The 72,089-nt window shown below is 41.4% G+C and overlaps 2 protein-coding genes across 4 annotated transcripts in view; one reads left to right on the forward strand and one right to left on the reverse strand.

Annotated features, from left to right (window-relative positions):
- Nucleotides 1-28,667: 28,667 nt before the first annotated feature.
- LOC127031109 (cytosolic phospholipase A2 gamma-like) lies at nt 28,668-58,331 on the forward strand. 3 transcript variants are annotated; one of them, XM_050917868.1, is made up of 16 exons: nt 28,668-28,815; nt 31,067-31,204; nt 33,287-33,403; nt 34,363-34,505; nt 37,767-37,965; nt 39,261-39,378; nt 41,401-41,541; nt 41,911-41,964; nt 42,570-42,626; nt 43,098-43,154; nt 44,355-44,417; nt 47,281-47,325; nt 48,934-49,029; nt 53,816-53,970; nt 55,069-55,237; nt 57,020-58,331. In XM_050917868.1, exons 2-16 carry the CDS (start codon nt 31,181-31,183, stop codon nt 57,190-57,192), a joined length of 1,611 nt encoding a protein of 536 aa, XP_050773825.1. In that variant the 5' UTR covers nt 28,668-28,815; nt 31,067-31,180; the 3' UTR covers nt 57,193-58,331. The 3 variants fall into 3 exon arrangements, with proteins under 3 accessions (XP_050773825.1, XP_050773824.1, XP_050773826.1); XM_050917869.1 differs by lacking the exon at nt 28,668-28,815 and adding an exon at nt 30,519-30,614; XM_050917867.1 differs by lacking the exons at nt 28,668-28,815; nt 31,067-31,204 and adding an exon at nt 30,354-30,614.
- Nucleotides 58,332-69,098: 10,767 nt separating this feature from the next.
- LOC127031818 (olfactory receptor 14C36-like) overlaps nt 69,099-72,089 on the reverse strand; it is a 4,026-nt gene continuing 1,035 nt past the window's right edge. The window contains exon 2 of the mRNA XM_050918846.1: nt 69,099-70,061. Coding sequence (XP_050774803.1) covers nt 69,099-70,046 — 948 coding nt within the window. The 5' untranslated portion in view covers nt 70,047-70,061. The remainder of the gene's footprint in view (nt 70,062-72,089) is intronic.

Raw genomic sequence — 72,089 nt, forward strand, 5'->3', positions numbered from 1 at the left:
TTTATCCTGTGCCATAGAAGGTGGTTACATCATCTGGTCTCTTCTTTCGGACTCGGTCTGGTCATCTGGACATCTCTCAGAATTAGAATGAAGAAGGTCTCGGGGTCTTAAGGGCTGATGAGGGTAGGAGTCATGATGATAAAACTCTCTGTAGCAGTTTGCAGACAGCTGCTTCTTCTGCTAATTTTTGCCTGAAATCTTTTTATTTCTGAGGACTCCAAAGGGGATTGATGAGCAGAGTAGTCCATCCTCTTATTATCAGTTGTTGGCTACATGCGTGTTCTCTCTGTTTGCTGCACCAACTCTGGCCAAGTAGTCAGTCCAAAAGACCTCAATGGACCTGCCCAAATGGACCAGGTCAGTGAATGGTGAGACTTTCTCCTTCCCTCTAGGCTAGACAAAGAGTTAAGATGAGGTACCTCGACATTATAGACTGAGACAGACAATTTGGGATAAATAATTTATGTACCATCTTACTTTTTCATGAAATGTTTGTTACCTTCCTTTGTACCTTTCTCCTGATGCTTTAAACAAAACATCCTTATTCACCACCTGTTTTTTGTACTTTACTCTTGATGTTTCAGATGGAAAATCACTCTTCATCACATCTGTCAAACCATCTCATCATGTGCTAGGTTGGTGTGTTCTTGCAGTGGCCTACTGGAAAGTATTTACATATTCAATATGTTTTAGCAATGATAGCAATACTGGTGCCAAGCTCATGTTCTGGACACTGAACATGCAAACAAGGTTATGCTTTTGACAGCACCTAACTTTTGCTCATAAAATAACTTATACTATCTTTGGTTCAGGTCTCAGACCTTCCACCAGGCCCTGTCCACCAGACTCCCTCTTTCTACTCCATTCCCCCACTTTTTGCTCTTGATTGTGGAGGATGTTTACCCATCAACACAAAAAGTAGAATGCATGTACTGCAGATGACCCAGAAGACTAAACACTGTTAGCTGGTCACCTTACATTACAATCCACGCATTCATGCCTCATCTGTCCCTTGGTCTGCACATTCCGCCATACCACCAATAGACAAATTACCTTTTGTCAGTTGTATAGTTCCATATATTGAATATGGAAATGTTAGATTCAGGATTTTGATTAAGGGGTGTAGTTATGGATTTGTTCTGAAACACTGGGATAGACATTATTTCAGAGTGTTCCACAGTGCTATGTATATAAAGAGTAAAACTGAAACTTGGAGTAGTGACATCACAAATGAGGCCTTTGAATACAAATTTCTTGAAATCAGTTACTACACAGCAGTGTCCAACCATGTTGAAGGCTACCCTTTCTGTCAGTTGTTACCATCTGATAATCTTTGCCAGGCAAGAGATAGGAGTGACTATCTTTTCCACTCAATTGGATTTGTCTGAATCTTCGTGGCCACTCACTGGACTTGTGATGTCAACAACATTCCTGGAATAACAAGCCATGGTGTTATGCTCTTTTGGTTTGCACTGCTCAATGATACAGCAGTAGCTGACATAGATCCAGTTACTGTCTTCCAGGTAATCCTCTAAATGTACCCTAAAGACTAACAAATTTATTTGGGCATAAGCTTTCGTGGGTTAAAAAACACCAAAACAGTTCTTCAGATACATGGAAGAAGTGGGTCTTTTACCCATGCATTTGAAGTGGATTTTTTACCCACAAAAGCTTATGCCCAAATAAATCTGTTAGTCTTTAAGGTGACTCCGGATTCCTCGTTGTTTTTGTGGATACGGACCAACACAGCTACCCCTCTGCTTTTAGATGTACCGTAAGCAATTTATCAACTATTGCTGTATTAGTCTGTTTTCAATATTGGTAACCAGACACTGAACAGAATTGCTTTAAATAACGTGTGCCTCGCTTAGAATACAGTATCATTAACTCCAAATTATGAGTGGTACTAATAGGGACTGTGTCCACACAATTGTAGTTACTAGGTAACTTCCATAAGCTGTACAAAAAATTGTTTACCAATTTGCTTTTTCCTTGCCTTTTATTGTTTGCTGCAATTAGTTTGTTACTTTTAACTTGTATTTCATTAAGCAGTTTAGTGTTGTCATGCAAGTTATAAATGATGTACCATTTCTTCAGTAGCCAGGGCCTTACTATCAGAAATTACACGTTCAGAGACAGTTTCTGCTGCCTAGTGGTCAAAATAGTTAATGTTCTGTTGTTGCATTTCATATTATCCCATCCCAAATAGATCTTCAGAGTCAGGTAACCTTGAAACGTAACCCATAATTTCATCTAATTTTTGGAGTCCACTATTTTGTGAAATATCAGGCTGCAGATTAGTCTTTTGCAAAGCCCTTTAATCTTCTATACATTCCTAATAAGATGCTATTTTATCAATTAACAAAGATGTATACAGAAATAATACAGTTGCTTTTCCACAATAACCAAATTCATCCGTGTTTCAATGATAAAGATGTGAAACCACAGGAACTTGAAATCACTTTCCTCAATAAGATGCAAGTTTAAATGCCAGTTGGACCTGATCCAGCTACTATTTTCTAGTTTTTTGCCCACTTAATTGTCCACTTATGGTAGACGGAGTTGACTAGTCTGTTATTTATAAAACTTTTCATTTTTATTTTCTTGATGCCCAGGGGTTTCTTCACTGTGCACAGATATCTTCTCATGCCTTTGGTTTGTGGGATGCACCTTTAAACAGCTTAATGTTGGTTAACATAAAGTTTTTGCTTGTTTGTTTTACATTTCTCTTGTTTTCAGTTACCAAAATTTTATACACAGATTAATTTAGTTTATTTACAATGTAATAGGGACCAAGTCTTTTATAACACAAGTTATTCTCTTCTTCTGATTGTCCAAATTCTTTAGCGCAAACAGAACCATTTAAGATATGTTTGCGTTTGTAACACAGACATTCCTTTTCAATAAATCTATACATTACTACTCATAATAAATATAGTATTTGATTGCTAAAATAGATGCTCATCATCTTCTGTGAGAAGGTGCATTGCTCTTCCTGCTGAGCTCTGTTTTATCAAAAGGGTAACAGAATTCTTGCCTGAGCTTTTTAGAGCTAATTTGATTGTGATACCAATTCAACTTTTGTTAATTATTTGACAGAACAAATGTTAACTACCACTATTTCCCTCTAACACAGCATAAAAGAAAAGAATATAAAAATAAATTAAAATGAATTTGAAATGTGGGTCTATGCAAACACTTTGAGGGTGTTTGATTTTTATGAAATTTGGTTTTGTTTGGGAGACAAAGGCAGAAACCTGTTGAAATTGTTTGGTTAGCGCTAACATTTTGCAACATAACCAGATATCATATACATTATATTTCATGACTTTTTGCTATAACATTCTTATAACAATATTTCAGTATTTAATAAAGCAAACAAGTTTATTAACTCAAACAAGAAAATGACATTTTGCTAATATTACCTTTATATTAATGTTGAGCTTTCATTTAACATTTTTCCTTTGAATAAAAACATCTTTGTTGATTGATAAACAAGAATTCTCTCTTTTTTTTTTTGCAATTGCATTTTTTGTGTAGGCAAAAATATATGTACTTTTTGAAGTTTGCAAAAAAAATTTGTATTATAATGGTTACACTCCATTAAATGTTTAATTATTAAATATATGAAATATAATATTAAATAGTGTGCCAATTATATTAAAAAGAAAGTATAAAATTGACTTTTGTTGCAACAAAGTAAAAAAAAAAAAAAGAAGTAGTCACGAGACACTCACAGCATACTGCACAGGACAACATACATGATATCCAAAACAAACTTACAGTTATTTAAGAAAAATGCTATTATATGGAAGAAAAGCCAATCTTTCAACTATTAGTCAGTGGTTAGGATTAAAAGCAGTGTTTATATTTCTGTTGCTTGGCAACCATATCTTCAAGGAAGTTAGGAATAATTCCAGCTATTGTGTTCCTGAAGATATTCATCACTTCTGTCACACCATGTCATTGTGTGCTAGGTCGGGGTGTTCTTATGCTGGTCTGCTGGAATCTGTTTACACATTCAGTGCGTTTTAGCAATGCTAGCACTACCAGTGCCAAGTTCATGTACTGGACACTGAATTTCTAGCCAAGTATCTGCTTTTGATAGGGTCTGACTTTTGCTCATAGCATAACTTTTGCTGACTTTGGTTCAAGCCTCAGATCTTGCACCAGACACTGTCCTCCTGACCTTCTCTTCCCACTTCACTTCTCATTATTTTGTCAGGGGACATGGATCACGTTGCACTCCCTGTCAGTACCCGGCCCTGGCTGAGGAAGCTAATGATCCAAGCAGCAGACCAAATTCAGTGATGAATCCTGGTCACATGCCACCTGAGGCTCATTGCACATATGATAAGGAGAATATTACTTTGTCCACCAGTGAGGGCTAATTTTTGACACACTGAGATTAGAACATTGATTTTTGGTCCTCTGGTCTTCTTCTTTACTAGTCATAATCTTAACACAGTCCATGAGTAGTATCAATAAAAGCCTTTTTATTTAAATTATTTCAGTTTTCTGTTTCCTTCTTACATCTTTTCATAAACAATTTTGTATAAAAGGTCATAGTGACAATTTATGAACTTTCACTCATTTTTTACAGTTGAGCTTAAAATTAAGGTAAATTTGTTTGCTCAATTATCACAAGAGGCCCTGCATATATCTTTGGCCCCACTGATCCCATTCCACCTAGGTTTATAGAGTCACAGATTCCAAAGCCAGAAGGGACCATCATGAGCTTCTAGTCTGACTTCTTGTATAGCACACAGGGCCAGCACTTCCATTTAGGCTACTTAGGCGGTCGCCGAGGTCACCAGGATTTGGGGAAGTGGCATTTTGCCACCCTTGGGGACAATTCGGGGGCGGGGGGCCCTTCCGCGCTCCTGGTCTTCGGCGGCAATTCTGCGGCGGGTTCTTCACTTGCCCTGGGATCTGCCGCCCAAGTGCTCCGAAGACCGGGAGCGCAGAAAGACCCCCACCTCGGGTACCAAAAACCCTGGCACCGCTCCTGATAGCACGAGCCATATAACTGCCCCAAAATAATTCCTAGAGCAGATCTTTTAGAGATAAAGCAATTATCAAACTTGTCTTTGCTGCTCTGGATACATGAGTTAATCAAAACAAACAAACCAAACCCAAAACCAAAATACCACAGAGCTGTCTTCCAAATTCACATTCTTTGGCTAAACCTTGGGCTCGTAAATCAGGTGCCTGAGATGGGAAACTGATAATGATGAAATTAAACTGAGGCTGCTATGTGAACATTTAGGTTTACCGTCTACAAATTAAATTATACTGTCTGTTCTTTCTTAGGTTTACTCCATGGCAATCAAAGACTGAGGAAATCAAATGTCCATCATGGAATTAATTCTTCTGCAATTCAGGAATCTCTCTGACCTACATGTTCTTTTCCTTACGCTGTCTCTAGTGATCTACTTTATGGTGATGGCTGGGAACGTGCTCATTGTTGTGCTATTTGTGGCTGATCAGCACCTTCACACTCCCATGTACTTATTCTTGGGGAACTGTCCTGCTTGGAGACCTGCTACACCTCCACCATCCTGCCTGACTGGGACAGAAACATTTCTTATTTTTCAATTGAGCCTCATAATTGTTTATATATTAAGAAAAATCTATCAACTGAGGATGTTTAATAAAGTATTCTCTATCTTTTACACATCCCAAAATCTCCTGGTCAGTTCCCTCATATATAAACTGAGAGACAAATGTTAATTTTTGGCTAGTGTATAACAAAATGGAAATAATTAGAGTTGATTTGTAGAGTATGTATGATTCCTTTGAACTGGCCATTTAGCTAATCTTTGTGTGAAAATTGAGTAGCAGAACTAAGTGAATAGCTTGTATGGATTTGTCAGCAGGGTCTGAGCTGGGGAAAAGGATGTCAGGGGCTGACCTTGTTTGCATGGAGACACTCACCCTGATTAGGTGCTCAGCATGATGGGTCTGCTTTGCCAAAATAACCTCTTTTGGCTGGTGTTGGATAACAAATCACTTTGTTTTTGGGGGCATGGGTAATAAAGGGTTGTTACTCTTGTTGTGTGAATCAAGGGCAGCAGAACTGTGCTTGGCATACCCTGATTGAGGGACTCACCATCAACAAAACTGCACTTGCTAGGCAGCAGACATGTGTGCCAAAGCCCAGTGGAGCTGAAAGAGGTTGGGGATAGGTACTTGAAAGTGATGGGGTCCTAGACACCATCTGACCCTTCCTCTCTTCACTGTGTAATAACAGAGCTGGTTAAGACTCAAGAGAGAGTGTTGTTGCAACAACAATGGAGCTGAAATCACTGATAATGAGTGAAGATTGTCCTTCAGTAACTGAGAATTTAGGGTAGGCTGTCCATTTAGAAAATACAATCCATGTGGAAAGTATTACAGTTACTTTCCCCACTGTGCTTCTCATTGGCACTACAGCTCGTCCTTCCTGGTATTGCTGATGTCTGGTGGTGTGTTCTATGTAGATATCCCTTGACCACCTAAAGACGTCCGATACCATGAGTTGCTGCATCAGCCGAGCATAGCGCTGACCGATTCCACATTCTCTCAACACTTGCTCATTACTGGGGTCTCATGTGCCCAGGGATCTGATGATCAGTGCGTGTGTCTGAATATGGTACTTTTAGTTCTCAAGGTTTCAGCTAGATGAGTATATTTCTCCACCTTTCGAACTTGGGCGTCGTGGGACGCTGGGGTCCTGTTCTCAAAGAAAACTGTGATGTCCACCATCATGATCTTCTTCTGGTCCTCGTTGGTGCTGACAATGTTTAGTCGCAGTTGGCTGTCAGTTCCAGGGATGGCAGAGTTCACAGCCACTTTCCCTATGGGTGGTGGGATGGCTCTGACTAAACGATCATGGATGGTGCTATATCGCAGCTCCCTGGTTCTGGAATGGGGCTTGCAGCTACACAGGAAGTGGAGTAGTGTCTCGTTGACATAGCCACACTTCCTGCATCATTTGTCCTGATTTCCACGGCAGATGGCTCCATTCAGCAGGACACAGCTGAATTGGGGTCTGCAGATGAACCTCCAGTCAGCAAGTGGAAGTGGTTGCTGGCATCCCACTTGCACATCACCTCGAACTCCAACTTCCATTTCAGATTTTGGATGGCATCCTTCAGGGTCCTCTCCAGCATGGTTATAGCTCAGAGAGTGATGATGGAGTGCTCTGCATTCTTCATTTATGGCATCAAGACTTCCAGATCTTGGCATTCCTCTCACCACATCAAGCAGCAGCTGATGCGCATCTCCAGTCTTCACATAGCATTGTGGTCACGTGTCCAGAGTGAATCAAAGTCTCCCTCATCTCTTCCAAATTCACTTTCCAGTGAGCCACTCAGGTAGGTGGTGACATCTTGATTGGAGGGGGTACTTGCGATTTGCTTCTTGATGACATCCTGCATGGCACTTTGTGCAATGCTCCTCACCATGGAATCCAAGCACTCCAGAAGGTGTAAGGCATGAGTGGTCACCAGAACATTGCACAGATCACCCATAGGAGGGACATTGGCACTGCCTTGCCCATGCAAGACATACACCAGTTCATTGCTGGCTCTCTGGGGAAGAATCATCCACTTCTTCAGTAGCTTCCTGATGGTGTTGTCTGCATTGTTAAGAGGTACCTTCACCATGGCAGATACTCTCAGACGAAGGAGATATGGAGAATCAGGAAGTTGTTCAAGGTGTCGATCTTCTGCCATGGTGCCAGAAGGGAGGAGTCGATCCTGGCCACATCTCATAGTATTTCCACAATGGTATCCTCACATGTCTGCTGGAGGTGGAACCCTGTGGGTATGCTGAGATGTTGGTATATTTGTCCATCCTCAAGGAAGATCATGGGTTCATCTTGGATGTGAAACAGCCTCGTCTGGACCAAGTCCCTTCTGCTGCCATTGATATGCAAGGATGTGCACTTCCTAGTGTTGAAGCAGAGTCCCATCCAGTTGGTAGCCTGGCTGGTGACATCAAGCATTTGTTGGAGACTCTCGAGGTTGTCTGCGATCAGGACCAGATCATCTGCGCAGGTCAGGATATTCATGCTGTTTCGGTACAGGTCAAAACCGCTTAGCCTGCTGGAGATGGCTCAAAAGAGCAGCTGCATGACTAAGTTGAAAATGATGGGGCTGAGGGAACAACCTTGCTTCACGCCACTGTGGATAGGAATTTCAGGTATCTCTCCTCCCATGGAGTGGATGGTGGTTGTGCAGCCTTCATAAAGTTCCGGTATCAGTTGGAGAAAATTTTCAAGCATCCCAAACTCTCTCAGCATGGCAAAAATGTGCTGGTGAGGCATCAGTCCAAAAGCATTATCCAGGTCAAGCCACACTATGATATATTGCCTCTGTGCCCTCCTGGCTGTGTGGATGGCAGCCTGAAGGACAAAGTTGTGTTCATAACACCCTGTGCAGGATATGAAGCCTTTCTGGATGGAGCTGATGGCTCCTCCTTTCACAGACCAGTCTGTATCCTAGATGTAAGGCAGCTGGCATACAGTTTGTACATGGTGGAGCAGAGAGTGATGGGTCTCTGGTTGCAGGGATTGGCTCGCTCACCTTTCTTGTAGATAAGCACCATCATAGACTTCTTCCAGGAGATGGGGGTATGGCAGAATTTTTTTTTTGCATTTGTTGAAAATGGCATTTAATTCGAAACAACCAGGGTCTTGTTTTTTTTCAGGAAATTATAGCAAATGCTGTCTTTTCCTGGGGCTGTGGTTTTGATATTTGTAAGTCTGGTCTCTACTTCCCATGATGTAAAGTCTTGTTCCAGGTCCCCTGCACAATAAACGTGGGGTAGAGGATGAAGGCACTGTGTGCTGTGTGCTGTTCTGTGCTAAACGGTTGAACACACCCTTAAAGTATGAGAATAGTCTCTCCGATGGGACTAATCAGTAAGATGAGGGCCTGTTGAAAATCTCTCTCATAGCCTTAGGATGGTTTCACTGGTAGAGCTTCTGGGCCCTGGGAGCTGCTGATGGATCGTAGCTGTGACTGATGTTCCTTTTCCTGGCTTCTTTCATGCTTTTGTTGTTGTTTTGACCTGACTCAGAAGTTCTCTGAGCAGTTGTTGTGTTCTCCTGAGTTCTCTTCCTCCCAGATACAATTTCCGCAGACAGATCTTTACTGAGTCTGTCTACAAGGAGGTCAAAGTCATTGAAGGAGGCCGTCCTTGCCAACTCCTCTATCTGTGGTGTGGCTGCCCTCACTGAAGGCTGCTGCTCCTGTTGCTGCTCAATCTCCGCAGGCTCAGGCTGGAGAATTGCTGTAGGATTAGCCTGTTGCTTATTTTCCTCCGAGTGCTGAGTACTCCATCTGGCTGGATCTTGAGGTATGATCTCCGAAAAGAGGGCAGCGTCTTCCCTTACAGATTTAAGAGCAGTGTTGTCAGAGATGTTGTCAGATGCTACCGGTATGGTGTTCTGCTCTCTCCTTGTTAGTATCACTCGGCTGCATGTGTGTGTTCCCTCTGTGTGCTGCCCCAGTTCTGCGCAGATAGCTGATGCAGCAGACCCGAAAAGAACCCCCAATGACCACAGAGTCTAGTAAGGTACGAAGGCACGTCGGCCAGGTTTATTGCCGTATTGGATACAGTAGTAGTCCCCTGTAGGTTTCTTAGCCTAATTCATGGCATACTATAAATATGTACCCACGGTCAATGGACTCAGCTCAGTTAGTGGCGGGACTTTCCACTGCCTCCTAGGCTGGACAAAGACACCGCCCCAGGGATGCATTCTTATACACAGGTACAAACAAGTTACACATCACTCCTGACATATTAAAGTATGTTCCCTCTACATAGCAAGGTACAACCCTTCTACGTAGTAAGGTGCCGCCTCTCACCTTGTAGATGTTGGTTTGACCAAAACAACTCTATCCATCATTTTACCCTTTTGCCCCTGTCATTGGGATGGGTCGGCCTGTTCGTTCTTATCTGTGCAATGTTCCAGTGTAAGGTGTTCTGGTACCATGTTTATACTTCAATATGCTAGGTGATTATATGTTTATGCATCATCAGCCCTTTCCTTGCCAGCTTCTGTGAACCAGGCCAGCTTCCAGCTCACAGCTTGACATTGCTTTTTAGCTAAGTCTTGATCATTACTTTAGTTCAGGCCTCAGGCCTCATACTGGGCCTTTATCAGGGCCTTCACTTACTACAAGCAGCACTGCTCCTTTTAGGGGGGACAGATTTAGAGGCAGCAGTACTGGCCCTTTTAGGTATTAAGTTTTGCTTGGGAGCTTCCAGGACAAAGCTCGTCTTTCTGTGGATGAGTTCTGTCTGAGGGGGACTTTGTTGATGTGTGAGACTTTCTGGGAGCAAGCTCCCATTGCATGGTGTTGGAGGTCATACTGGTCTGCCTAGGGGTTAGGATCTGTTGCATGGTCCTAGCAGTGGAGATAGCTCCTCCACTGGCTAGGTCTCGCTGGGTGGTCTGGGCAGTGACGTTAGCTCTTCCAATGACAGGGTTCCATGGAGTTACCCGGGGGGACAGAGGGGGGGCTCTGACCCTTCTGACAATGGCATTCTTCTGGACCTTCTGTGAGGAAGAACTAAGCCATCTGGAGATGGAGTTGCCTTGTTTAAGCTGAGAGGGGGTGCCAATCCTCCTCTTGGCGGGATCCAGTTTAGGGATTTTTGAGGCAGCGCTTACCCTTTCAATGGTAGTATCATGTTGGGTGGCCCCAGGGACAAGGGTAGTCCTTCCATCAGCAGATTTTTGGACTGCCTTTTTGTTGTGTGGCTTTGGGGGAGCTAGCTGGGATGCAGTAGCCAGAGTATTTGGGGATTCAGAAACCAGAGTTAAAGTAACTGGAGTTTCTGCATTCGGAGCAGAAATGGGATGGTGGCAACATAGTCTGGCAGAGTTGGACTCTTCCGGTGCAAGATGTCCTTTGCAGGTGACTTGATGTGACTTACATTTCTTCTGTGTCTCAAAAGGCAAATCACAGAGGAAACACTGGAAGGCGATCCATTTGTAATGGATTTTCTTGAGGTGTCTTCTGAGAAGGCCAAGGTACTGGAATCCTAGGAACAGATAGCAGAAGGGGCAAAGGAGTATGTCCATAGGGAGGGGATACTGGAGGTAGATGCAATCATTATCCCTTTCTTCTCCTTCTGTTGAATGGGCTTCAGTCATATCAGCGGATTCTCCTTTATCTGAGAGCGAAATATTGAGAGGTTCAGCTGGGCAGGCATTTAGTGAGGTATTGAGGTCCCGCTCAGGGTTTCTGAGGAGACGATGGTCCCACTGGCTGAGGTACCTTTTATCACAGTAGGACAACAACCAGCATCAGGACCCTGGGCACTGGAAGAGGCAGAATAAGTTCTCCTTGTGGCATCTTACTCTTCAAGAGTGGGAGAGATGATGTGTGTCCTGGCTGTGATTTCCTGGAAGGCCGTCCTCGAGATGCAAGTTCTCCCTGCAGCAGCATCTCCAAGGGTTTTCTTCAAGGAAGTGCTGCTCGTCCTATTTATGCTGCTCATCTCTGGTGTCCTGGAAGTGCTAAGGGTCTTCTTAGAGAGTGTTTCCTGATCGGCATTTGGTGAAGCAGCAGCGGTCCAAGCAGCAGTGGAAGATTTCTGTGGAACTTCTCTGTCTGTCCTAAAGTCGCTGAAGCAGCATAAAAATTTTCTTCTGCAGCAGCAGAAGTAGAAATCACCTTCAAAGCAGTAGTCTTCTTCAGGAGAGAAGTTCGAGTCTTCTGGAAGGTGTAGGTTATGCCTCTGTAATTAAACTGATAAGAACAGATTTTGAAATTTTATTAAATCTAATGTTAAAATAATTATAGAATGCATAGGTTGAGGAAAGAGTACATCTGAGTATAGTGCTTAGATTACTCACAAATACAAAGCTTGTTTTTAAAGTCATATGATACATAGAGTACATAATCAGCAATAACCCAAAGTTAACAATGCAGTTTTGATATTAGAATCTGAATACTCAGGTACATCACTCATGAAAAGTTGCACAGAGATTTGGTTGTGGAAAGCAAAATATAACAATGAGTGGAGATTATTCCTCTTCGGTAAGTTGTCCATTTAGGGAATACAATCCATGAGGGAACTTTCTCAGTTACTTTCCTGACTGTGCTTCTCATTGGCACTCCAGCTCATCCCTCCTGGTATTGCCAATGTCCGGTGATGTGTCCTATGTAGATGTCCCTTAATAACGTGATGGTGTCTAACACCATGAGTTGTTGCATTAGCAGAGCATAGTGTTGACTGATTCCGCATTCTTTCAGCACTCTCTCGTTACTGGGATCCCATGAGCACAAGGCTCAGACAATCAGTGCATGTATCTGAACCTGGTAATGTCTAGCTCTCAAGCTTTTGGCCAGAGGGGCATATTTCTCTACTTTTCAAGCTCGGGCATCATGGAAGGCCTGGGTCTTGTTCTTGAAAGGCACTGTGACGTCCATCATGATGATCTTCTTCTGATCTTCAGTGGTGATGATGATGTCTGCTCACAGTTGGCTGTTGCTTCCAGAGATGGCAGAGTTTACAGCAACCTTCCCCATAGGCGGTGGGATGGCTCTGGCCTGGCAATCTTGGAGACTTCTGAGTTTGAAATGCTTCATAATGAAAATGACAACAAAAGTGAATATTTTGATATTATCAAAACACTTTTTTCATTTCTTTAAAAAACATTTTATCAAAATCACATTTCCATAGGAAAGTTTTGTTTTTTGGCAAAATTTCATTTTCCAATAGAAAAATACTGCATTGGAAATTTTTCAGTCAGCTCCATTTGCAGCATCTAATGCTTGATCTAGAAAATTCATATATATTACACCTGCACATGAACTATTGCCACCCTAAAGCTTATTAAAGTTAGAATTAGTACAAAACATTCAACAGAGTAATATATTAAAATTAATCATACAGTAAACTAGAGCAGCTAACGGCCCCTCTCACTCTACCTGTTCACATACCTATCAAATTATAACAGTGGGTCTTGTATATTGAGGTATTTGGGCTGTTTTGGACCTGGGCAGACAATAAGGGTTAGAGAGAGCAGGAGCAAGAAAATCCCTGTAGTGTAGTATTTGTCCCCTTACCCAGTATCCAGTCCCACTGCTCCAATGAGTCTATAAATTATTTATCAACAGCTGGAGAGATTCAGGAGTTTTAAATCAGGGCATCCTACCAGCTCGTGCTTAGGACACTTCCTTAAGAGCATTGTTCAAATCCTTTCTTGAACTAGAGGCTTCCCACACCCTAGTTGAGTACCCTAACTACAGGTCAAAGAGAGAGGAAGTAGGTCCTCCTTCTCCTCACAGAAGTGACATCTGTGCCTAATGCCAGCAGAGAGTTTACAGCTCAGAGACAGGTGTCAGCCTGCACTTGGGAGCTGAACTCCTGACAGCACAGCTGCTTATCATTCTGGCTTTTGTGAATCCCATTCTTAGATACCCATTTCCCGCCATTCCTCTTTCAGATAGCCTGAGTGCAGAACTCAGGCCTTGTTCTGCTCACTGATTTTCTAGCTGCCTCAAAGTTGGTGCGCCAATGCTGCTTCTTATTGGATGTGCAGGGATGGAAGACTATCTGGATTCCTAGGAATTATTGATTAAGATTCTTATTTAACTAGAGGGGGGAAGTCATAATGATCAATGTGGACATCACCTCCACCAACAGAAGATTCTGCATTTTTCTCTTAGTGCTAAATTGTTGTCTGGTATGTTATTTTGTTTTTAAATATGATCTGGGGGAGGGAGGTAGCAGGAATCTGCCTGTGTGTGCTGGAGCTGATACTTGCAGAGTTCCAATAAATCCCTGTGCAATAATTACAGTATTATTGATACTATTGCTGAGGTCAGGCTCCATTCTGTCAGGTCCTTCAAATAGACAGTAAGAAACAGCTCCTGCTCCAAGTAGTTTCTAATCTTAACAGCCAGGTAGTGGAAGAGTAAACAAAGGAAAAGAAGCAGAGTATCCACTAGACCCCAGGTGTCCTGACCTGCACTCCAGTGCTCTATTCACTCAAAGTCAACGCCTCACAATTTATTTATGGGAATAATGGCTCTGTGACTGGACTGAGGGGATGACAGTCTTGTGTTAGGCTTCTTTATCGACTTAGCATTTTTCTCCTGAGTGGTTTGTGTGCATCCCACATTATTTAATGGGGATGTCTGTTACCAGTCCTGAGGAAGGAATATCACCTCATTCAAAAGAGGCTTTCTGATATTTCAATGGACTAGTTTAATTCCTTTAAATGCTTTGCTCTTTTCTGAAGCTTTGCCTTGTGGAAGTGCCTCAGTTTTGCTTCTAGATGAAAGCATTGTATTATCAGCACCTGGGATTGTCCTGAAAGATGCTGACTCATTCTTGCATAGTCATGTGCCTGTCAGTTGGTTTTCTGAACCACAGAGCAGTGCAGCTGATATGGATAACTGAGAAAGTTAGAAAATTGAAAACTGACACTCTCACTTTTTTCCCATTGTATTTCAACATAAAGTTGCTATTGTTGCTATTGGTTTTTAACAAATGAACTATTTCACAAAAACAACTGGAAAATGTGGATGTTTCATTCTAAACCTAAATACCTCAAAACGTTATTTTTATTTGGAAATATTAGCTTAGTATTCGTGGGGGCTGTAGTACTGGTTCCTCATGACACCAATCTGCCTTATGAGCCACATTATCCAGCTGAACTATATCACTCATGATACACCATGGCCAAAGACAACCATTATAAACCATGGTAACTCAGCAAGAGGTACATCTTAAGAAACAGAGTCCGGCGTGGGAATGTGGGCCATAGAAGAGAATGATGTGAAAGACAGCTCTCATGTGCATCACATCTGCATTTCAGAATTTTTTGTAGTTGAAAAAATTTACTCTTTGTTTCTTCTTCTTCCTGTTTCTTTTGGTCAAAAAATAAACTTTCCCACCAAGAACCAAAACAAATATTTTCAAATCATCTCCTTCATCCAAAGGTGATTATTTCCTTGTGCAACCATCATTGACTCTGTCCTATGCCACTGATCCATCTGTTGCATCCACTCTGCCTGCTCAGCATTTCTGCTCTTTTCAACATCAACAGCAGGCCATATTTCCTCCATGTTTCACTACCTTGTTCTTGCACCCTCTTTTGCCTGCTTGTTTAAAAGCAGGGACAATCTGAAAAGTCAGCAGCTCAACCGAAGTCTTAGCAACAGAATTAACTTTTGCATCCTACAACAGGGCCTGCTTCATAAATTGATGAACTCTACATAACATGCACTCTGCTAAGTTTTTAGTAAAATTGTTGTGTGTGAATAACTTGTTTGATTTTGACCTCAGAAACTGTACATTTTAGTTTCAGTTCTTCTTCTCTTTTGAAGATTTTCTGGATAGAAGTCAGTGTTTGGCTCTGGAAGCACTACATGCTGAAGAATCAGAGAGGGTGGTGCAGAATGGGGAAGAATATTGGCAGTATGTGACCTCCAGTGGGAGAAAGAGGAGAAGCTATGAACCCCAAATGCATATAGAGGTGCAAAACCATTTTCAGGCTCTCTGCACAGGTAATACTGTGGAGAAGGATTTGGAAGAGCCCTCTTCCAAAAGGGATCAGAGGGAGACCCCATCAACCAAAAGGCATAGGATGCATTGTCCTAGAGATGAGGGTTCCAGGACCACCACTCCCAAGATGAGGAGACAGGTGGTGGTGGTTGGGGACTCCTTCCTAAGGGAGATGGAGTCATCCATCTGCCAACCAGACTGGGAGACTCAAGAAGTGTGCTCATAGACTTATAGACTCCAGGACTGGAAGGGACCTCGAGAGGTCATCGAGTCCAGTCCCCTGCCCTCATGGCAGGACCAAATACTGTCTAGACCATCCCTAATAGACATTTATCTAACCTACTCTTAAATATCTCCAGAGATGGAGATTCCACAACTTCCCTAGGCAATCTATTCCAGTGTTTAACTACCCTGACAGTTAGGAACTTTTTCCTAATGTCCAACCTAAATCTCCCTTGCTGCAGTTTAAGCCCATTGCTTCTTGTTCTATCATTGGAGACTAAGGTGAACAAGTTTTCTCCCTCCTCCTGATGACACCCTTTTAGATACCTGAAAACTGCTATCATGTCCCCGCTCAGTCTTCTCTTTTCCAAACTAAACAAACCCAATTCCTTCAGCCTTCCTTCATAGGTCATGTTCTCAAGACCTTTAATCATTCTTGTTGCTCTTCTCTGGACCCTCTCCAATTTCTCCACATCTTTCTTGAAATGCGGTGCTTAGAACTGGACACAATACTCCAGCTGAGGCCTGACCAGCACAGAGTAAAGCGGAAGAATGACTTCTCGTGTCTTATTTACAACACACCTGTTAATGCATCCCAGAATCACGTTTGCTTTTTTTGCAACAGTATCACACTGTTGACTCATATTAAGCTTGTGGTCCACTATGACCCCTAGATCTCTTTCTGCCATACTCCTTCCTAGACAGTATCTTCCCATTCTGTATGTGTGAAACTGATTGTTCTTTCCTAAGTGGAGCACTTTGCATTTATCTTTATTGAACTTCATCCTGTTTACCTCAGACCATTTCTCCAATTTGTCCAGATCATTTTGATTTTGACTCTGTCCTCCAAAGCAGTTGCAATCCCTCCCAGTTTGGTATCGTCCGCAAACTTAATAAGCGTACTTTCTATGCCAACATCTAAATCGTTGATGAAGATATTGAACAGAACCGGTCCCAAAACAGACCCCTGTGGAACTCCACTTGTTATACCTTTCCAGCAGGATTGGGAGCCATTAACAACTACTCTCTGAGTACGGTTATCCAGCCACTTATGCACCCACCTTATAGTAGCCCCATCTAAATTGTACTTTCCTAATTTATCTATAAGAATATCATGCGAGACCGTATCAAATGCCTTACTAAAGTCTAGGTATATCACATCCACCGCTTCTCCCTTATCCACAAGGCTCGTTATCCTATCAAAGAATGCTATCAGATTAGTTTGACACGATTTGTTCTTTACAAATCCATGCTGGTTATTCCCTATCACCTTACCACCTTCCAAGTGTTTGCAGATGATTTCTTTAATTACCTGCTCCATTATCTTCCCTGGCACAGAAGTTAAACTAACTGGTCTGTAGTTTCCTGGGTTGTTTTTATTTCCCTTTTTATAGATGGGCACTATAGTTGCCCCCTTCCAGTCTTCTGGAATCTCCCCCGTCTCCCATGATTTCCCAAAGATAATAGTTAGAGGCTCAGATACCTCTTCTATTAACTCCTTGAGTATTCTAGGATGCATTTCATCAGGCCCTGGTGACTTGCAGGCATCTAACTTTTCTAAGTGCTTTTTTACTTGCTCTTTTTTTATTTTATCTTCTAAACCTACCCTCTTCCCGTAAGCATTCACTATATTAGACATTCCTTCTGACTTCTCAGTGAAGACCGAAACAAAGAAGTCATTAAGCATCTCTGCCATTTCCAAGTCTCCCGTTACTGTTTCTCCCTCCTCACTGAGCAGTGGGCCTACCCTGTCCTTGGTCTTCCTCTTGCTTCTAATGTATTGATAAAAAGTCTTCTTGTTTCCCTTTATTCCCATAACTAGTTTGAGCTCATTTTGTGTCTTTGCCTTTCTAATCTTGCTTCTGCATTCCTGTATTATTTGCCTATATTCATCCTTTGTAATCTGACCTAGTTTCCATTTTTTATATGACGCCTTTTTATTTTGTAGGTCACGCAAGATCTCGTGGTTAAGCCAAGGTGGTCTTTTGCCACATTTTCTATCTTTCCTAACCATCGGAATAACTTGCTTTTGGGCCCTTAATAGCGTTCCTTTGAAAAACTGCCAACTCTCCTCAGTTGTTTTTCCCCTCAGTCTTGATTCCCATGGGACCTTATCTATCAGCTCTCTGAGCTTACCAAAATCTGCCTTCCTGAAATCCATTGTCTCTATTCTGCTGTACTCCCTTCTACTCTTCCTTAGAATTGCACATTCTATGATTTCATGATCACTTTCACCCAAGCTTCCTTCTACTTTCAAATTCTCAACTAGTTCCTCCCTATTTGTTAAAATCAGGTCTAGAACAGCTTCCCCCCAGTAGCTTTTTCAACTTTCTGAAATAAAAAGTTGTCTGCAATGCAGTCCAGGAACTTATTGGATAGTCTGTGCCCCTCGGTGTTATTTTCCCAACATATATCTGGATAGTTGAAGTCTCCCATCACCACCAAATTTTGGGCTTTGGATGATTTTGTTAGTTGTTTGACAAAAGCCTCATCCACCTCTTCCACCTGATTAGGTGGCCTGTAGTAGACTCCCAGCATGACATCACCCGTGTTTTTTACCCCTTTTAGCCTAACCCAGAGACTCTCAACACTTCCGTCTCTTATGTTCATCACCACCTCAGTCCAAGTGTGTACATTTTTAATATATAAGGCAACACCTTCTCCCTTACCTGAAGCTAGAATCCAGGGTATGATAGAGTGTTTGCCAAGACTGATCAAGACCTTGGACCACTATCCTCTCCTACTTCCATGCCGGCACCAATGATACTGCCAAGAATGATCTTGTGTGGATCTTTTCACACTACATGGCTCTGAGTAGAAGGATAAAGGAGTTTGAGGTGCAAGTTGTGTTCTAGTCCATCATCCCTATTGAAGGAAAAGGTTCAGTTAGGAACAGTTGAATTGTGGAGGTGAATGTGTGGTTACACAGGCAGTGCAGAGGGATTTGGATACTTTGATCATGGGATGCAGTTCCGGGATGAGGGATTGCTAGGAAGAGATGGGATCCACCTAACAAAGAGAGAGAAGAGCATCTTTGCAGGCAGGCTTGCTAACCTAGTGAGGAGGGCATTAAACTATGTTAGCCTGGGGATGGTGACCTAAGCCCAGAGGTAAGTGTGGGAGTGTGATACCAGGAGGAAACACAAGGAGGGTACAAGACAAGATGCCTCCTGATTCATACTGAGAAAGTAGGGAAATTGGCTCATTATCTAAGGTGTATGTACACGAACACAAGAAGCCTGGGAAACAAACAGGAAGAATTGGAAGTCAAGGAACTATGATGTGATTGGAATATCAGAAACTTGGTGGGGCAGCTCACATGACTGGAGCACTGTCATGGATGGGTATAAACTGTTCAGGAAGGACAGACACAGGAGGAAAGGTGGAAGCACTGCATTGTATGAAACAGATCAGTCTGATTTCTGAGCAGACAGAGCTCCAGTTTGAAACTGGAGAAAAGCTCTTGAGAGGCTTTGTTTAATGTTTAATGGTGAGAGGAACAACGAGGAGGACCCAGATGACTGGAAAAAGGCAAAAAGATAGTGCCCATATTTTAAAAAGGGAAGAAAGAAAACCAGGGGAACTACAGCCTCACTTCAGTTCCCAGCAAAATCAAGGAGCAGGTCCTCAAAAAATCCATTTTGAAGCACTTGGAGAAGAGGAAGGTGATTAGAAACAGTCAACATGGATTCCTCAAGGCCAAGTCATGTCTGATCAATCTGATTGCCTTCTATGATGAGATAACTGGCATTGTGGATATGGGGAAAGCAGTAGATGTTATATATCTTAACTGTAGCAAAGCTTTTGATACAGTCTCCCAGAGTATTCTGCCAGCAGTATAAAAAAGTATGGATTGGCTGAATGGACTAAAAGGTGGATAGAAAGCTGGTTAGATTGTTGGGCTCAACGAGTAGTGATCAACGTCTCGATGTCTAGTTGGCAGCTGGAATCAAGTGGAGTGCCCCAAGGGTCAGTCCTGTGGACGGTTTTGTTCAAGATCTTTATTAATGATCTGGATGATAGGACAGATTGCATCCTCAGCAAATTTGCAGATATGAGGAAGGGTAGGGATAGGGTCCAGGGTGAGCTAGACAAATCTCATGAGGTTCAAGAAGGACAAGTGCAGAATTCTGCACTTAGGAGGGAAGAATCTCCATGCACTGCTACAGGGGGGGACTGACTGGCTAACCAAGCGTTCTGCAGAAAAGGACCTGGGGATTACAGTGGATGAGAAGTGGGATATGAGTCAGCAGTTTGCCTTTGTTGCCAAGAAGGCCAATGGCATATTGAGCTATATTAGTAGGAACATTGCCAGCAGATCAAGGGAAGTGATTATTCCTCTCTCTTCGGCACTGGTTTTGACACCCCACACACATTACAGAAGGGATGTGGAAAAATTGGAAAGAGTCCAGCAGAAGGCAATAAAAATGATTAAGGGGCTGGGGGATATGATTTACAAGGGAAGGCTGAGGAACTGGGATTATTTAATCTACAGAAGAGAAGAGGGAGGGGGGATTTAATAGCAGCCTTCAACTAGGGGACAAATGGTTTCATGGTTTGAGCACTGGGCTGCTTAAACCCAGGGTTGTGACTTCAGCTCTTGAGGGGACCATTTAAGGAACTGAGGTAAAGATCTGTCTGGGGATTGGTCCTGTTTTGAGCAGGGGGTTGGACTAGATAACCTCCTAAGGTCCCTTCCAACCCTGATATTCTATGATTCTAACTGCCTGAAGGGGATGGAGGATAGAGCTAGGCTGTTCTTGGGGGTAGCAGGTAACAGAAGAAGCAGCCATGGTCTCAAGTTGCCCTGAGGGAGGTCTAGGTTGGATATCAGGAAACACTATTTCACTAGGAGGGTAGTGAAGCACTGGAATGGTTGCCTAGGGGGTGGCGGAATCTCCATCTGTCATAAATATAAAGGGAAGGGTAACAGCCTTCCTGTATACAGTACTATAAAATCCCTCCTGGCCAGAGGCACAAAATTCTTTTACCTGTAAAGGTTTAAGAAGCTCAGGTAACCTGGCTGACACGTGACCAAAAGGACCAATAAGGGGGCAAGAAACTTTCAAATCTGATGTGTGAGGTGCAAGGCTTTGTTTTTGTCTGTTCTTTTGTCTGTCTGTTCTATGTGCTTGCTGGATACACAGCAAGGAAGCAAGCAATCCAACTCCATTAGAATTAGTAAGTACTAGCAAGGGAATGCACTCTCTTACTTGTATTACGGCTTGTGATTTTCTCTGGGCTGAGAGGGAGAGCGGTTTTCTTTGTGTAACTTAAAAGATTTGCTCAGAAAGAAATCCTCTGTGTTTTGAATCTGATTGCCCTGTGAGATTATCTTGCATTCTAATTTTACAGAGGTGCTTCTTCACCATTCTTAAGATTTTTAAGGTCTGGCTTGACAAAGCCTTGGCTTGGATGATTTAGTGGGTGTTGGTCCTGCTTTGAGAGGGGATTGGACTAGATGACCTCCTGAGGTCTCTTCCAATCCTAATATTCTATGAGCCAGCCCTTCAGACATTTTAATTCTGCCCTCAAGCTCCAGCTGGTCCTGGGCTTGCCCTGCTCTGCACATGCTAGGGCTCCACCTATAATTAACTCAGTACAATATTTGGAACATTACACATTTCTCATGCATTGCACATACAGGGTTGGATTTCCAAAGAAGTCTGGGGGAATTTATCATCACTCACACTGAATTTCACTTGAAATTAGGCATTCATTTCTTTATCCCATCCACTAGTTAGAGTGAATCACCACAATAGGATAAAATCAAATTGCTGGCTATTTATTATCCTGAATGCATGGCAACATTTTTGGGATATATGACACAGACTTGTTGGAATTCTTAATATTTAAATCTGTTGTTATTCAGACCGGAAACCACCAGACACCAATTTATCCATAAATTCCTTTATTAAATCAAAAGGCTAAATGGCATTTTGCACAATTGTTCTAAACATGTGGACTCACCTAAAAATAGGCAGTCACTACCCCCAAACAGTAAAAAAATATGTATGAGCATTTGATCAAGGTTCTTACAAAAGGGCTAAACCCAGGGGCGCTTAGACCCGTATTGGTCAGCTCCAATATGTTTGTGAGGGTAGTAGCAAGAAGCCTTTAAGAATTGACTTTTTATACCTTTTAACAAACAAGGGATGTTATTCTGACTTCAGCTAAAAAACTTGAGACAAAACACCCTTATTTCCAGTCTAAAGAGAGATACGATGTACAACCTCCTTTCTTTCCAAGACCTTCCCTTCCTATCTCTTCCCCTTCTTCTTGCTTTCCTTTACTGTTCTCGTAGGCCCTGATGTCTGAGATAACACTGGTATGTATCAGTCCCCAGTTCACGTAGGCCTTGATGTCTGAAATAACACTGGTATGTGGAGTGGGAAGGGACATGTTGGCTCATTTGAAGACCAACTTTTTTTGTGTTATTTAAAATAATTTGCATCCACACCAATCTGTCAGAGGCCTTCTTTTGAGAAACTGCCTTTTATTTCATTAGTTATTCTTTGAACCAGAAATCCTCACTATTTCATTCCTTCTGGCCTTGCAACCTATTATTTTCAAGGCCTTCCTTCTATTGGCTTGTCAGGGCCGCTCTTCACAACACATATTTCTTTAACCAAGCTTACACTAACTTTAATTCTTTAATTTCATATTTTTCCTACAAGAGTCATACAGTTTAAGGCCAGAAGAGACCACCACATCATCTTATCTGATCACATGCATATCACAGGCCATCACTCAGCACCGGCACATGAAACCAAACAACCAAAATCCCACTGAAGTATCACAACCCTCAACTTTACTGTATGCCACAGGCAGCGAATAGGCAGCCAATAGGAGGGGATGTTATATTAATTTAGTTGGAATATTTGGTTCCAAAGAGTCAAAGATGTTAACATAACCCTATAAATAAAATTAAACAGTTTTTCAAAGGTTCAAGGCTTGGTACACAGAGACTTCAGCCTGCTAAGCATTATGGCAAACTCACCATTAAGCATTCCCTTAACTCTTTATTAAAGATTCAGAAAAGAAGGAAAACCAGTTAAAGTACATTAAATGTAAAATATTAAATAAGGCTTTCATGCTAACAACATTCCTTGTTCTCTTTCCATCTAGCTATAACTTTAGAAGTAAAACACCTTGTCTGACATTCTTTTAGATGGTAATGAAGATGGTAATAACTACTCTTTTGGAGAAAAGAGAATAAATTCAGCCGAAGTGGGCTGGGACTGTAATGGTTGCTGTTTTTAAAGTCTGATCCCATTTCCTAAAAACCAAACAAGATAAACACACACAAAAGGGGAGAGAGAAAAAATGCAAAGGGAGAAAATGCAACTTCTCTCTGTGTGTTGACTCTCCCTTGCAATATTCCTGCTGGAGAAACACAAGCCCAGCATGTGGTCCTATCGGCCACTTTCAGATAGGGCAAACTTGTACTAGGGTGTACGGTTTAGGTCACTGCTTTTAGCTGCCTCTTTCTGGTCATAGACTCACAGCAGTGTTGCAAAACATACAGTCTGGGCTGGCTAAGCCAGACTCTTATTAGACAGAAGGGAAAAGGAGAAGGAGAGAGATGGGAAAGAAAAGAAATAAGTCAGGGAAGGAAAATGATGTAGAGAGGAGAAAAGGGGAGTTGCAAATTGTCACTTCCCAGGTGGTGGCTGGGATTCAGCCAGAGCACGGCATCATCTGGAGCCCTCTTTCTGGCCTGGTTTCATCAAGACATCTCACAGGTTCATGACGACAAAGGCCCAGCAATGTCACAGTGCATCCTAAAGTCCCAGGACATTGTCAGGGCGGCCGCCATGATGGTGACATTCAATTCCTCCCCCACCACATTTCAGTCAGTATTTTTTGCTCTCATATTTCTCTCCAAAGCCTTTTTTTTGAGGACCCAAAAAGGGACTGATGGGTGGAAAATTTCACTCTTTGGTTATTTACTTATGTCTAGCATTTCTAAAGCCTATGGCCAAGTATAGCTAAGCTAAAATCTTACAGGCCTCAACCTGTGGGCCTTGCATTTCAGCCATGCTTTATTTATATACCTAATGCATACTTATCACTTCTAATACTTATCAGTCTTATCCTTCTATAATCCAACAGCTTAAATGTATTTAGCATACAATGGTTATATATAACATAGAATATCAGTTGATTAATGAATATTAAAATAAACCAATTGGCTACAGCTTCCCCCTTGACAGGGTGGTTATTATGAAACAAATGAAGCGTAATAGGAACCCTATCACGCACATATTACCTAATGATAAACAGCAAATGTAATTTTTATAACAATAAAAACTTGTAACTTAAATTTATGTGTAACTTTATTGTTTTATACTTATTAGGAATTAGTTATTTCTCTAGGGATCATGTTAAGTGGTGGCTCTATTCTTTTCCTGGATATTGGTGCAGCTGCATATGGGAAGTTGATGTGGGTTTGTGCAACACATATCCTCATAAATTGCTTAGTCTCTTACAGCAGTTCTAGTTGATACTGGTGAGTTCCCTGTTGATAAAAGGACCATGAAAATAGGTTAGACTGAACAAGACTGGGCTTAACCCTTTGTTTACTTATGGTTCTATTTTTTTCTGTATAAAATACTGTAAAAATAATACTCACAGTGAGAATACTATGGATAACAATCCATTCCTTCCATCCAATTTCCATCCTTATAGGAGTGGTGAATACTCCATTTGAGCTGCTACCCTCCAAATTGTATGTGCTTGTCTGCCTTAGTCCTGTCATTACTAATTTAAATTTAAGGTGAATTTCTTCTGTCCAACAACTCTTTTAGCTATAAAATTAATGGTGGTATAAATGCATGAAACACTGGAGCACTTTGTTTGATAAGATTTTGATAATCTAGATTGCTAAGAATAACCATTTCATTTTCAAAAACTAGTACTGGGAATTATTGTTGTATGCCTAGAAATTGTAGGTACTTGTGGCTTAAAACAAAAATTTGGATTTATGACCACACATCTAAATTTACAATAATAAAATTACTTGTGATTTAATACTACACAATACTGTTCCTATCTGTCATAGGTCTCTCTCGAGGAAATGTTACCTCAAACACATTGCACCTGCAGATCCACTGAAGCTCCCATTGAGAGCAACAACTTATCTGTGGGACTTTCCGTGTTTGGGCATTGTGATGATATATCACCAGCGGAAGTACTTTCATTCATTCTCAGTAGATGTTGTCTTTTAGATGATCCATGGAATGGACAGAAGTTAATTGATTAAATACATGCTTATTTGGATCAAACATGGGTAATGATAATTTGAACGAGACATATAAGGATTTTGAAATATCACAAGTTTTCTTTATATAACATGGCATGGTTTGGATGTGGTATCCCAGATTCCAAGTTTTTAATTGAACCAAATGATATTTATTTTAACATTTAATTTGACATTTGACTTTTTCTTCTCTGTGTTCTTGAATACTGATATAAAATCTATTTGCCTTTAATTAATTCTGGTACTTTTCTTAATTTCAAGAATTATAAGGTATTATCAATAGTGTTTATTATATATTCGTCATAAGCTGAACAAATGATTTCTTTTCCAAAATAGTTATTTTTTCCTAATCATTATTATATTGTATTTTATCAGTTGGTTCATCTGATTTTGAGTTTTATTAAACAATTTGGTTATTTAATGCACGTTAATCATTCTGGAGTTGCTAAATCATGCATTTCTTTCAACATTGGGTCAACTACTTGATCAGTTTCTTCCTCAACCACATAATGGATATGTCTCTTGATTTTTTCAACATTGACTTTATTTTATATTGACATTCAGGTACCAAATAAACCTGTAATATTGTTAACATTTGAAAAGGATTAAGCCCTCATTTTCTTCTGGGAACAGAAAAGTTGTTTTTTTATATTGATACCTAGACAGGCAATATTTTGTATATGTTGCTTATAAAAAGTAAGCTTACTTATAAGGAGTACTAGGAGTACTGAAAAGAAAAATTCAACTTTAGTATCCTAACAATAACTGAATTTATTCATTGGCAATTAGATAAATTTCACACATCAGTGATATGCATAAATTGCACTTGTTTAATTAGTACCCCTGGTATAGACATGGCAGCAAGAACACTAGCAAGGCCTTCTTGTAGAACTGGACATTCCACAGGGTTCAGCGACCCATAGTCCTTTTTCACTACGATTGCCTGTACCTCTATCTTAAAATATTTGTTAATAACTGTTACACTACTCAATGACTTAATTTCGATATAGGCTTCATATTATCCTTTATTTTTGTAGTCTAAGTTATATATGGTCAGTGCTCCATTTTGTTTATTGAGTTTTGGCATTTGGTTTTTTTTTTCCATGATCCATATGGGATTTCATCACTTGTTGCTGAAGATTTATCTTCAGTTGTAACATATGTTTTATATCCTCTCCATTCTGGATTACTTTTAAGGGAGTGATATGTTCCTTCAATTTAACAAAGTCATTTGATCATTTTTTCTATATCATATTCAAGAACAAATTTCTCACCTATTACTCCTTTAACCTTTTGATTAAATTTGTTATGAGCAATTGGAAGAACTGTTTGACCAACTAAACTTTTCTTGGAAAATAATGTACATACCCTCCTCCAAATTTCTGGATCTCCAATGGAAAATCTTTCCACAATACACAATCCTTCCACAATGCTCATCTTTCAATGCTAGATGTACTGCTATCTAGATAGACTTGACATATGACTTTGCACCTTATGTATTTTTAAAGTTGCACCATTAGTCCATGAGGTAAACAGTATTTTATCACAAATCTTAGTTATAAACTGTTCTTGTGCAGATTGATATCCCATTCAAAGAAAATTTCAGTTGAAATTTGTGTTGTAATTTCCTGTAGTCCTTGAGGATGGAGCTCGGCTGTTCTGAGTAGTGATAGATGACAGAAAAAGGAGCAATGGTCTCAAGTTGCAGTGGTGGAGGTCTAGGTTAGATATTAGGAAACACTATTTCATTAGGAGGGTGTTGAAGCACTGGAATGGGTTACCTAGGGAGGTGGTAGAATCTCTACCCTTAGAAGCTTGACAAAGCCCTGGCTGGGATGATTTAGTTAGTGTTGGTCCTGTTTTGAGCAGGGGGGTGAACTAGATTACCTCCTGAGGTCTCTTCTAATCCTTATCTTCTATGATTCTATCTTGGCTTATTCGTTCTCGTGCCCAGATCACTATTGGATCCTGAGCCTCAAGAGGCAAGTTTGAGGCTAGTCTCAAAATAATAGTCATTTGCATTGGAGGTTCTTGTTTTACTGGAGCAGTCTGGTTGTTTTGTTTGAAGTGCAGCTTTACAGCAGTATTGCAGCATCAGCGTTGTTATGACATGCATTTTTTTTTCTTTTCCCTCTTCTAGGCTATGTTTCTTATCCTCCACTTCCTCTTTTACAGTACATGTCTCTGGTTCCTCTATCTGTGGAAATATATTTCTTGTATGGTAAAATATTAAGTGATTAGCATGATAGAATGTAGTCACCTTTCTTTTCTCTTTTGTGATCCTAATTCTGTATACAGAGAAGAACTGAGTTCATCCTTAATATAGTGTGACCCAGTTCATTGGTTACAGAAATTGCATTCTGGTACAACATATGATAGGAGCATCATCTGATTTCCAATTTTCCAAATGCTTTCTCTTTCGTCTTTATCAGAGTAGCCTTTTGTCTTTTGTTTGGATTTTCCCAATGTAACAGCTACTGGCAAGTGAATCTGCTTAAATGTTTCTTTAATGAGTGTAGATAGGTCTCCAGTTTGACTCTCTCTAGCTGTATGCCACTGGCATGCCTGAAGAAATGCTGCAGCATTCACATGGTTGGCCCAGTCATTACCTCAATGGTTGTACTGCCTGTGGAGGGAGTTGGATTTACCCTGAATGTCATTAAAATGAGAGGAATTAGAGTGTCCCCATTGCATTCTGTTGGAATCTACCTGATTCTGCAGCATTAATTTGATGGTGCAATTTGTTCACTCTATCATCCCTGATGATTTAGGCCTATTTGGAATGTGCAATTTTTTTGCACTCCCAAGAACTGCAAACCCATTTGGAAGACTTGCCCAGTAAACTGTGTTCCTTTGTCTGGCTCTGCCCAAGTGTGGAGTCTCCAGTGAGAGAAGACTAGTTCCACTAAGACTGTTGTAGCTAAAGCAGCATTTGCCTTAAGAGGAATTCATCCACCTATTTAGAGAGTGGATCAACAATAAGGCTACATTTTAATCACAGGTGTTTTTAGTAAAAGTCATGGACAGGTCACGGGCAGTAAAAAAAAATTCATAGACTGTGACCTGTCCATGGCTTGTACTATATACCCCAGACTAAATCTTGTGGGGTGCCAGTCCATAGGTCACCGAGGGTGCCTGGGTGGGAACAGCCTGGGAACCCCGGTGGTTCCAGGTGGGGTGATTGGAGGGGCTGGCAGGCTCCCTACCCAGCTTATTGTGATGCTCCCTGGGAGCAGTGACATGACCCTCCCTCCACACGCTGCCCCTACCCCAAGCTCCCTCTGCACAGCTCCCATTGACAGCTGCAGTCACTTACCATTGGACAATATAGATCACATGACCAGAGCTGAGCGCAGAATGAGGCACAGTCACAAAGTGTTTCTAGATGGAGCAGGCCAAGTAGAAGGTTCTAAGGGTTATTAAAGGTCATTAGCAAAAATCCAAGGGGTTCCACTATAGCACAACAACAAAAAGCTCATTAGGGAAGGTCATAGCTCTTAAGTAAACAGCTGGAGTGAGCATGTGGGAAATGCTGGCAACATCCAAGGATGAGTTAATGCATGACAGTGAGTATATGTTATCTAAGGTTAAGAATAGATCGTATAAAAGCACTGAAGGCTAGGGCAGTATAAAGGGCAGACCATCGACAGGCAGAAGACAAGTAGGTGCTAGCCAGAAGAGCTGCTGGAAAGAAGTTAAAAACTGCCGAGAGACCTGACCACAGACAGAGGAGCAGAGCTGACTAGGGAGAAGCAGAAGCTGCAAGCAGCAGACAGCAACAAGAAAATAATACGGCAAAGCCAAAGGGCATAGTAAGCTTGCTAGTTTTTAATTATAGTATTTAACAAATGTTACAAACTGTTGTCTGTGATTTGTTATGGCCTGGCCTTCTGTAGCAAAGTGAACTGCTTAGAATCATTTATACTATGGCTCTTGTAGTCTAGCTGCTCTTTAAATTACAATAAGAGAATTTTAGATTACACTGTAGTAGGGATTATTAGATACATTAATAAAAAGATACTTTGCTTTGAAAAGAATACTGCCCATATCAATCACTTTATCAGAAGGTTACATACATGTCCTCCAAGTATTTTCCTTTATTACCCTGGACTGGAGGCCCATATCTTGGGAACAACAAACCAAGAGGGTGATTGGCAGTTTATTTAGGGGCACACAAAACCTATTTTTCAGTGTTACATCATGATTATAGATGTATATCCTGACATCGACTGAAAAGAACAAGGCCAGCTGTGTTCCACAATGCTTCTCTTCTAGGTCAATTCCTTGTGTATGCTCTCTTGAGAGGATCTGTCAGAGAACAAGGCCAATGACAACACTGGACTGGACTGATTTTCTTTGTTCATAAATTAACTTTAAAATAACTGAGGCTGTGTGAATGAACAATGTCTCTGTTCTTTTAGAGCAAGAGGAAAATATATTACTAATATGGCTAGAATTTTCAGCAGAGCCTATGAGAGTTGAATGCCCAAATCCAAAAGGAGTTGGGTGTCTGGAAAAAAAAATAGGTTGGCTTGAAAATCCCAGGATGAACGATCTATCTATCTGTCCATCTATTTATCTATATATCTATCTTCTCCTGTCTCTCTTCTATCTGTCTGGATTCTATTTATCTATCTTGTATCATCTATATCTTTTATCTATGTGTCTATTTATATTTCTTTATAAATAACTTTAAAAGAATTGAAAGTATGTGAATGTAAACATTCTCTTTTCTTTTGTAGCAAGAGGGCAATACATTACAAATATGGCTAGAATTTTCTGCAGATCCATGAGAATTGGGTGCCCAAATCCGATTGAAATTCAAAAGCAGTTAGGTGTCTGAAAAAAAAATTGGCTGCCTTCTACATCCCGGGATCTCTCTCTCTTTCTGTCTCCCTCTCTCTTTTCTATCTATCTATCTTCAATCTGTCTATTTTCTATTGTAGACAATTATTTTACTTTATTGTTCATTTATTGTGTGATGTTATAATTAACTAACATATTATGTCATATATCATCAATGTATGCTAAAGAGAGTTAAATTGTAGGATTATAGAAGGATAAGATTGATGAGCAGTTAGAAGGGGTAATTATGTATTAGGTATCGAAGTAAGTAGAGTTGAAACACAAGGCCTGTAGACTCGTGCCTACAAGATTTTAGCTTAGCTATTTTAGGCCTTGGAGCTAAGAAATGCTGACATAAGTAAGTGACTGAAGAATAACTAGATACCCTGAGATTACGGGGAAAGAGGAACCAAGTGGTAATATTGCAAAACATTATCTGGAAGATTAATTTTATCTGTTTCCAACATGTCTTAGCTACAGGATATAGGTTGTGTGTCAATGCTAATAAGAATAAAAAGAACGTACACAACCTATAGAAATCAGGGTCCCTTTAGTTTCTAGAGGTCATCAGACCAATAAGGAAAAGGAGGGTTAATACTTTTATGGACATGCACAGAACTTAGATATAGACAGACTAACATTAGAGAAAGAGGGTGCCAACAATGGGAAAATTCAGCTCCCTATGGGAAATTCCAGCATAAATCATCCCTTTACTGATGATCAATCCATGAGAGACCCACCAGACCACAACACTATTGTTAAGACTGTGAGTATAACTATATTTGTAACTTCTGCATAAGTCTGTGTAGGATTTCTATATGCTTGGGTAATCATAGCTTTAACTGTAATTTTAACAAATCTTGTCAAAGAAACTGGACCTTGTACTTGTGATGTCTGTGTTCTCACTACCCTTGGTATTTATGTGTTCCTAGAGACTCTAAATCTGAAGCAAGTAGCAGAGGTGACTTTCACTCCGTTAAGCTTGAAAATGTAGCCACTAGAGCCATTACCACATTACAACAATAACTTTAAATAAAACAAAAGAATCTATCTATCTATATCTATCCCCATACACTCTGAAATACTCTGAAATACATCTGGTACTGACCAAGGTCCATGGTAGCAGTCAGAGCTAGATGGACCTAGATGCTGATTCAGTACTTCAGCACTTCCTATGTCACTATATTAAATGTTCATTTTCTCTTGTATACTTTAAAGCAAGGAAGAATAAATTAGATTTTGGCCTGAGCTTTTGGAAGTCTTGAAAGAGGTGGAGTTTTCCTTTTTCACTGACGGAGGAATTTGAAATCACAGAGAAAGAGGAAAGCAAAAATGGAAATATTTCATAAACACAAGGTATAGCATTCCTCTTACATTTTGCAGTTTTCCTACCTATTGTTACTTGGAAATGCTTCATCACATTTCATATTAAAGGTACATTCACAAACAGCTCATAAAGAGTTCATAAAAGATCAATAGATTTTTAAATAAATGGCTAATCAATTATTATAGGATCCAGCAGCTCAACAGATTATTTTAGTTATAGGGTATAAGCAACCATAATATATTTTACTGGTGTGCTTATCACTGCCTATAATGCACACTGCTTCTGTCTTCAGTGAACTTATAACATCTATTAACCATTTATTAACTAATTATAACATGAAGGGTGATCAAGCAATTTCATCTCCAGCTTTTTTTGTGTAATTTTTTCTGAAGTTCATGTGTTCCATTTATTCAATAGCAATGCCACATTGCTTCATTGTAGCTATTGTGACAGAGCTCTGACCTTACCCCCATGGGTCCTGCGCTTCAAGGCGGTTTATACTAGCCTCAGTGGCTCACTGTGACCCTCCATGTAGCCCTTCTCTCTCTAGCGCCAGGGTTACAGTCCACTGAGCCTTTTTCATCATAGGTCAGCAAGGAGGTTGGTGAGAGAACTCCCACAGTCTCTGTTGTCCCTAAGGGCTTATTTCAGAACGGTTTAGCCTCCTGTCCTGACATGGCCCTGACTTCTTCTGCCAGGAGATGGTTCTGTAGTGGTGGGTTGAGGGGAACCCAGGCCCGCCCTCTTCTCTGGGTTCCAGCCCAGGGACCCTAATGGTAGCAGCTGTTGGCAGCCAATCTTTCACTGCCAGAGTTGCTACATTTCCCTGGTCCACTTCCCCACAGCTCTCCTGCTTCTCCCTTCTTCACCCTTACCTTAGGGCTCCCTTACCAATGGTTCGAGGGTGTCTTCATTAACCAGCCCTTCAGCCACACTTCCTCTCCTCTGGCTCCCTGGCTCCCTCCTCCCTGACTGGAGTGAGCCCTTTTTATAGTATCAGCAGAGTTTTAATTAGAGTCAGGTCGTCACATTAGCTTAATGGCCTCACCTGACTCTTTGCAGGTTAATTAGAGTCTAGTGTTCTCATTAGCCTGAAGCAGCCCCTGCTTTGATCAGTCAGGGAAAAAAAACCTGTTAATCCAGTGGCCACTATATCTGCCTTCTGCTATTCTGCTGTACCCAAGTGGCTGGGGTCTATCACACTATATACACCTCTATTCCGATATAACATGACCCAATCTAACACAAATTCTGATATAACGCAGTAAAGCAGTGTTCCGAGGGGGAGGAGCCGCACACTCTAGCGCATGAAAGCAAGTTCGATATAATGAGGTTTCACCTATAACGCAGAAAGATTTTTTGGCTCCCAAGGACAGCATTATATAGAGGTAGAGGTGTAATGCAGACTCGGGCCAATCTTGCTACATTTAGTGGCTCCTAAAATACATCTTAAACTCTGAACAGTAGGGTTCATCATGACCAATACTTATTTTCCATTTACCTTCTGTGATGGGATATATCAACCCTGCACCGGCGACACAGGAATTAAACATTTTTTGGGTCAAAGAGGCTCCACCCCTTCCTCCTTGATGGCATGCTTCCAGTGAAGGGGGCATATGAAAAGAAGCAGCTTAGCTCACTCTGGGTTGGCTGAGGCTGGCTCAAGTGCTGGGAAGTGTCCATGAGTTTCTCAGCTGTTTTCATTGTAGTTGTAACCGTGTTGATCCTAGGATATTAGATTTTGAACGATTTCCTGCAACATGTGTTAATTCCTTATGCTTAACAAGCTGTTCCACCTTCTATTTATCTGTGACACTCTGAGTACTGTTCCCAGATCTAAAGAAGAGCTCTGTGGAGCTTGAAAACTTGTCTCTCTCCTCAACTGAAGTTGGTCCAATAAAAGATACCTCCTCACCCACTTTATCTCTCTTTCTCCTCACAGAGTTGTTCTCCCTGTTATTCCAGTGTAGGAGAGATGTGTGAAATCTTTCCAAACAGGCTTTGGGTTCCACCTGGAATACGCTTTAATGGTTTATCTGGATCTCTGTACATTGTCCATCCCTGACAGATTTTTCAGAGATGATACATTCTCTTGACATTTTTTCCCCCAGGGTGAAGGTAAAATCAGAATTTCCCATGAACTCTCAGAAGGGGAAAAATTAGGAACAAGTAACAGAAAGGTGCGGGTGAAGAAATGCCTGGATAGCCTTGGGATTCCCTGTAATCTGGTAGGAGTCTATAAAAAGTCTTATAGAATTATAGAGGAACATACAGAACATTGACAATGGTAAAGATTACTTATGCAGAGCTGGTGAAAATGTGTTCATCAAAAAGTTGTAAGGGTTTTTTGTTTGTTTGTTTGTTTGTTTTCTGGTTTTTTTCAAAGCTTTTAGGATAAAACAAATGGAATCCAATGGGACATAAGTGAATGGCTAAAATTAAGTGCATGGTTAATTGCTTTGCTGATTTGGGATGGACTTAAATACATGTTTAAATATAAATGATGGAAAGAACAGGTTCTGAAAAATGAAGAAAACATTTTTTTTCATTTATGTTGATTTTTTTCACAATTTCTTTTAAATCTTCAAACCTGATTTTTTCTGTTTCCTAAAACCACATATATAGTGGTATTGAGGTCTCTCTCTCTCTCTCTCCCTGTATATCAGTTTTGATTCTTTTTTTCCAGGTTTTGGAGACACTCCTAAAATATCAATAAAAAAAATTCCTTTTAAACAAAAAGGTGATTTTATCATCAAAATCCCCCCACAAAACAAAAGAAAACAACAACCCTGTTGAAATATTTTCCAGCAGTTCTGATAATTAACAATATTCATGCTACATGGATTACATAATTCATACAAATGTCATATATTATAGCAGCTACTGGAGTTATTCTTGTAGATGAAGATGTAAAATCAGGCCTCATAACTGCACTCAGGAAAGCTTGTGAGTAAAGTTACTCATGGGAGTTGTCTCATTTAAACTAGTGTAATTAAAGACACTTACATGGGTGAATGCTTGAAGAATTGGGGCCTACAAGATATTCTTTTAAATTACATGATGGGGGATATTCTAGGTGGGAATGGCAGGTGTTTGACTGCAGATATCATGAAAGTAACTTAGACGAGCAATGATGGTTCCTCAGTAATCCCAGTTTATATGTTGTCATCTCTTTTCCTTTCCTCAGGATGATGTGCCCAATATCGCCATCCTGGGAGCTGGGGGAGGTCTACGAGCCATGATCGCCCTTCATGGAACCCTGCAGGAGCTACAAAAACATGGTCTCTTGGACACCATCATGTACTTGTGTGGGGTTTCAGGTTCAACTTGGTAGGTGCATGTCAAGAGTGAATGAAATTGTGTCCTTCTATAGAACTGACAGCCAAGGGAAAGTATTGCTATTGTTATTAATAACAAAAGACATGCTGAGTACTTCATAACCAATAGGAAAACACTGTCTGTCCATTTCCTCAGGAGGTGAGAATACATGTGTTACCAGCACAATCTAGGGCACCCCACGCCATCATTACCCTACCAAAGCTCAAGGCATAACCCAGTTAATTTAGTCACCCCACCCTTTCCCAGCATGGGGTCGGGGCATAAGGCACTAACCCTTACCAGTCCTGGGCCCAGGACGTAACCTTCTGGGGGTTCATGGGCTCTTTTATGAGTAAAAGAACCTTACGCAGTAATATCCTTAACCTGTATTTATTAATAGTTACCAAAACAGAATACACATGCTACACACACAATTCTCACTATTCCTGATAAGGCAGATAAACTTTACTCAATGGTCAATCAAGATTAGATCTTCCAAGGCTCCAGCTTCTGTGTGGTATTTTTGCCAGGTGCTGAGGTCTGGCAGCTCTGATCCTGAGCTGTGTCCTGGAGGGAGGAGCCAAAGAACTTCCCTATGGACCCGAGTTTATACAGTTAAAACTGGATTCTACTTAGCAATATCTTAATCAATCATTTTAAACTAAACAGTGTTTTTCACCAGTCCTAGCCCATTATGAAACAATTCTTTAACCAGTCATGCTCCAACACCTTAGCTGATTTAAATCTTGGAGAAATTATTTATGCAATGGACAGAAACAATAAAATAATTACACAGGAACCATACAAACAATAGAGAAGTAGGGGCCATAAAGGCAAAACAATAGAACTATGGATTTAGCCATCACAGCTGTTGATAAGTGGTTTCTTTGCAAACAGAATACTATCAAACAAAGCTGTCTATAAACATCCTAAGATCTGTTTCCTTACCTGGTGATTGTGGTACTTTTAGGGCAGGAGTTCATTCTTAGCAGCCTGATATTATATTGTTTTGATGCAAATTAGATGGGACGTGACTCCCTGCTTCTTAGCTCCTGGTGGCTGCTGTCCTCTTATGGCTGTTTTTTCTTACTGCAGAAAGGCCTTGGCCTACATACATTGCAATGTAAGTCCAGGCTAAAACTCAATACCTCTTCCATCTACCCAAAAATCATGCAAATCCAGAGCTTAGACCCAGGGTCCCAGGACTCCATGAGGATAGAGGGTCTTAGCCTGAGTCAGACCAGGACCCAGGGTTCAAGATCTATTGCTTTGCAGTGTAGACACAGTCTCACTGGACTCATGCTCTGAGAGTCAACCAAAGATGTCCCAAGAGATGACTTCCTTTTTCCTATTGACAGTCAAATTTTCCCATACTGCACCACAAACAAAGGGCTAATGCAGCCACATTTTGGGAGGACTCTCGAAAGTCTGGGATATGAGTGGCAAAATATGGTCCTGCATAATGCAGTGTAGACTCTGGAGCCCCAGATTGGGATCCAGAGTTCAACAATTCCAAACCTGAGGTTACAAATGAGTATAGATCCTCAAGCCCTAGGTTAGCAGACTGAGAGCCTGCTGACCTGAGTTCTGCTAATCCTGGGCTTACATTGCTGTGTGGACATGCCTTTTAGGTCTGATCCTCCTAAGATTTCAATCTGAGCACAAATAATAGGGGCCAAGCCCTATACATCTAATGTAATATTTATAGATCTTGCAGTGTCATTGTGAATTGCTTGATATCTGGTGTTTCCCTTAAAGGCCAAAATCCTTTAATCATGGGTTTTTTTTGAGTCTTACAGCTTATTTACCCTTAAAATGCCAGAGCTGATGCAGTTACGCCACTGTAATGCTTCAGTGTAGACACAACTACACCAGTGGGAGAGGTTCTCTCGTTAGTGTAGGTAATCCAGATCCTTGAGAGGCAGTAGCTAAGCCAGGAGAAATATTCTTCCATTGAGCTTGCATTACCTACATAGGGACATAAGTCAGCTTAACTATGCCAAGCCGGAGTATGGATTTTTCACACCCCTTGAGCAAAAATTATGCTGGCCAAACAGTCTAGTGTAAAACAGGCTTTAATTATATTATGAAGCACAAGTGTCTAGCTCTGGTGGTTGTGGAGAAAAGCTTGGAAATGTGAACCCTACCATCTCAAATGCCAGAAGGCAAGTAAAAAGAACCCATGTTTTTTTAAATAAATCTCATGATATTTAAACCAAACTCAGGATCTTCTGTGACCTGTCTGTTTTTTGGCACACTTGTTGTTGGCGTTAGTGCTAAAAGCAGGGTAGCAGAACCTTGCCTGCTACCTTCTGTTGCCCCTTTTTCTCCAGTCAAGAGGGCAGAGTGTGTACAATGGTTTGGGCCATGGAAACAGTGAGAAATGGACATAACTGGGGTTCGGTAAACTGGAACAAGTGACAGGGTGTAACACAAGACGGGGCTATCCAGGTGGAAAAGAGACAACAATGGTTGCAAGGTTGTAGGATAGGGTGGAGAGTTAGTTTCTCAATGGAAAAAGAGACTGTATCCTCCAGAACATCCAGCTAATCTAACAGAGCCACGTACTGATTGCTTTATTCACAGTGAGTAGCAATTGACACAGGAGCCTAAGGGAGTTAGGCATTCTGTTGTTGATGCAATTCAAAGGGAGACTGATACCAGTGGGCAACTTCCTAATTATCGTAGTTACTTATCTGCCCCATATTAACATAGTGTCTGAGCACCATATTATTTATTTTCAGAACACCTCTGTGAGGTAGGAAAGTGCCTGTGCCCCCTTTTCCTATTGGGAACTAGGGCTACAATTTCTGGGAGAGCAGAACCCACATTTCCCGAGTTCTAGGCAAGTTTCCTAATTTCTGAACCATCATTCTCCTCCAAATCTTTCTGAACAAATAGTCCCACTGAAGTCAATGTTAGGGAGGCAGAGTCATGATGGTCTCGACAGATCTGTGGACGTTACAAATGTCCTGAATGTAACCAGAGCTGTTCAAATTCAGTGTCAGGTACCCTGTATATTGCTAATAGAGATTCTCCATTTGCTCAGCCTGGTAAGGACCTGGGGGATTTGGATTTTATCTCTGCTGATACTATGGCTTTCCACAGCACCTATCCAGCCAACAATGTGATCCTTGTAGGTTACAAATGCATTGCAATGATAGAACGACGAGTGAGAATATTCTAATAAATAAGTATGCGGATATTGAAATGGCTGTGGAAAATAGCCCATATCCTGTTCCTCTTACCATCTGCGTTTTGCCTCTGTAATAGGTGTATGTCATATCTCTACAAAAATGGGGACTGGACAGAGAAATTGCAGGCCTTGGAGGAAAGTATGTGTGCTAGACTTTCCAAATACACCTGGAGTGTCCCAAAGGCAACAAAATTGCTTCTCGAGGCAGCTAAAGATGAAAATTACTCTCTAACTGAGTTCTGGGCATACACTGTGGTCTATGGAATGTTACATGAGGTAGGCGAAAAACTTTCAGTTTTGTAACTCTGTAAGGTCCTTGTATGGCCCCACTCACAAAAGTATTATGGCGCTTCATGATCTTTTAATGTGTTTAGCCTCACTACATCTCTGTGAAATGGGAAAGTGTACAGAGGGGAAACTGAGGCACAGAGCACCCAAAGGCCAGATTTTCAAGATATCATCTTGTGGGATAAGCACGCAGGCACTTAGCACGCATTGATTTCAATGGAATTTAGGTGCCTACATGCTTCTGAAAATCCCACAGGGTACCTAATTACATTTAAAAAACTGGCCCCGCTTTACTTGCTCAAGACCACATAAGGTATGTCTACACTGCATTGTAAATTTGGGTCTGTGGGACCCAGGATGGTGTACCTGGCATTTCCAAGCCTGGGCTGGAGTGTCCACACTGCAGTGTAAACCTGGGCTTAAAAGTTACATCTACACTGCAAAGAATAACCTGTGATGCTGAGCCTCAGGGCCGGGATCAATTGACTTGGACTCATGGGGCTCAGGCTTCTGGGTTAAAAATAATAACATAGATCAGGGCTGGAGCTGGGCTCTGAAACCTGGTGATGGGGTTGGGTCTCGGACCCTGGGCTCCAGCCCACAGGAGAATGTCTGTACTGCTGTTTTTAGCCCCACCACCCAAGCCCTGTGACCCAAGTCAATTGACCCCAGGCTCTAAGACTTGATGCTGTGGGTTTCGCTTTGCAATGCAGATGTACCTACAGCTGCTGGACCTAGGTGTCACAGCCATGCTAATGTGGTCATATTGTACTGCCCGATCTTCTGACTTGGACTGTGGCTTGATTTGAGTCCACAAAGCAAAACAAGAGGGCTTGGACCCTAGTCGCTGTGGGACGCTGGCTCTGACCCACCACTCTATTAATGACCTAAGACCTTGGGTCCTGAGTCCATGCAGAGCCAAGTCAAACTGATTTGTGTGTGCACAGAAACGGGTCTTGGGTGTCCTCAGGGGAAGTGGGGATTAAGTCTTAGGCTAATGGCTTGACCTCTTAGACATTGAGGAAGGTTTGGCCTCATAAATAAATAAATGCTGAGTGGTTCCACTGAATTCTGCAGTTACTGGAGTTACTTCATGTATACCCCTGGGTGGCTGGGGCCAACTCCACATCTGTCTAGCTAACATCTCAACATGTGGAAATGTGTTGGATCCCTGAGCTCAGGTTTGGACCAAGCTGTAAGGGAAGGGATTATAGGCAATGTTACAATCATGGTTTAAAATTAAGAGTGTGTTTGTCTGAACGTATAAAATGTTGTCTTTACAGCTGGACAAGGGACACTTGTCTGAGCAGCAGAGTGCTTCTGAGAATGGAAATAATCCCTACCCCATCTATGCAGCAGTGGATGAGCGAAGTTTTTCCAAAGTAACTGAATACTCTCCAGGTAAAAACAAACAACTAAATCTACAGGAAATGTCAGTGCAAGGAAGCCTGTCATTTATTTCATCTATATGCAACGCCTCGAGGCAGCAGAGATGTAAAGGTTGTCTTTAGAGCTGATTGAAAATGAAAAAAAAAATGAATTTTTTTTTTAAAAATGTAAATCTCTTTTGTTCAGCAGGATTATTAATGGGCCCCTTTTCCACACTGCATGACATTTTCTGCAATATTTGTTTCCTTTCTTTCCCCTAGAAATTTTATCAAAAACATATTTTAATCTGATTTTCTTCAGCAAAAATCTTGATTTTCAGTGAGAAAGGAGAAAGTGAAACAAAACCTTAAAAAATCCTTAAAATATCAGTAAAATTATGGCAGAAATTTTCAAAAACATGAAAAATCCAGGTAACATCTACTACTGCTGGGAATAAGTTTTGTTCATGCAAAAACTTTTGTTGAGAAAAATTCAAACTCACTGTTGTTTTCTTTTTCCCATTGTCCTAGTTTAGTATGTCTTTTTAGGTGGAGACACAATTTATTTGTTATCTTATTTACTTATTCAGATTTAACAATATAAAATTATGCATCTTGAAGCATCCAGAAAGCTATTATCATTAATAACACAAGAAAATTCCTGGAGCATGAACGAATAATTTCACAAGAAACTCACCAACCATCACTCTATTCACTTTTAGCTATTACTTGAGCTAATTAAAAATGATCCAACAAAGTAAAAACTTTCAGTGAGTATAGGTCACTTTTGACCCCCAAGAAAACAATTTAGAAAAATACCAAAATGAAGCCTTTCAACTTTTAGTTTCAAGAAGACATTTTGCTTCAAAATTATTTTTACTTTAGGTTTTATAAAAAATAAATTAACATGAAATAAAAAGTCAAAATCACAATAAAACTTTTTTGATTGACCAAACTAAAATTGTCTTGAACACTTCTTTTTGCAAGGAATTTTTCATTTTGTTTTGTTTTCATTCCAGTTCAGAACAAAACCAAATTTCACAAATGTGGAGTTTCCCTCCAAATGGGAAATAACAGCTTCTACACAGCCCTAGATGTGCCAGGAATTTCTCTTATAATTTGGATGTGGTTTAGAACCAGGTGGTAGCTCACACATTTTGGGGAGGTGCTAAGGGACTAAAATGTGGTGAGAACCAGTTGGAGAAATTGTAGATGAATTAGGGAATCACATAGGCCTTCTGGAACACTGAGAGAACTCTGCATGATGGGGCTTCTTGGAAGATAGCATGAAGTTGATAATGGGAGAAGATAAGGTAGGAGGTGAGGAGATAGGGAATTCAATATTGGAGCAAAGGAAATGATCAAATCAAGCTGGGGGAAATATTTTCAATAATTTTTTTTCCACTAAAAATGCATTTTCAGAACCCTTTTTGTTGAATTCAAATATAATGAATAGTTTCAGTTAGGGAAACAAATTGTAAGTGTAAAACATTTTGTTTTTACGGTTTGACTTCAAATGGTCTTTTAATTTCAAATGTGGTCATTAAGAAAAGTGAAAACCGATTAATCAAGGAGAAAAGAAATGAGTCAACTAAAAAAGTTTTGTGGGACTTGAAATGAATAAAACAAAAGAAAGTTTCATTTTCTGTCAACTCAAAATGATTTATTTATTTACTTTTTAATTTAGTGTAAAAGTAGGAATGGTTTTTTTTCAGTTCGAATCAAACTGGTTCAGCCGCTGAATTAAAATTTACATTATTTACTCAGCTTTAGTGGTAAGAACTCTGAACTGAGACACAGCTGGTGTGGGGTTGTAGTTGGAAACTGGGAGGTGAGGACCAACAGCTTCATACAGAATGTGAATAGGAGTCAAGGATGGATGTGAAGATGCGACAACATGGATGGAAAGAAATTTTATTAATGTAGATGTTGTTTGAAGCACGCTCACATTCCCCTGAGTTATGAATACCTCATGCCACCCTTGCTGTCTTATTCATCTGCCACCTCAAAACTGTTGCCGGGCTTTGTTTCCAAACTCTTTCTATTTATTTTTCAGCAACTTGGTTTGAGTTCACCCCCCATGAAGCCAGCTTCCTTGGCTATGGAGCAAGTGTACCCATGGAATACTTTGGAAGTGAATACAAGAATGGGGAGCTAAAGAAGCAGAAAGAAGAGAAAAACATGAGTTACCTACAAGGTGAATGATCATGCCCCTTTTTCTTAGCAGATGGAGACAAATGAGGCTGGTTAGATGCATAGATATCGGAAGTAAACCATGGGATTCTAAAATGGAGCAATATTTACATATATTAGACAGCTTTTATGTAGATAGCTGAGTGGTGTAAAGACAGTTTCCATAAGCCATACAAAATTTTGAGTTATCAAAAGAAATTCCTTTTCCAAAACAGAACAAAATATCAAAATTACATTTTTTCACAAAACAAAAATTTAAAAAAAAATCAGTTTTGGTTCAGGTGTGAAGAAAATACCTTGATCAACCCTAAGTAGAACCTGTGTAAGTAAACAGAGTCAAATCCTTTTATACTCTTTTCCTTCTTGTTTTCAGGTTTGTGGGGAAGTGCCATTGGCAGCAAAACAGAAAATGAAAAAGTCATAAAAGGTATACCAGTTTCTCTCCTCATAGCACACTGGAGTCAGAGCTCAGATCCTCAACTTTGTGCTGGATGGGACTCTCTAGAGTGGAGTCAAAACTGATATTTAATGGAAGTTTTCAATTCTGATGAAGCCACATTTCAGACAGGAAAAAATGTTGGTCAAAACACTTATATCAGCTCTAGTTTTATATATTTAAAAAGGCCGTAATAAGTCAATATGTTAAATGGGAAGTAAGAGGTCTAGATGATGGTTTGAGTCATATGGGCAGACAGAAAGGGATACATAAGCCACTCCCACTCCAAGTGTCACTTTGTCCCCCTTTAGTTTAATCACAAATAGAAGTGACATATATACACTATAAGTGTCCCAGGCACTTCTGGAGGTGACACAGCAGGACACTAAGTGGGTGTTCAACATGCGATAATGATAAGATAGAGATTTAGTGACAAGACTGGTGGGGAGTAGACAGAAACAGATGTGGTATAATTTCATCAATATATTTTTTCTCCTAAATCATTGCGGTCTAAAATTTGTGTTCTAAAGGACTGAATTATTGTCAATGTATTGTGAAATAATTGACCTGTCTAATTAAGATTTTTTCCCCCCCAGACATATTCTTTGGCTTCTTTAAGGGAGAAAAAGAATCATATTCACCATCTAAAGAAAGTAGGTCATCATAGTCCATGGTCACTCCAATTACTTACCAAATGTGCCTACTGCTGATGTCTATTAAGGGTCATTCTCTTCCCCTCCCCTGGGGGAAAAAATACCAGTTATTCACTGAAATACTAGAAATAAAAATATTTCATTAACAATTTTCTAAAAAAATTATTTTTTTTATCAAAACCAAAACAAATTGACAGTAAAAAAATCAGTTTTCTTACTCTAGTCACTCATGAAAACAATGAAAAAATTCAACCTTCAGAAATTTTATTTGGTTTACTTTTGGTTTTGGTTGAAAAACTATTTCAGGTAAAAAAAATTGGATTTCTTCTAATTTCTATAGATTTTGTTCCTTATGAAACTGGAAAATATTCACTTGACCATGATCTTTGTAACCTGAATATTGCTTCCTATTTGGTTATGTGATTGTCCGTGGGTATATGAAATGACTGATAATCCTAATGACATTTTCAGGTTGTCCGGAAGGAATAGTCAAGGGATTTCCAATACCCTCCACTGAACCTGAAGCTGGTAAGTGTGTGTGTGTGTGTGTATATATATATATATATATATATATATATATATATGGCTTCCTTTTTTGTAAAAAAATGTACAGTAAATCATGTCTCCCTGAACAGAGTAGGACCAATAAAACCAGCAGTTTCCTTGCTCAGAAATCCCCATGTCTGCAACTCAAAGAGCTCTGTGCCCAAGCAGCTCAATCTCTGTGCTTCCTTTTCATGGTCACTCTCACAACTCCATCTCTTGGCTTTCTCCTCTGTGATACCCAGCCTTCAATGAATATTGCAGCCTCTGAATCTGCAACCATATTTTGTAAATATAGAAATGTTTATTTATGGAATTCAGTATAGTGCTAATCAACAAACTAGACCATGTCATACAAGTTTGCATGTGTGTGTGTGTGTGTGTGAGAGAGAGAGAGAGAGGGAGAGAGAGGGAGAATAGCTTTTTGATTAAATGGAATTATTTTAAATATATACAATTTTGTTTTCATTGAAATTTGGGGGATTTTCATAATAATGTCGCTAACAACCCAAACTCCTCACACCCTTATTTTGCAGCTAAAAATAGTTTTGACAGAAAACTTTCCAAAAGCGAGCTGGTGTGGCCATATTGCCAGACAACGGGGAGGATGACATTAGGGGTAGAATCTGGACTAACCAGAGGGGGATTAATGAATGTTTTTGTGAGGCAATAGAGGAAGAGGCTGCAGTAGTTAAGAAGGGAAATAATAAAGTCTGGACATTGATTATAGCCATGTGAAAGGAGAGGGAAGAATCTATCCTGAGGTATTTCAGCTAACAACTTTGTCCTTGAGCTATTGGAGAATGTCTTCATTCTTATATGTGTGCTGTTTCTTAGGCCTTGTCTACACTACTACAGTTGTTACAATGGCACAGCTATGGTGCTGCAGTTGTGTCACCATGGTGCTTGTCAATACTTCCTGCAGCGATGGAAGGGTTTTTTCCATCATTGTAGTTAGTCTACCCCCTTGAGAGGAGGTAGCTTGGCTAATTCTTCCATCAAACTACCTGTATCTATACTGGAGCTTAGGTCAGCTTTACTACATCTCTCAGGGGTGTGAATTTTTCACACTTTTGAAAGAAGTAGCTAAATTGACCTAAGTTTTCAGTTTAAACGAGCTCTTTGATATTTGTGTTATTGTCTGTGGCTGCGTGAAATGACTGGAAATCCATATGACATTTTCAGGTGATATGGAAGGCTCATTGCACGGTGAGCCAGCAGGAGCTTCACCTGGAGGCTTTTCACCAGGTAGGTATATATAATCTTGGATCTTTCACTCTGACCCTATAGCTGTAACTGCTTTTATGTTCCTAGCATTCCAACAGAGAAGTTGGATAAAAGCATTAAATACTCTTGCTAGAAGATTGCAGCGTAATATTACTTTATTTAAAAAAAAGCAAAAACAGGACCTTAATACTCAGGAAATAAAAACAGAGAGATAAAAAGCAGTCTTCCCCCTAAGACAGAGAGGCAAAACTCTCCCCACCTTGATTTAGACTGGCTTTATTCAGAATGACTGCTTAAAAAACCTAGATCCCATGCCTCCCTTAGAGCCCCATAGCCTACAAGTCTGATCAGGAAACCCCTTACAAGTAAAGTGATTGCTAACCCATTTTCAGACTAGCACCATTGCATTGACAGCTGTGGAATTGCTTCTGATCTACTCCTGCTTGAGAAGATAATCATATCCAGATTGTTAATGACATAGTCTCATGAGTAATTCTCATGTTCTCTGTTTCCTAAATGTGTGCTCAGGACCAAAGCCTCCCTGGAATCTCCTGTTTCTTAAATAATATGGCAACTCTTTGATGGTCACCACCAAAGTATCTGAGAAGCTTTCAAAAATTCAGGATGGGGAACTGAGGTTCAATAAGAAATAAAATGGGGAAATTCAAAGGAATCTCAACAAGTTAAAATTAAAATTCAATGGGATATGAGTGTTTAATACCTTACAAATCCCAGCCTAAGTGACTTCTCAAATATCACCTAGAAAACTTTTGGCAAAGCCAGGAGTAGAACTGCCTTGAATTGATTCCCAATCCATTGCCTGAAATTGATACTTGAATACTGTGTCTGATTCTGGTGTCCATATTTGAAAATGAGACATTGAAGATGAATGCAGAGATGTGTCACAGAAATGATGCCAAGTCTTATACAGTAAGAAATTTAAGGAGCTCAGTCTGTTTAATATATGAAAAAGAAGTCCAAGAGGTGATTAGATTATGGTGTTTAAATACCTTCACAGTGAGAAAATACAGGCATATTCTTGAATCTATCAGGGAAAGACATAAAAAGAAGCAATGGCAGGAAGTTAAAGATAGACAAATCAAAGTGAGAAGTAAGGCACGCATATTAATGATGAGGGTGATTAGCCATTGGCATAGCTCAGTGGTTTGAGCACTGGCCTGTTAAACCTAGGGTTGTGAACTCAATCCTTCAGGGGGCGATTTGGGGCAAAAATCTGTCTGGGGATTGGTCCTGCTTTGAGTAGGGGGTTAAACTAGATGACCTCCTGAGATCCCTTCCAACCCTGATGTTCTATGAATAAACTTCCAGGGGAAGTGGTGGAATCTTGATCTCTTTGGCTTCAAAGCGTGATTGGATGCCTTTCTGGAAGACATACTTTAGTTAAACACAAGTTGACAGGCTTGGTGAAAGTAACTGTTTGAAATTGTGTGACCCATGCTATACAATAGATCAGACTAGAAGACCTAATGGTCCCTTCTGGCTTTAAACCTACTTACCAATCTGTCCAATGAATACTGCAGCTTATAGGATTTGGGCATTCTGTAGTCATATGCTAGTCTCTGCAACAGTGGCATACGTTGGGAAGAGGAAGTCATTGCAGTTACTATAAATTTACACATCAGTAAATGACAGAAGAATCTAGCTTACTGCGTTTGCCAAGATCACTGGGGGTCATGTCTTCTAGTCTTTCAGAGCAAACAATAATTCTCACCCTCATCGTCTCTAGGTGACACATCTAAATCTGTATGAACACAGTTCCTGATGGGTCCTTGGACCAAGTATTCACAGCCCACTCCCAGAGCTTTAAAGTCCAATGTTTTGTACAGATTCTCTGTCCTGTGGGGCGGCTACCACTGAGTAATTGTGAGTTTCTGGAAATAAAAAGAGACTCCTTCTCTGCAGGGAGGTGGAATTTTCATTGCACTCCCAGAATATTAAGCAAGAGCTTTCTTTGCACACATAAGACTGAGGGGGGTCATGACAACAGTTTTCAATTCATAAAAATTTTTTATCAAGAGGTGGGTGATAAATTGTTCCCCTTAACCACTGAGGACAGGACAAGAAGCATTGTGATTAAATTGCAGCAAGAGAGTTTTAGGCTAGATATTAGGAAAAACTTCCTGTGAGGGTAGTGAAGCACAGGAATAAATTCCCTAAAGAGGTTGTGGAATCTCTGACACAGGAAGTCTTTAAGAACAGATTAACAAACACCTGTCAGGGATGGTGTAGATAATACTTAGTCCTGCCTCAGTGCACAGAACTGGACTAGATGACCTATCAAGGCCCCTTCCTTTCCTACATTTCTACAATTCTATGTAAGTAGCCATGGCTAAATTAGTTGTAATTTGGCTTCCTAGTAGAGCCAGAGTAGTAGAAGAGACAAACCAAAAAAAGGTGGAGATTCTTGAAACTGAAATGAGACCTCCCTCCACAAGGGCCAAAGTTCAGTGTATTTTTTTCAAGATCCATCTACATCAGAAAGCTTTGCCATGGAAATAGGAAATGTTCCCAGAACTGAAGAGTATAATTTTCACAAGTTATTTCCAAAGAGCTCTCAGTGAGGACAAAGTGGATCTAGAGAATAAGAGACAATCATTCCTCTGTTCCTTCAACTTGCCTCTGTCAGGGTGAGACTTTAGTGAATACCGTTCACAGTGGCTGGGTTTTCAAAGGATACTAAGAGAATTAGGTACACACATCCCATTGGTATCTAATTATATTTGAGCACCTAACTCCCTTAGGTTCATTAAAAATCAAAAGTGGTGACTATATTTTCATTATCTTTATCTGGATTCTTGCCTAGGTGATTGCATTAATGTCAATGAGAGTGTGCACTGATCTATAACCCAAATATATTTTTCAGATACTAAGAACAAGCCAATTACTGAGAACATTAAAGAAGGAGTAGGTAAGTTATTTTAATCCCCTGTGGACTGAGTTTGAATCTCCTCTTGTACACTGGCTGCATGAGGAGATATTTGCATCTTTGTGAGGAGAGACTCAGGCTCAATGAACTGTTCAGTTAAACAAATCCCTCGGCTCTTGTTCACCCTTCCTCATGAAGAATAATTCTCATGTTGTCATTTTTTGACAAATGTCTGCTCAGTACAAAGCTGTTGTGGACTAGCCCTGTTTATGTGTAGGGATTTTTGTCGTACTCTTTATGAATGTTTCTGAGCCCCTTCACCAATATCAGTGAATGTGTTTTCAAAAGGCATGAACAGGAGGTCAGAGAATAAGCCCTGTTAACTTTAGGTGGGATTTTGCTCCTATGTCACATAGCACCAGAATTCAAAGATATTTAAGTGCCTAGTGTTATTTTCAAAAGCACTTAGGCATCTAAAAGTCATTTTGTGTTGACCAAAATGTTTAGATTGACTCAAAATTATTATTATAAGCAGGCTGTGTTTGGATTTTGGCCATTTTGGGTGTTTAACAACTGAGGATTGTTTCCTCAGATCAAACCAATTCTATTGGGAGTTGAGGGAACTCAACTCTAAAAGTGGGTGAAATTTTTCAGCTCAATTTTCTTTCCTGAAAAATGCACAATTGGGTCAGCCATAATATTTCATGAATTTGCATCAAATTTTCGGAACTGTTTATTTTATAACAAAAATAAATCAGAAAAAAACCCAAATATTTCATACAGAAATTTTCAAAGTGAAATGTTTTGATTTTTCAGTTTAAAACAATTTTTAAAATGGTTCAATTTCACTTAAAATAACTTTTAAAACCTTCTCTCTCTTTCTCTCTCTCTCTATTCATTCTGAGTACAGCCAAACATTTAATTCTACCTAAAATGATTTTTTTTGTTTACTTTCTCTTTTCACTGTTTTTTTTTAATATTCATTTGGGATTTTTAAATTATAATTGTTTGCTCAATAGTGGAACCAAAAATCAGTTATTTGCACAGCTCACGTCAGCAGCTAAACTAACTGAGCCACATATTTTACATAATGAAATACAGGAAATGATTTATGCTGCCATCAAGTGTTCTGCGCAGGGGAGAACTTGACAGTTGACAACTCTCATTTGGGGGAGAGGGCTAGTTCAGGGGTTTGCGCATTGGTTTGCTAACCCCAGCATTGTAAGTTCAATCCTTAAGAAGGCCCCTTAGGGATCTACAGCAAAATCAGTATGTGATCCTTCTAGTGAGGGTAAAGGGCTGGACTCAATGACCTTTTAAGGTTTCTTCCAGTTCTAGGGGATAGGTATATCTCAAATTAATCCAAACAAGCATATGGGGGTCATTATGTGGCACAATGAGGGAATCTGAGATTCTCAGAATACTACTGCATCTGTCTGTCTCAGTAACAAATGCCCTTTTTTTCCTCACAATCAGCTTTGCTTTTTAATTTTTGCTCTATATACAAGACATGCTGGTTATTTTTCCCACAGCTCCTTGTCTGCATTAGCAAATAAGAGATAAGAAAATCTCAGCTGATTTTCAGATGTTCCTGAATATATTTATATATTTAGATCTGATATTTGAATTCTGGTTTGTGCCCTCTCACAGGCTCAGTGGTGGATTTCGCTAGAATGTGGCAAAAAACCACTCATGGTCTCTTGACCTGGAAATGGGGAACGAATAATAACTTTCTTTACAAATGTTGTAAGTAAAATATGGATTACTGACTCTGTGGTGTGGATGTCCTGTTTTGACGGTAAATACATCACACAGAAACATGAGAAAGGGTTATCTTCCTATACAGTATTTTTAAGGTTGGAAGAATTACATTTTTATTTTTAAATTTTGACAGACAGTGTCAATGCTTACTGTAAACATTTTGGGGTTTTTTATTTAAATTTTCAGATGCATGAAAATATAGATTTTAAGCATTTTTAATTCTTATCAATTTAAATCCTAGCAGCTGATGAAAATTGAGGATAATCAAATGAATATTTAATGACAGTAGACACAGAGATTCAAAAATTTAAATCTTTAAAAACCATTAAAACACAAATTGTCAACATCATAAGTCAAAATATACAAACTTAATATCCTTAAATCAACAAATCATACCAATTTTTAATATTCATTCGTCTATTTTATAACTACTCTAATTTAAATTCTCAGGAAGCATTTTTCTTATTTTGCTTACCAGTAAATTTTGATTATCAGTGGAAACAGTTTTTTTATTGGTTTATATAGACTCATAGACTCTAGGACTGGAAGGGACCTCGAGAGGTCATCGAGTCCAGTCCTCTGCCCTCATGGCAGGACCAAATACTGTCTAGACCATCCCTAATAGACATTTATCTAATCTACTCTTAAATATCTCCAGAGATGCAGATTCCACAACTTCCCTAGGCAATCTATTCCAGTGTTTAACTACCCTGACAGTTAGGAACTTTTTCCTAATGTCCAACCTAAATCTCCCTTGCTGCAGTTTAAGCCCATTGCTTCCTGTTCCATCATTGGAGGCTAAGGTGAATAAGTTTTCTCCCTCCTCCTGATGACACCCTTTTAGATACCTGAAAACTGCTATCATGTCCCCTCTCAGTCTTCTCTTTTCCAAACTAAACAAACCCAATTCCTTCAGCCTTCCTTCATAGGTCATGTTCTCAAGACCTTTAATCATTCTTGTTGCTCTTCTCTGGACCCTCTCCAATTTCTCCACATCTTTCTTGAAATGCGGTGCCCAGAACTGGACACAATACTCCAGTTGAGGCCTAACCAGCGCAGAGTAAAGCGGAAGAATGACTTCTCGTGTCTTGTTTACAACACATCTGTTAATGCATCCCAGAATCACGTTTGCTTTTTTTGCAACAGTATCACACTGTTGACTCATATTAAGCTTGTGGTCTACTATGACCCCTGGAACTCTTTCTTCCATACTCCTTCCTAGACAGTCTCTTCCCATTCTGTATGTGTGAAACTGATTGTTCCTTCCGAAATGGAGCACTTTGCATTTATCTTTATTGAACTTCATCCTGTTTACCTCAGACCATTTCTCCAATTTGTCCAGATCATTTTGAATTTTGACCCTGTCCTCCAAAGCAGTTGCAATCCCTCCCAGTTTGGTATCGTTCGCAAACTTAATAAGCATACTTTCTATGCCAACATCTAAATCGTTGATGAAGATATTGAACAGAACCGGTCCCAAAACAGACCCCTGCGGAACCCCACTAGTTATACCTTTCCAGCAGGATTGGGAGCCATTAACAACTACTCTCTGAGTACGGTTATCCAGCCAGTTATGCACCCACCTTATAGTAGCCCCATCTAAATTGTACTTTCCTAGTTTATCTATAAGAATATCATGCGAGACCGTATCAAATGCCTTACTAAAGTCTAGGTATATCACATCCACCGCTTCTCCCTTATCCACAAGGCTCGTTATCCTATCAAAGAACGCTATCAGATTAGTTTGACACGATTTATTCTTTACAAATCCATGCTGGCTATTCCCTATCACCTTACCACCTTCCAAGTGTTTGCAGATGATTTCTTTAATTACCTGCTCCATTATCTTCCCTGGCACAGAAGTTAAACTAACTGGTCTGTAGTTTCCTGGGTTGTTTTGATTTCCCTTTTTATAGATGGGCACTATATTTGCCCCTTTCCAGTCTTCTGGAATCTCCCCCGTCTCCCATGATTTCCCAAAGATAATAGTTAGAGGCTCAGATACCTCCTCTATTAACTCCTTGAGTATTCTAGGATGCATTTCATCAGGCCCTGGTGACTTGCAGGCATCTAACTTTTCTAAGTGCTTTTTTACTTGCTCTTTTTTTATTTTATCTTCTAAACCTACCCTCTTCCTGTAAGCATTCACTATACTAGACATTCCTTCAGACTTCTCAGTGAAGACCGAAACAAAGAAGTCATTAAGCATCTCTGCCATTTCCAAGTCTCCCGTTACTGTTTCCCCCTCCTCATTGAGCAGTGGGCCTACCCTGTCCTTAGTCTTCCTCTTGCTTCTAATGTATTGATAAAAAGTCTTCTTGTTTTCCTTTATTCTCATAGCTAGTTTGAGTTCATTCTGTGCCTTTGCTTTTCTAATCTTGCCTCTGCATTCCTGTGTTATTTGCCTATATTCATCCTTCGTGATCTGACCTAGTTTCCATTTTTTATATGACGCCTTTTTATTTTGTAGGTCACGCAAGATCTCAAGGGTAAGCCAAGGTGGTCTTTTGCCACATTTTCTATCTTTCCTAACCATCGGAATAACTTGCTTTTGGGCCCTTAATAATGTCCCTTTGAAAAACTGCCAACTTTCCTCAGTTGTTTTTCTCCTCAGTCTTAATTCCCATGGGACCTTACTTATCAGCTCTCTGAGCTTACCAAAATCTGCCTTCCTGAAATCCATTGTCTCTATTCTGCTGTACTCCTTTCTACCCTTCCTTAGAATTGTAAATTCTATGATTTCATGATCACTTTCACCCAAGCTTCCTTCTACTTTCAAATTCTCAACAAGTTCCTCCCTATTTGTTAAAATCAAGTCTAGAACAGCTTCCCCCCAGTAGCTTTTTCAACTTTCTGAAATAAAAAGTTGTCTGCAATGCAGTCCAGGAACTTATTGGATAGTCTGTGCCCTGCAGTGTTATTTTCCCAACATATATCTGGATAGTTGAAGTCCCCCATCACCACCAAATCTTGGGCTTTGGATGATTTTGTTAGTTGTTTGAAAAAAGCCTCATCCACCTCTTCCACCTGATTAGGTGGCCTGTAGTAGACTCCCAGCACGACATCACCTGTGTTTTTTACCCCTTTTAGCCTAACCCAGAGACTCTCCACACTTCCATCTCCTATGTCCATCTCCACCTCAGTCCAAGTGTGTACATTTTTAATATATAAGGCAACACCTCCTCCCTTTTTCCCCTGTCTATCCTTCCTGAGCAAACTATACCCATCCACACCAACATTCCAGTCGTGTGTATTATCCCACCAAGTTTCAGTAATACCAATAATGTCATAGTTGTATTTATTTATTAGCACTTCCAGTTCCTCCTGCTTATTACCCATACTTCTTGCATTTGTATACAGGCATCTAAGATACTGGTTTGATCTTGCCTCTCAGCTTTGCCCTGACCCTCCTTCCTCTCTGCCAGTATAGCCCGTGCTCCCTCCTGTTTCCAACCCATCTCCCAGGTCTTGTTCCCCACTTACCTGTGAGCTTTGCTCACCTGTCCCCGTCGAACCTAGTTTAAAGCCCTCCTTACTAGGTTAGCCAGTCTGTGCGCAAATAAGGCCTTTCCCCTCTTCGAAAGGTGAACGCCATCTGTTCCTAGCAGTCTTTCCTCGAATAGCATCCCGTGGTTGAGGAAGCCAAAGCCCTCCTGGCGACACCATCTTTGCAGCCAGGCATTCACCTCCACGATGCATCTGTCTCTGCCCGGACCCCTACCTTCAACAGGAATAATCGAAGAGCAGGGGTCAGCAACCTCTGGCATGTGGCTCATCAGGGTAAGCACCCTGGCAGGCTGGGACAGTTTGTTTACCTGCCGTGATGGCAGGTTTGGCCGATCACGGTTCCCACTGTCTGCAGTTTGCCACTCCAGGCTCATGGGGGTTGCGGGAAGAGGCACGGGCCGAGGGATGTGCTGGCTGTGCCTTCCTGCTGCCCCCTTTGCCCTGGAGCAGCAAACTGCGGACAGTGGGAGTCATGTCCCCACCCAGGGGAACCCCCACCCACTATCCACACCTTGCCTCAGTCTTGGGTTAATGCCAGTCACCATCTAGCCCCCACTCACTGGAGCAGACTGCAGTGTAAAAGCCACTCGTCACAGGCAAGGGGGGGGTTGGACTGGCTACCTCTGCCTACCCTGGGCTGCACCTTTGCACCCTAGTACCTTTCGGCATTTGACAAGGCCGCAGACTGGGGCTTTTCCAAGTGGGAGCTCCCCAGCTCCCTTGCCCAATTCCCCAGCTCTGCTCCTCTCAGATATCCTGTTCAGCCTGTCTGCTCCTGGTCCACTGCCCTCTTATAAGGGCCAGCTGGGCCCTGGTTAGGAAGTAGCCATAGCTGAGTCTGCTTCTCCATTCAGCATTCCGCAGCCACAGCCCTCTCCTAGGCTGTTTTAAGCCCTTTAAGGCCAGAGCGGGTGATCACCCCACTACAGCCTATAATGATGCCCCTTAAATGGCAGGAAGGAGAAAGTGATGGTTGTACTGTATAATGGCCAGTGGGTGGAAGGATCAAGTATAAAAGAACTATATTGTATAATGGGCACTAGGGGCAGCAGAGGGTGAGAGGTGAGGAAAGGGCAGCCATACTGTAAAATGGGCACTAAAGGAAGCAGAAGGTGGAGGGTAGCTCTACTTTACAAGGGCACAAGATACAGACACTTTACCAAAACACAGTTGCAATGAATATTATTTATTAATCCTGCCACTGATAAGAGGCAGATTCTAATCTCTTAGTATGATAATTTTATTTTTGGTTACATTCCCTTAGCTGCTCTTGACTCTACTGAGCTGGTGAAGGATAAAGTCATCTCCTTGGTAGATGCTGGAATAGCCATAAACTGTGCTTTCCCTCTGGTTCTCCGCCCGGAAAGGAAAGTGAAACTGATTCTCTCCTTTGACTATGGCCCTTTTGAACCATTTAAGGTAACTCCTATCACAGTTACATTTTTACAGTGATTCAAATTAGTAATGAGGGCCAATTGTGCCAGGTGATATTTGAACACAGAAAAATACTTTGTCCCTGACCCCAGGTGATAAACATCAAACAAAGAAATTTACAATCTTTAAAAAACAATCAAGCAGTATTTTCCTTACTTTATTTCTGGAAAACAGTTCAGGATAGGAAGGGAGCAAAAAATCCCATCCCCTTCTATCCTGCTGGGGGAATGTTTAGTGGAAAGAATCCTACCATTCAAGTAGCAAGTTGGTCAGTTGACTTGAGTCAACACTAATATTTTTGTGAGGTGTCCCAGGGCCCAATGGATCTCTGCAAGGGGAGATTTTCAATGCACAATGCACAGTTTGGTGCCTTAATCAATGGAAGTTGGACAAAAAATTCCCATGTGTGCCTTAGAAAAAGTACCCCATAGTGATCTCAAGGAAGGAAATCTGTTTTTCATTTTAACTGAAAGATGAACCTTTGGTAGCCTTGAGCTTTCATGTGTCAAGTACTGGGGACTAATGTTGACACGTACAGGAAAATGTCTCCTACTGAACCAAGGTGGGTAAGGTAATTTCTTTTATTGGACCTACTAGCATTGGTGCATGAGACAAGCTTTTGAGCTTACAGGGAGCTCTCCTTCGGGTCCTACTGAACCACTTCTATCTATCCCTGTTGAACAGCTATTAGCTGCTGCGAACCTTCTAGCTCTGTTCTTGTGTATTGGACTCAATGTGCTATGTTTGATCTATGCTTATGGCTGTGAGCTGAGATATTTAAAGGCACTTAAGTGAGTTAAGCCAACCCATATTGACTTTTCCATGGAGGTAAATTCTTGCTCCTTTAAGCTTCTTTGGAAATCCCAGCTATGGAGGTCTCTTTACTGACAGTCATGTGTTTTTACACAAATATTCTTCCTATCCCAAGAGCAGAGGGTCTAGTTTCCACTGGAGGTTTTCTGCTTAGTCAATTAGTAGAGGACTCAGAGAGAAAGTCTGATTTTGAGTTATCTGTTTTGAGCTATCTGGTCTTGTGGGCAGCAGTTCTTTTAAATAAAATAATCATGATTCCCTCACTTACAGGCCCTCAAGCAAACTGCCAAATACTGTAAGGAAAACTGCATCCCATTTCCTGAGATAGATGAGAAATTGCTCCTAGAGCCAGATAACCCTTCCGACTGCTACATCTTCAGAGGAGAGGGTGCTCCAACCGTCATGCACTTCCCACTTTTCAACAGAGTGAATTGCCCGGGTAACTTTCGTTTCGCCTATTTTCTAAAATGCTACTGACCTCTCTCTCATTTCACTTACACTGATGACTTAAATACAGATGAGGCTGGTTTGCTCTGAGGTAAGGTAGCAAAGGGGCATAGGGATTGAGATAAAATGTCAGATTGATCTAGTCCCGTGTCCTATATTAGTGGGTATCTGGTGATAGAAGTTTAAGAGGAAGTTTAGAGAAATCACAGATTAGGTAGTTATAAAGTTATCTGCCATAAGCGATGTTTGTCAGTAGCATCTATGTTTGGTTCTTTTTCCCTCTCATTTGTAAACATTTTGCACCCAATTTTCAAATGTATTTAGGTGTCTACAGATGCAGATAGGCATCTAGTGGGATTTATAAAGAGCCTGAGTGAACTAATTACCTAATATATATGTGTGTGTGTGTGTGTGTGTGTGTGTGTGTAAATAAAAGTGTTTGCTTTTATGATTTTCACATTTGCAGATTTTCAGTTTCATCAAATGACTCTTTGAGCTCAGAATCAGGCAACTTCTTTCTTTAGCGCTAGTCAAGCCACAGAGGCTAATCTTCACTCTGTTACACAAGTAAGGTTGAAGGAATAAATGTAGATTTACGCTAGTGCAATGAAGAGATGAGTCTGGGACATAAGGACAAATTCAGAGAGGAATGGAAAGGAGTCTAGAAGTTGGAAAACCTTTAACCTTCTCTCAGCTGTCTGGGCATGTGTTACACTAGCTCAGACACCCAGACATTCTGCACAAATTCTATTTCTCTTGATTTTTGATTCACTGTGAATGCAGAGTGTCATGACGTTAAATGATCTGTTCCTATAATGATGGGAGTCTTATAAGAACTCAGCAGTAATATTTTTAAAGGAGTCTAATGGATGTAGGCACCCAAATGCCATTGTTTTCATTGAAATCCCTAGATAGGTAGAGGCATAGGTTGTACTCTGTGTTAATTTACCTCAGTGCAAATGAGAGCAGAATCTGCTCCTTGTTTTTTCACAAACATGCTACATATGGGACACTACAGAGAAAAGCAAGAAGAGAAAAGAATAGCTGGGGGAGAGGTAGAAATCAGGGAAAATAGGAGAATGAATTTGATAGAATTAAAGGAAAGTCTCTGAGTCTGTAGACAACCTAATTCAATAGCTCTGAGAAGTGCACAGGAGCAGCGCGAGTGTTTTTGGCACCCTAGGCGCAGGGCCGGCTGGCCGGTCCCGTGGCTCCGGTGGACCTCCCGCAGGCGTCCCTGCAGACGGTCCGCTGATCCCTCGGCTTCGGTGGACCTGCTGCAGGTGTGCCTGCGGATGCTCCATCGGAGCCGCGGGACCAGCAGACCATCTGCAGACATGCCTGCAGGAGGTCCACCGGAGCAGTCTGCCGCCCTTCCAAATCCTGGGACCCTAGACGACCATCTAGGTCACCTAAATGGAAGCGCAGGCCCTGGAAGTGCAAAGTATCCATTTCAGTTCAGGAGGTTGTTGACTCTTAACCCCTAAAGATGAGATTTCAACTATATTAACTATGTCACTGCTCATCGCTGTAGATAAAACATCCAGATGCTTTGGGATTGAGAGTAGAGCATTTGTGGAATCCTTTCCCCCACATATGAGCCTCCTTTGATTCTTCTCCTTAAGTCTCAGAAGCAAGATATTCCTCTCATGACGGCCTGGGGACCCAAGAATGCAATCATAATAATAGTTCTAGTTGTTATTGACACTACATTTGTAATATCAATATCCTCATCCTAAAAATGTATTCACACCTTTTCACTCTTTGCTTTCAGCCTATGTGACAGAATGGAGGATTAGATTCACCATGCTTCGCTTTCTCTACCATGTGGGAGACATCACCAAACTCCTTCAATCAGCCAGACTAAATGTATTGAACAATAAAGACAAGATCCTACAAGAGATCAAATACATTATGGCTCACTCCAGCAAGGAGGCAAGCTCTTAAGAAGACTTTTTCATCTATGCTTTGCATACGTTAAAGCCACCCAGTAGATTTTGCGAACTACAGAATTGTCATTTGGCTGGAAAATATCATCATTTGGAATCACAGTGGGGAGAGGAGTCTCAGTTTCTACTGTGAAAGCACTAGTACCTAGTTCTTGAGTTAGCCCTGTAACTTGACTGCACTTTACTTCAGCAATTCTGATTCTGCGCATGAGTCAAAGAAAAATTCTCTCTTGGTATTCTTTCTTGCTGTTTTGAATTATTGCTCAATCTGCCTCTGCTCTGTTTGATACCAGATGCCTTTATCTCCTGATGCACAGTTCATGTTCAATCAATAAAGCCTATAAAATCGCATCATTTGCACACAGTGCCTCCAGCCTAGAAATAGCCTGCAAAAGCACAAGCACATAAGACCTGTGGTAAAAGCCATCTGCCCTGTCTCCCTGTAGTGACTAGATCACATAGAAATTATGAGTAAGGCTGTAATTTAGTTACAAGTATTTTTAGTAAAATCATGGACAGGTCATGGACAATAAAGAAAAATTTACACCTGGTGACCTGTCCATGACTTGTACTATAAATACCCATGACTAAATCTTAGGGACTTTGGCGGCCTCTGGGGCACTGTTGCTCTGGGGTGGGGGAGTGGTGCCCCACTGCTGCTAAGAGGGAAGGCCCAGGGCCTCGCTGTGACCCTGGGGCAGAGCCTGAGACTGATGCTGTTCAGGCAGCTCCTGGGAGCAAGTGCCTGGGGCCTCCCGATTAGTGGCCAGTGCGGCTGACTCCGACTCCACCCAAGCAGCTATCCCCTGGGGCTGCCCGAGCAGAAACCAGTGTGACTGGCCCCAGAGCTGCCCCACCTGCTCAGGCAGCCCTGAGGTCAGTCATACTGACTACTGTAGAAGTCAGAGAGGTCCTGGAAAATCATGAAATCTGTGACTTCTGTGACCTCCATGAAAGACTCCCAATTTTAACAATGAATCTTCTGCAGACTTTCAGAGGTGGGAGTGCCAGCAGTATGGCATGTGCTTACAGATCAGGCATTCCTGGGTTCAGTCCATCTGGAGATGGCATTGTTAAAATATAGAGCTCTCAGATTCACCCCATGAGGTGAATGAATTCTGTTTGAAATGCCAATGAATAAAGATCCTGGATTGTTCTCAAGAACTTTTCACTTCATATTATTGTAAACCAGGTGTTCTCAAACTGGGAGTCATGACCCCTTACTGCAGAAATTTAGGCATTTACAGTGTTTAGGATACTATAGTATTAAGGTTGGAGGATCTCATTGTTTCCTCTACCTCATGCTTCCTCTGCCCTGACTCCATCTCTTCCCTCATCTGAGGGCTCAGGCCTCACTGGCCAAACAGACAGCATCTCCAGCAACTCTTGGTTCCCAGAAGCACAAGAGAGGTAAGCTCAATTTTTCTCCTCTATAGCCCATACCTGCAGCTGAGCACTGCTCCTTTGCCAATCGTGCGACATGGGGCCGCCCTCTGCAGCCCTGGCCCATCCCAGCTGCCTCTCCTAAGCACCCATGGAGAAGGCTCTGGTTATGGGTGACCTAACACAGCCCCCTGCAGCCTGGTCAAGGCCAGCTACCTCTCCTAACTGCCCATGGAGATGGCTATGGTTGCTCCTGGGATCCTCATTTTATCAGGCCTGTGGTAAATACAGCACCAGAGTCTCCTGCACTTCTGACTTCTGTGATTAATCTGTAATCAGGAAAGTGGCATCATTAAATGCAGTGGAGATGCTGGTGTGGATAAAGGTTGCTGCAGTGAGGCAACTGAGCCAGGGTCGTGGACCTAACAGTGCTACATTTCAGCCATTCAGAGTAATCAGTTCATCCTGTGTTTGCACAGCACTTAGCACAACCGGCTTCTGGCCCATGACTGGGGATCTTATCTGATTGCACAATGCAAATAATAAATTGTATTTGTATTGTCAGCAGTAAAGTTAGCAGGGATGCTTTTGTCGCTGTAGAAAGTTTTAATCAAAATTTCAACTTTTGATCCAAAAATTATATTGTTTTCTGCTGAAAACTAAAAAAACAATAATCAATACTAAACAAAATATAATCAATGGTTGGAAAGACAAAAAAACTTTAGCTGAAAATGTACATAATCTGTTCATTGCCAGAAGTTAATCATAGAATCATAGAATATCAGGGTTGGAAGGGACCTCAGGAGGTCATCTAGTCCAACTCCCCTCTCAAAGCAGGACCAATTCCCAACTAAATCATCCCAGCCAGGACTTAGAAACCTCTAAGGAAGGAGATTCCACCACCTCCCTAGGTAACCCATTCCAGTGCTTCGCCACCCTCCTTGTGAAAAAGTTTTTCCTAATATCCAACCTAAACCTCCCCCACTTCAACTTAAGGCCATTACTTCTTGTTCTGTCATCTGGCACCACTGAGAACAGTCTAGATCCATCCACTTTACATGGGGGTAGATGGTTACACAATTTGGAAAGCTGGACAAACTCAAGCCTTGACTTCTAATAGATGCTACAGTGATGAGCACGACATAAGCTCCCATGGAGAACTGTATAAAGATTAGAATCTGTTACTTAATGCAAAATAAGGTGGGCCTGGGACAAATTAAAAATCTAAATGGGAAAAAAAAATAACGGTTGGTAGCCATGGATGCCAGGAGCAAATATTAATGCTAAGCAGGAGTAGTAGGGGGCATAGTGCTTACCTATAACTCCAAGATCTTTACAGCTTGAAGTGATGACTCTTCTCATTTTTCAGAGTTTGATGAGCAGGATTCAGGTGCCAGAGCTCAGATTTAACTCTGAGTTTCCTTCACAACTTGGACTGTTGTGCTAAAGAGCCCCATGTGCTGGAAGCTGAGATGGATCATACAAAAATTACCCTGTTCTGTTCATTCCCTCAGAAGCTCCTGACATTGTCTACTGTCAAGAAGACAGGATACTGAGCTAGATGGACTATTGGTCTGATGCTGTATGGCTGTTTTAATGATCAGCACAAGCTGCAATTTCATGTGGTGGAACATGCTCCTTATGAAATGGAGATGCTTGCTCATGTCTGTACCTTTTCAGGAGAAGGCCATGTCTCCTCTGACAGTGTTTGTCAAAGAGATTTAAATGACTGAGTCTGGAGACTCATTGCTGTGTCCTCTATGTCGATGGTACAGACAACAGCCCTGATGTAGACAACTTTCTAAATCACATGAGATCTCCCTGCTTACACCTCATGACTGGGGCTGGTCACAAAGTTTCTATGAAATCTTTTTCTGAAAGACATTTGGGATCTTAACTAAAGAACAATTTCAAATAAAATGTCAGGTTTCCTCAAAAAGGTTTTGATTTTTTATTGGAAAACCTGAAAAGAAAAAAAAAGAGACTGAAAATTAGTTTTTCAATTAAGGGTTGGTGGGTTAAATACGTTTTCAGATAAAGTTTTTTTCACTTTCATACCAATGGGGGTTTTGTTGTTGATTTTGTTTTTTAGTATTCAGCAGAAACAAATATTATTTTTGGATCAAAAATTGAAATTTTAATCAAAATGTTTTATGAGACGAAAGAATCCCTGCTAGTTTTACTGCTGACATTACAAATATAATTTATTATTTGCATTGTACAATCAGCCAAAGTCCCCAATCATGGCCCAAGACCCTGTTGCTCCAGGTGTTGTACAAACACAAGATGAGCTGGTTGCTCTGCAGGGCTGAAATGTAACACTGAGCCCTTTCACATCCCAGTCCAGGCTAGCCAACCTCACTGCAGAAGTCCTTGTTTACACCAGCACCTCCGCTGCATTTAAAGGTACCACTTTCCTGAGCATCGGTTACTCACAGGAGTCAGGAGCGAAGGAGAGGCTAGTGCCATATGTAGCTACCTTGGTTTGGATAATTACTTTTTTCCCCAATTCCTGTAAAGTTTCAGAGGGTCTCAGAATCATCTGGAGAGTCACTCTGAGTACTTGGGAGAGGCAGCTGGTCTGGGTCAGGGCTGCAGGGGGTTGTCCCACTCATCTCAATTGGCAGAGGAGCAGAATTCAGCTGTGGGTGTGGATTAAAGAGGAGAAGTGTCAGCATGTCTCTCTCATACTCCTGGCAACCAAGAGGGATGGAGGTGCCAGCAATTTGCACAGTGAGGCCTGAGCCCTCAGACAAGGGAGAATATGGAGTCAGAGCAAAGGAAGAATGAGTTAGAGGAGACAGTGAGACCCTCCAACTGACCCTCCAACCTTAACACTGTAGGTGTCTAAACAAACTAGGTGTCTAAATTTCTACAATAAGACATTATCTGGACTCCTGCTTCTGCCTGCACTGTAGGCACCTGGACACCAAAGCCCCAGAGTGATGCATGAACACAGGGAAAATTGGCTTCCCTCCCCTTAATTCACCTGCGAGGCCCGATGAGGAAGGCATGTTCAGAGCTTGCTTAGCAGACTGGGCTCTGGATGCAAACTCACACAAAACAAGCCCATGGTGGGGGCGGGAGGTGAGAGTGAAGAGGCGAATCTCTCCTATAACTTTTAACCCTGCAATGAGGGTGCTCAGTCCCCCACTGCATGAGGAGCAAAATCATGGAGCAGGTACTAAAGGAATCCATTTTGAAGCACTTGGAGGATTTGAACAGGGATCTAAAAGCTCTACGGAGAGTGCCCAAGTGACTGGGCAAGGGTTTCTCTCAGTATCTCCTGCTGAAGCTGTTCCACAGTGGAAAAATACTTTGAAAAGAAAGTCATTGTTGTAGAGCCTCTGGATTTCCAGTATCCCACCTCAGTTATCTAAGCACCAGGCTACTTAGTCTTCGTCAGGATCCTGCCAAGGGCAGTGAGCACTGTTGGGAACTCGAACCCAGATGGCAAGGGTAGTTGTCTGACCGCGAGAGAGACAGGGAACACCAGCAAGGTCCAATCAAAAGCTCTTTATTGAAGAGTGCACACGACAATAAAGAGCAGCTCATCTCCAGAGAGAACCAGCTAGCTCTTTATATCTTATTATAAGCCTATATAGACAGTTCAGTCGTGTCATAGATCATTCACTTGAGCAACCCACCCCCCCTCTTCTAACAACTAGAAACTAGACACCTTTAGTATACATGCATGCCTAGTCCCCTATGTTTACAACATTAGATGATTAATAATATCTAAACAAGCACCACAAGTTAGGAATGTAGGGGAGTTAAAAACAGACAGAAAACTGAACCAAGGAGTGAAAGCAGGGAGGCTGGCTTCTTATCAGTTCTTCAAACAAGCTGCTTCTAACACAGCACCATCTGCTACTATGTCAGGAATGCAGACCTCTCTCTTATCTCACTTTTTCCCAGCGCTTTGTGAGACATGCTGCTTCTCAGTATTTTTCCACTCAGGGATTACCCAAAAACCTCTGTTAGCCTGACTTTGGTCAGGTTGGCATACCTGGTTTTGTCTGCTATATCTTTATTCAGGTCTAACAGCACCAAGGGTCAGAGCCAGGGCAAACCTCAGGCTAGGAGTAGCCAAGGAGTTTCTGGTTAGTTCCAGGCCAGTATCAATACCAAGAGTCAAAGTCCAAGTCAGATTTCAGGGTTCGAGTCAGGAGACAGAGTCTGAAAGAAGCCGAGGTCAGACCAGAAGCTCTACAGCAAGGAGAAGGAACAGTCTTAGCAACAATAGAAGATCCACACTGTTGCCTGGATGTTTCCCAGAAAGCCCCTTGGGTTTATAGGGCAAGAAACCAAACAAAAGTCATGGGGCTGCTGTGTGTCAAACCCTTAAGATGGGATTTCCTATGGTGCTGTCCACAGCAGGGCATGGGAAGTGGAGCACAGGCTGTTTAGAGCTGCTGACAGACAATCTCTTGGTCATTGTTCTGTCTCTCCTTCTGGCACAGAGGCATTTTATTTATCCACATTGGAATAGCTTGAAAAGGAGAGATTACATTGGATGTCAGATCACAACCAAGGTGAAAGGAGACCCATGGCCACTGGTTTCAGTGAAGCTAACAACTGGTTTATTTATGTCCAATGAATAGAGTCTCACACGTGCTCCATTTTACTGTTTGATATTTTCTCCTGCTCACTCTCACCTGCTGCTTTACCTTGAGGAACACAATGCCAACAAAGCTCATTCAGAGGGGAAGGGATCTGGGCCCCCCCAGAGATCAGTTTAAAATAAGATGAAATGCCAAGGTCTTGAAAACAATCCAGGACCTTTACTCATTGGCTTTTTAAACAGATTTCGTTCAGCTGATAGGGTGCTTCTGAAAGATCCATGTTGGCTCGCCAGCGCCAGATCTGCAAGCACATGCTGTACTGCTGGTGCTGAAGAACCAGCTCCCACAGCTGAAAGTCTGCAGAAGACTCATCATTTCTATGTGATCTAGTCACTAGAGGGAGACAAACAGCGAGGCAGTGCTACCACGGGATATGCAATGTTCCAATGGAGGAAGCTTGTCCCAAGCAGCAGAGATTAATGCCAGTTCAAATCCCTCTAGGGCCCAGCACTTGGTCACTCCACTTGCTCCTTCTCAACCAGATGGATTAAGAGGATTAGACTTGAAAGTTTGCAACATGCGGCTCTTCACATCATAAATATTTGACTCTTCATGTTCATATTGGAACCCAACTCTCATAAGAAGTTGAACATGTTGGAAGAAAATATTGGACAGAATCCTGTTCCCTGTTACACCTGTATGAAACCAGACTGACTCCAGTGACTCCAGACTAACAGAGGGATTTTGCCTGGAATCTGTCCAAGAGGAGGTACACTAAGTGCTGCATTAAAGGAGCTGTGTTGGTGAGTATCTGAGTGTCTGTTGCACAGACAGTTTGTCAGTTTCACCGTGTGCTTGATTCTTTGAAAAGTGTGAATTGGGAGTTCTTTGTTCCAGGTAGGCCTTGAGAGGGTCTGACTATTATAAAAAGGCAGTCAGCAGCGAATCAGATGAGTGGCAAACAGCGGAGGCTAACAGAGGCTTCAAGACTAAGCTTGATAAGTTTATGTAGGGGATGGTGTGATGGGATAGCCTAATTTTGGCAATTAATTGATCTTTGATTATTAGCAGGTAAATAGGCCCAATGGGATGGGATGTTAGATGGGGTGGGATCTCAGTTACTACAGATAATTCTTTCCTGGATGCTGGCTGGTGAGTCTTGCCCACATGCTCAGGGTTTAACCAATCACCATATTTGGGGTTGGGAGGGAATTTTACTCCAGGGCAGACTGGCAGAGGCCCTGCAGGTTTTTAGCCTTCCTCTGCAGCATGGGGCATGGGTCACTTGCTGGAAGATTCTCTGCACCTTGATGTCTTTAAACCACAATTTGAGGACTTCAGTAACTCAGACATAGGTTAGAGGTTTGTTTCAGGAATGGATGGGTGAGATTCTGTGGTCTGCATTGTGCAGATGCATTGTGCAGGAGGTCAGACTAGATGTTCATAATGGTCCCTTCTGATCTTAAGTCTATGAGTCTATGTGTCTATGAGAGGGAGTTTGCCTGGGAGTTCACCTGGAGAAAGTGCATTGATGCTTTCATCTTGCAGGTGTCTCTGAGTAGTTACTGCAACAGCTGAGGAAGGTACCTTAGAAGGAAGGTAATATGAATGGTGAGCGTTCAGCTGTTGTTACCTGCACAGGATGTGCCATGTTTGCCTTTCTTCTACAGGACAAAAGAGACTTTGTCTGTACCAAGTGTAAGCTGGTCTCCATATTGGAAAAGAAGTTTCAAGATCTGGAGAAACAAGTATCGACCCTGTGTTGCATACAAGAAAATGAAGATGTCCTGGACAAATGTCAGGATATGCTTCTATGGGCACAACATTCTGAAGAATCAGAGCAGGCTGTGCAGCCGGGACAGAAGAAGGGTGAAGAAATTTAGCAACATGTGACCTCCAGAAGAAAAGCGTCCATGTACCAGCAATGGAGATATAGGTGAGCAACCATTTTCATGTTCTCTCCATAGGTACTAATGTGGAGAGTGGAATAGATGGTACATCTGAGGGAAGGGAGCAGAAGGAGACTCCATCCGATTGGAAGGCATGAAATGCACTGTCCTAGGGATGGGGGTACCATGACCACCACTTCCAAGAGAAGGAAACAAGTGATGGTGGTGGGAGACTGCCTCCTCAGGGGGACTGAGTCATCTATTTGCAGCCCTGACTGGGAAAACAGAGAGGTCTGCTGCTTGCCAGGAGCTGGGATTCATGATGTGACAGAGAGACTGCCGAGACTCATCAAGCCCTCAGATTGCTACCCTTTCCTTATTCTCCACATGGGCTACAATGGTGTTCTCATCCATCCTCCCTGTGGAAGGAAAAGGCCCGGGTAGAGATTGTTGAATCATGGAAGTCAACAAATGGCTATGCAGGTGGTGTCAGGGAGAAGGCTTTGGATCTTTTGACCATGGAATGGTGTTCCAAGATGGAGGAGTGCTAGGCAGAGATGGGCTCCACCTAACAAAGAGACAAAAGAGCATGTTCGCAAGCAGACTGGCTAACCTAGTGAGGAGGGCTTTAAACTAGGTTCACCAGCGGAAGGGGAGCAAATCCCTGAGGTAAGTGGGGAAATGGGATACCGGGAGGAAGCACGAGCAGGAGAGGACAAGATGGGAGGACTCGTGTCTCATATTGAGAAAGTCGGACAATCAGCGAGTTATCTTAAGTGCCTATACACAAATGTAAGAAGAATGAGAAACAAGCAAGGAGAACTGGAAGTCTTGGCACAGTCAAGGAATTATGATGTGAATGGAATAACAGAGACTTGATGGGATAACTCACATGACTGGAGTACTGTCACAGATGGATATAAACTGTTCAAGGAGGACAGGCAGGGCAGAAAAGGTGAGGGAGTTACATTATATATAAGAGAGCAGTAAGATGCTCAGAGCTCCAGTATGAAACTGGAGAAAAGGTTGTTAAGAGTCTTTGGGTTAAGTTTAGAGGCAAGAGCAACAAGGGCGTGGGCATGTGCTATAGGCTACCAGATAGGAAGGATGAGGTAGACAAGGCTTTCATTGGACAACTAACTGAAGTTTCCAGATCACAGGCCCTGATTCTCATGGGAGACTTCAATTACCCTGAGATCTGGGAGAGCAATACAGAAGTGCACAGACAATCCAGGAAGTTTTTGGAGAGTGATGGGGATAACTTCCTGGTACAAATGCCGGAGGAACAAACTGGGCAGAGGTTGGCAACCTTTCAGAAGTGGTGTGCTGAGTATTCATTTATTCACTCTAATTTAATGTTTCCCGTGCCAGTAATAAATTTTAAAGTTTTTAGGTCTCTTTCTAGAAGTCTATAATATATAACAAACTACTGTTGTATGTAAAGTAAAAAAGGTTTCTAAATTGTTTAAGAAGCTTCATTTAAAATTAAATTAAAATGCAGAGCCCCCCAGACCGGTGGTCAGGACCTGGGCAGTGTGAGTGCAACTGAAAATCAGCTCATGTGCCGCCTTCGGCACATGTGCCATAGATTGCCTACCTCTGAACTAGGAGCTGTGCTCCTCTTGATCTGCTGCTTACAAGCAGGGAGAATTGGTAGGGAAAGTAGAAGGGGGTGGCAACCTAGGCAGCAGTGACCATGAGATGATTGAGTTCAGGATCTTCACAAAAGGAAGAAAGGAGAATAGCAAAATACGGACCCTGGACTTCAGAAAAGCAGATTTTGACTCCAGTAGGGAACTGATGGGCAGGATCCCCTGGGAGGCTAATATGAGGGGGAAAGGAGTCCCGGAAAGCTGACTGTATTTTAAAGAACCCTCTTTGAGGGTGCAGTAACAAACCATCCCAATGTGCAGACAGAATAGAAAATATGGCAGGCGACCACTTTGCTTATAAGTGAAGCTTTGAGAGCTTAGATTAAAAAAGGGAGCTTACACGAAGTGGAATTTGAACAGATGACTGTGGAGGAATTTTGAGGAGTATAAAAATATTGCTAGAGTATGCAGGGATGTAATCAGGAAGGACATGGCACAACTGGAGTTACTACTAGCAAGGGTTGTGAAGAGTAACAAGAAGGGTTTCTACAGGTATGTTACCAACAAGAAGAAGATCAGGGAACGTGTGGGAGCCTTACTGAATGGGGGAGGCAACATAGTAACAGAGGAAGTGGAAAAAGCTGAAGTACTCAATGCATTTTTTGCCTCAATCTTCACAGACCAGATCAGCTTCCAGACTGCTGCACTGGGCATACAGAATGGGGAGGAGGTGAGCAGCCCTCAATGGTGAAAGAACATGTCAAAAACTATTTAGAAAAATTGGACATGCACAAGTTCATGTGTCCAGATGTAATGCCCCCAAAGGTGCTGAGGGAGTTGGCTGATGTGAATCCAGAACCATTGGCCATTAACTCTGAAAATTCATGATGACTGAGGGAGGTACCAGATGACTGGAAAAAGGCTAATGTAGTGCCCATTTTTTAAAAAGGGAAGAAAGGGAACCTGGAGAACTACAGACTGGTCAGCCTCACTTAAGTCCCCAGCAAAATCATGAAGCAGGTCCTAAAGGAATCCATTTTGAAGCACTTGGAGGACAGGAAGGTGATCAAGAATAGTCACCATGGATTCCCCAAGGGCAAGTCATGCCTGACCAACCTGATTGACTTCTATGATGAGATAACTGGCAATAAATAATAATAATGCAGCCAACTTATGTGACCTAGACACAATTGGATCCTCGTGAGGATAAGAGACCACTGGCCAGATCCCAATCTATCCTTTGAAGCAAATGGGTAAATCTCATGTGTTATGGTTGTACGGTTAGAATAACCTCTGCTTTCTGCTCTGGTCTTTGAGTGCACACCCCACGTCTCCGTCTTCCACCTGTCCCTCTCTTACAGTTGAATGACGTGATTTTCCCTCTCAAATTGGCTATAGCAATTTGTGCGCCCACCGTTATTTCTCCCACTGTGCTTGGTACCTGCAGTTCTTCCCACAGGAGCTGTGACCAGTAGTAAGTTGAGTGACTAGCCCAGCCTTCACCATACAAAGTACAATTTATTTACCACTGTAGGAACAAAGTGTAACATAACAAAAAGTATGAGCAATTCCAGATCAATCATTGCAGTTGTTTGGTAGAATAAACTTTTATGATTATTACCCAGACTCAGTTTGTCTTTAGGAAACATTGCAATAGTTTTCTCTTCCAAAACGCCTTTTCATCATAGCAAGGAGAATACAGTATTTATTTATTTATTTATTAAAAAAAAAATACACATAATTTTATATGGAGTAGGTGCCCTATCACATCATAAATAAGACAATAAAATCCTATCAGCATTAAAACAATCATTTAAACAGGAATTCAGGTATCCATAAATCTACAGAAACTTTTTTAAATTTTTCATCATTTCAGAAAGGAAAATTTAAGTCATCCAGAAAATCCTTTAAAAGACATTATGATATTGACACAATGAATAGATGACAAAATAAATGGATATCCAGATTTAATCAAACATATTCCACCCTGCAAATTCCTATTCCCCAAAAGTCACCTGGAACAAAGAAGCAAGCCAAGCAATGAATAAATAAAATGAAACAACATGAAAAAGAAATAACCAAGCAAACAAACAAGCCAAAACTCTCATACCCCAATCACAAATTTTATCCCCCTAAAAAGGAGAAGCGCAAGAAAATTCATGAAGTCCACTAGTGACTTAGCTATGGCTATCGATATTCTGTGCAACATGCTCAGATAGCAAGGTGACGTTAGCAGTATAAGACAGATAGAAAGGTGTGTGTGTACATTTATGGATAGATATTTAGATTTTGATCTTTTTTACAGTGATGTAATTCTAAATTAACTCATTTTACTTCAGTGGAGTTAGTCCAGATTTTATGATTTCATTAACAGATTGCACCCTATTTTCTCAAGGGGACAATTTTGTCATCAGTTGATTATATCCATAAAGAAGCTCAGAATGAAATCTCAATCAAGTACTAATGATGGACATTTTAATACTTGGTAATTAACCTCCATGCAATCAATTTCTTTAATGCAGCTTTGATCTCCTTGTTCCTCATGCTGTAGATGATTGGATTCATTATTGGAGGCACCAGGGAATATAGAACACCCATCATGAGATCCATATTTGGTGCTGAGCTGGAGGTGGGTTTCATGTACTCAAAGAAGCCAGTGCAAAGAAACAAAGATACCACAGTGAGGTGAGGGAGGCAGGTGGAGAAGGCTTTACCTCGGCCCTGCTCAGCAGGGATTCTCAGCACTGCTTTGAAGATCTGAACATAAGACACAATTATAAAAACAAAGCAGTTTGAACCTAAAAACATACTAAAGGCTATAGCCCCAATTTCACTGAGGTATGAGTCAGAGCAGGTGAGCTTGAGTAGCTGGGGAATTTCACAGAAGAACTGGCTGATGACACTGGACTGGCAGAAGGGCAGCCTGAAGGTGTTCCCAGTGTGCAGGGCAGAGTAGACAATACCAGTAATCCAGGAACTGGCTGCCATTTGGACACAAGCTCTCCTGTTCATCACTATCTCATAGTACAGTGGTTGGCAAATGGCAACATATCGGTCATATGCCATGATGGTGAGTAGGGCAAGATCAGTTGCAATGAAGAGGAGAAAGAGATAGACTTGGGTGACACATCCAGGATAAGAAATCACCCTGGTGTTTATGAGAGAATTGGCCATGGATTTGGGGATGGTAACGGAGATGGAGCCGAAGTCTAGGATGGACAGATTCACCAGGAAGAGATACATGGGTGTGTGAAGATGGTGGTCGAGGACTACGGCTGTGATGATGAGAAGATTCCCCATCAGGCCTACCAGGTAAATCACCAGGAACAGCACAAAATGTAAAATCTGCAGCTCCCAAACATCAGAGAATCCCAGGAGAAGGAACTCGGTCAGGGTGGTTTGGCTGAACATTTTCTTTCTCATTTCACTGTGTGATGGCTGTGGAGGGAAGGACATAGACAGTGGTGGGGATTAGAGTGAGATAGGGAGTAGCCCTGATTCCCTGCAGCATTATGTTATGATGTGAGTGTCAATAATACCCAGCACTCGTCCCTGCTATTTAACTAGAAGTGGTGAGTTATCACACACGTGCAAATTGACATGACTCCCTTAAAGTCAATGGAGCTGCATCATAGAATCATAGAATATCATAGTATATCAGGGTTGGAAGGGACCTCAGGAGGTCATCTAGTCCAACCCCTTGCTCAAAACAGGACCAGTCCCCAAGTAAATCATCCCAGCCAGGGCTTTGTCAAGCCTGACCTTAAAAACCTCTAAGGAAGGAGATTCCACCACTGCCCTAGGTAACACATTCCAGTGTTTCATCACTCTCTGAGTTTTTCCTAATATCCAACCTAAACCTCCCCCACTGCAGTTTTCACCATCTAAAGATCTGCCCCAGGATGTGGCTTCATAAAATGCTGTGTGAAGGATGAATCAAAGTACAACCCAATGCAACATGCTAGTCAGGCTGTATCCTCTCTTGCTACAAACAGCCCTCCAAGACAGCCTGATATCCATTCTCCGGGGAAATATGACATAGACTTGCTCAGCATCGTGTATGAGAGCTTGTCTTTAGTGATTCCACTGCAGCACAACATAGATGATATGCTGCCTGCATATGTATTGATTTGTGACACAAGATCACACTTCAGTCTAAGTGTAACAATGGAGTAGTAACATCACTCAGCTACCTCTTTGCTGCAATGCTTACCTCTGTCATGTTATGTCTGTGTGGGTCACTGGCCATCGGGAGACTTGGGGTCTATTCTTGTCTCTGCCACTGACCTGCTCTGTGATCTTGAACCAGTCACTTCCCTCCAGTGCCTCTGTTTCCGCTCTGACCCTTTCTCTGCTTGGTCTGCTTGGACTGTGAGCTCTGTGTGGGATGGGCTATGTCTTGTTACATGTATGTTCCCATTTACAGCATATGTGTTTAGCCAGCAGCAGTGTGGGACAGAGGATATGGCTCTAGAGCAGGAGGTCTAGGTTCTAATCCCATTCATCTTCTCTATGTCCTTGGCTGGGATAAGAGAGGCAGGCTTTGGAGGGAGGGCTTCAATTCTCTGTTCTCCATCTAAGGCATTAATATGCTGTGGGCTACCAACTTTGCTGCTTTCTCAGTATTGCCATTCAATAAGTGTACTTTTGAAACTGAAATATACACAGTTGCAATAGAGTGTCTGGGTTCAAATTTTACTATTACTGGATAATGTTAATATTAGCAACCTGGTTGAAATCAAAGTTTCCAATCTGGAATATTCAGATATTTTCCATTTAAATTATTTCAAAGGAAAACTGGGGGTGTGTAGATGGTGGTTGAGGGCTATGGTTGTGATGATCAGAAGATTGCCCATCAGGGCTGCCAGGTAAATCACTAGAAACACCAAGAAGTATAAAATCTGCAGCTCCCAAACGTCAGAGCATCCCAGGAGAAGGAACTCGGTCATGGTGGTTTCTTTGGACATTTTCTTCCTCAGTTCATTGTGTGATGAATATGGAGGGAAGAACAAAGACAACGGTTGGGATTACATCTACACGCTAAGTATGGCCCTGATTTCCCTCGGTAATATCTGACTGTAGGAGTGTGAAAGGTGCACAGCATTTGTCACTGCCATTGACTAGGAATCGCAAAATAACACACGAGTCTAAATTGGCATGGCTTCCTTAATGTCAGTGGAGTTGCATCAGTTTACACCATTTGAAGATCTGGCTCAGGATGTGGCTTGATAAAATGCTGTGTGATAGATGGAGCAAAGCACATCCCACCCCAATGATCTAGCCAAGCTATTTCCCCTGTTGGGGAAATATGCAAACTTGGATGTGGAGGTAATGTATTAAAAATCAAATGCTGCCTGATTTCCAGTTTCTGAAGAAATATGACATGGACTTAGAAAGCATCTTCAATGACAGCTCAGTGGTAAGAGTTCCACTGCAACAACAGAGATGGCCTGCTGCCTGTTTCCA

Source organism: Gopherus flavomarginatus, chromosome 11 (genome assembly GCF_025201925.1).
Source record: "Gopherus flavomarginatus isolate rGopFla2 chromosome 11, rGopFla2.mat.asm, whole genome shotgun sequence".
NCBI lineage: Eukaryota > Metazoa > Chordata > Testudines > Testudinidae > Gopherus > Gopherus flavomarginatus.

Excerpts from the sequence above, each read along its gene's own strand:
- LOC127031109 (XM_050917867.1), top strand. The coding sequence starts at position 30,531 with ATGGGAAATTCCAGCATAAATCATCCCTTTACTGATGATCAATCCATG. Across the intron at positions 41,542-41,910 it reads AAACATGAGTTACCTACAAG|GTTTGTGGGGAAGTGCCATT; the intron begins GTGAATGATCAT and ends TCTTGTTTTCAG. Across the intron at positions 41,965-42,569 it reads AAATGAAAAAGTCATAAAAG|ACATATTCTTTGGCTTCTTT; the intron begins GTATACCAGTTT and ends TTTCCCCCCCAG.